The 72,089-nt window shown below is 30.2% G+C and overlaps 1 protein-coding gene and 1 pseudogene across 1 annotated transcript; both read right to left on the bottom strand.

Moving 5' to 3' along the window:
• Positions 1-34,756: 34,756 nt before the first annotated feature.
• Positions 34,757-57,334, bottom strand: LOC131170323 (protein DOG1-like 4; annotated as a pseudogene).
• A 1,679-nt stretch (positions 57,335-59,013) lies between these two features.
• LOC110652920 (protein DOG1-like 4) lies at positions 59,014-68,263 on the bottom strand. The gene is made up of 3 exons (XM_058129375.1): positions 68,051-68,263; positions 67,547-67,993; positions 59,014-59,130 (listed from the first exon to the last, which is right to left on the bottom strand). The coding sequence occupies exons 1-3, from the start codon at positions 68,261-68,263 to the stop codon at positions 59,014-59,016; spliced, it is 777 nt and encodes a 258-aa protein (XP_057985358.1).
• Between the last annotated feature and the right edge of the window lie 3,826 nt (positions 68,264-72,089).

Genomic DNA, 72,089 nt, shown 5'->3' with positions numbered 1-72,089 from the left:
ATTGCTATGCCATACAATGCAGCCGTGTTCGTCCACATTGTTGAATTTTTATAGGTATTTAATTTGATTAAAATTTAATAAAATAAATTTATATAATACATAATTAAATTTTAAAAAATAATATTTATAATGAATTTAAATTAAGTTTAAATTTTATGTTTTAAATATTTATTATTGAATCTGATTATATAAATATTTAATTAAATATAAAATATATATTTTTATAATAATATTTATAAATTTTTATATATTTTATTTTAAATAAACATAAGTTAAATATTTTATGAAATTATTAAATTTTTAAAATAGAAATTATTAATAAAAAATAATTTTTATGTAAATTATTAGTTGAAAATATGTAAAATTAAACAAGTTAGAATAATTTGGTATTAATAATAATTAAATTTGAGGCGGGTTCTAATAATTAAGAATCAATTTTAATTAGATTTAGAATGAATTTAAGCATTAAAAATATTAATTGTATTTAAATTTTGATAGGATGATTTTTACAGATAATCCACTTCTTATCATTCGCTTGTTATCTCAACATCTCACTCGGTAAAATCAAATTAAAGCTTTCAAACTTTGATAAAGTCTTCAACGCTTTCATAAGAATCCAGTTAATTCTTTTTAATATTCCATAATTTTTCAAATTATATATTATAATTATAATTAATTAAAAATGCATGTATTTTTATTAATTTTTTTATTCAATTAAAGGACTTAACAATTTAATATAAGGGAAATAATTTTAAAATGTGCAAATTATGTATAAATGGTAACTTTTAATTTAAGGGAAATAATTTCAGTTAATTTAATTTAAGGAATTCTAGACCTATCTATGAACAACTAATAAATTTTTTGTAGCACAAATTAATAATTTGTGCACTAAATCACTTATTTATTTATTTATTTATTAATTTTTGGCATCTCTTTCAACCAAATCTTGGAATCTCCTTGCTTTTGGCATATGATGTGGGAATGGTTCACGGAATAAGGAGCCAGCAGCAGTAACATCATAATTATGTATTATAAATTAAACATAAATTACAAATAATTTCTTTTTGCTCGTCAGTATTTATTATCTTTAATTAGCTATGTGGCCATATTAATCATAAAAAAAATTTTAAATTTCAATTGTTTTTATTTTTTTTAAGGAGAATGAAAGTAGAGACTCAATAATGTACTAAGCGGGTGATACACCTTGAGTATAAATCAAGCTAAGCAATTTTTTATTTATTAATATTTGAAAGTGGTTAAAAAGAAATAATCAATTTTTTATTTATTAATATTTGAAAGTGATTAAAAAGAAATAATCGAGTAATTTTTATAATTCGTCCTTAAACTTTACTTTATATTTCACTTTCGTTATTTAACTTTAATTTGTTATTAATAAATTTTTAAATTTTAATTTTATTTCCTAAAAATAGGTTTTCAAATTAAAAAAAATTAAATTACTTTTTTACTTTTTTTTTCTCATACTCAAAAATTATTATTTGATCCTATTATAAAAATATCAATATTATCATAATTATATACTCTCTGAAAAATAAAACCTTTCATCGAAAAGTATTAAAACTATATGTGTGTGTATATATATATATATATATATATATATATCTTGTCCAGTTGAGGCCCCAGATCTCCCTTATACACTTCTTGGCCACGTGTGCACGATTGATCCGCCAACTCCTTCTCCCCACCCCGGGCACACAGGGGACCCTTAGCTGGTGGGACCCATGCACCTGGGCCCACAGTAACTGGCGGGACCCATGCACCTGGGCCCACAGTACCTGGCCTGTCCTTGCTGGAAATTCACGCAGGCATTTGGAGCTTCCAACGTCTCGAACCCGCTACCTCGAGGTGATAAGGTTGGCTCTGATACCATTTCAACTAGAAAAGATATCTTGTCCAGTTGAGGCCCCAGATCTCCCTTATATACTTCTTGGCCACGTGTGCACGATTGATCCGCCAACTCCAAATATATATATATATATATATATATATATATATATATATATATATATATATATATATATATATATATATATATATATATATATATATATCACCTGCTAATTAGCCCATTCTTTGCCACCTGTGTCTCTCCAAATCTATTCATTATATTATTTTTATTTATTTTAGGACAATGTATAATTAAATCTTTGAGATATAGTAAAATTTATATTATATATATATATATATATATTTAATAATAATTTAATTTTAAAATTTAATTCTATTAACAAATAAATTGATCATTGACTCTAATAATTTAGTACATGTTTAATACTGTGGTTGAATGTTAAAATTATTTTTTAAAAAATAAAATTTAAAAATAATAAAAATAATAAAAATGCACTTTGTATGAAGTAGATTTGCAATATGTCCACCAATTAAATGATTTGAAAAAAAAATTACATTTTATCTCGAGTTAACCATAAGAACTTTGTCAATCTCATTGGCTATTGTGAGGAGGATGAATCTTTCAATAGGATGATGGTATTTGAATACACTCCTAATGGAACCCTCTTTGAGTATTTGCATGGTAATAATCTCTGTATATTAATTTAACATTGGAAATTTTGATAGATTTCTCATGTGATAATTTAGAGGCTGAAACATTTATTCTGTATCTTCAGTTAAAGAAACGGAACATCTTGACTGGAGTGCAAGGATGAGGATTATCACGAGCATTGCTTATTGCTTACAATACATGCACCATGATTTAAATCCACTAGTGGCACATTCTAACTTGAATTCACATAATATCTTTCTAACTGATGACTATGCAGCTAAGGTAATCTCCTTCATAGGTTGGCTTCATTCTATTTTGTTTCATTAACGTACCTTCTCACCGTATCTATGGTCCCTCTCAGATTGCTGAGATCTCTATCTTGCCATAAGATTCCTCCAAGTCAAAGAGCTCAGGTGACAATGAGTCAGCGCATTCTACATTGCTGCCTTTGTCTAATGTAGAGGCAAATGTCTGTTGTTTTGGGATTCTATTGCTAGAAATCATTTATGGAAAGCTCCAATACTCGGAAGAATAAGGGTTCCTCAAAAAATTGGTAAATCTTTTATGAAATCCTATACTCTCATATCTCTGGGAATTACTTTATGGCTAAATAATATTTGTGTTCTAGCTGCATGCATGGCTGGCTGACAAGCATATAATTTAACTATAAACTTGCAGGCTGCTAAATGTTTGAATGATAAACGTAGTATCAGTTGCTTGATTGACCCAACCCTCAAGTATTTCAAAAACAATGAGCTTGACCTCATATGCGAGATTATCCAAGAGTGCATACAACCAAATCCAAGGTAAAGACCAACAATCAAGGATATCACTTCCAAGTTGAGGGAAGTGATTGCTATCTCACCTGATCAAGAAACTCTAAGACTTTCTCTGCTTTGGTGAGTTGAACTTGAATTAAGTTTTGTCTCACTCTCTTCTTCATTTGTATTGTAAGTCAAGTCTCTCTCAGACTTCATGCCAAAAATCTAAAATTTAGCCTTTTGATATTGTAATTTGAGTTGCTGTGTTTTGGCAAATGATTTTCTGAAAAAGCAGAAAAATTTTGATTACGATATAATATTAATATTTAATTATGTAGATGGAGATATTTTTATTTGAATTTAAAAGAGTGTGATATCAAGTACTATTCAACTTACACCTTTCGCTTGACATATTTAGATTTTACTACTTACTAAAAAAAAAAACCTACACATTTAAAAGTTCTAATAATCTAACATAAAATAATTATAATTAATTAAATCATAAAATTTTATTAAATTTGCAACACTTTTTTTAAGACAAAATTATAATGCCTATTTATATTAAGATTCAACTAGACTTGTTCACCAGCTCTTGCGTGGAAGGAAGAGCTAAGATAGATACCTACATATATACATATCACCTGCTAATTAGCCCATTCTTTGCTACCTATGTCTCTCCAAATCTATTCATTATATTACTTTTATTTATTTTAGGATAATGTATAATTAAATCTTTGAGATATAATAAAATTAATTTATTAATTTTTTTATATATATTTTTAATAATAATTTAATTTTAAAATTTAATTCTATTGACAAATAAATTGAGCATTGACTCTAATAATTTAATACATGTTTAATACTGTGGTTGAAATGTTAAAATTATTTTTTAAAAAATAAAATTTATATGATTTAAAAATAATAAAAATAATAAAAATTCACTTTGTATGAATAGATTTATCAATATGTCCACCAATTAAATGATTTGAAAAAAAATTTACATGTTACTCATACAAAATATTTATTTCAAACTATTTTACACTTTTAATGGAATTTTAATGTCATTCTAATTTTTACAGTATAATTTAAATATTATTAAATTCTTTAATATTTTTTATAATTACATAATAAATTAAATAAATTGAACATATTTATATTTTAGATAAAAAATTTTAAATTTTTTGAAAAATTATTATAAATAATAAAGGCGTATTATATTTTAAGAGATTCACTAAATAATATCAAAACTTAGGTTTTTTAATTTTTTTTCAAAATTTCTTTTTTATTAAATGGTTTTAAAAAATATTACATATTATACAAATTGTTTATTTGGAGTTTTTCTTCTCTTTTTTAGTTATTTAATTTATATTATTATTAGTGTATATAAAAAATGATATCAAGCATAAAATATTTAGTAAAAATTTATTTAATTGATTTTAAATATGTTTGTTATTGGATTTTCTTATTCATGTTATATATATGAACAATTGCAGAATTTAAGATTATTTCAAAATTATGATAATATTTTACAACTATTTTTAATGAAATTTTAAAATAAAGAGCATGGCTTTTATTACTTGAGATTAATTTTTTTTTTTATAAATCATAAATGTTTACAAATCTTTGAAATATAATTGTTAGTATTATAATTAATAATAAATTAAATGAAAATTATTTGAAAAATAAGTATGTTATAAGGTGAACAAATTTTTTAACTAAAAAAATTTTAAATAAGTAATTAATTATGAGTATTTTTACTATTATTTTATTTTTTTATAAAATTATCTTTTTAGAATTATCATTTAATATATTAAAATAAAGTCTAATTTATCTACATAATAATTTAAATTTATTATGATTAGATTTCATTTATTTATAAAGACAAAATTAATTATGAGTTATAAATTATGTAATTCATGTGCAAAGTATTTTTTTTAAAAAAATTATATATATATATATATATATATATATATATATATATATATATATATATATCATGATTTAAAATAATAAAATTAAAAATAAATTTTCATAAATTGAAACTCATTTTCAATTGTACTTCGGTTCGCCAATATAGAGTATAAAATGGATTCATTTCAATAAAATTTTAGCATAAATTATAATTTGATTTGAAGTTTGACAAAATTGTAATAAAATATCTTTATTTTTAATTTATTAAAATTATTTGCTCAATTTTAAATCTATCTATAATATAGTGTCACTGTTAAAATATATTTTTTTTATTAATGGAAGTGAAAAAATAATTAAAAAAATATAATTTGTCTTTTAAAATTTTAAAATAACTATTTTTTTAAAACATGCATTGTATGTTATTTGTATTCATTTTACATATTTGTAATTTAAATTTTTTATATAATATTATATTGTCATAATTTAATTATTTTTAATATCTAGTTAAATTTAATTTTTTTTATTGTCATAATATTAAATTACCATCATGATATTTTATTTTTAATTAATTTTAGTTCAAAAAATTATAAGAAAATAAAATTAATACGAAATATTAAATTAATCAATTAAATTAATATAAATAAAATACTATAAACATGATAGAAGAATACAAAATCTTACCAGAATTAGTCTCGGTGATTCTAAAAATATTTATCAAATAAATTAAATTATATAAACAAGTTCAAAAAATTACACAAAAATGAATATGCAAATGACAATAAAGTGAGAAAAAATACTTGAAAATTAGCCTCTTCAAATCTCTGAATGGTTTAGGTAGCCTTCAATAGTAACATCCCTTCTATTTTAGTTTTTTTTTTAATTATTTTTAATAAAAATAATGATAGTTAATTTTGAGACCTAATACAATAAGAATTTTATAACTAATAATAGTTAATTTTTATTTTACTTAAAATGCATTTTTTAGATAACAAAAAATATAAATATAAATAATTTTAAAAATTGTCGCAAGGGATTTTGCGGTCGCCTGGACGATCACTCACCGAAGTGGGAAAGAGTGAGGAGTCGCCACCTTAGTTTTGAGGGTAACTAAAGAAAACCATTTGTGAAGATAAATTGAAATAAAACCACTTCAAAACAGAGATTCTAGGTTCGGGGTCCGTAAACGGGTGGGGAAGGTGTTAGACACCCCACCTCGTCCCTTAATAAGGGTAAGTAGATTTAACTTTGCATTAGTTAGAAAGGGCTTGAATGGACATGTTGATCCTTTTGACTAAAGGAGCATTTGATTTTTCACTAAATTTGGATCACCCAGATACATAAGTAAATGAGACAACCTTAGTGAGTTACTGTTGCAGGTTAATCTTATCTAAAAGAACTATTTTATTAAAATTTAATTTAAGAGTTGTATAAGAACTCTTCTCCGAACTCTTTAATATTTATTAAAATTTTGAGTTGAGATCGGATAAGAACTCTCCTCCGACCTCTATTAAATCATTAAAAATTTTGAGTTGAGACCGGATAAGAACTCTCCTCCGATCTCTATTTAATGCTTATTAAAATTTTGAGTTGAGACCGGATAAGGACTCTCTTCCGATCTCTATTAAATATTTATTAAAATTTTGATTTGAGACCGGATAAGAACTCTCCTCCGATCTCTATTTAATTAAAGTTTAGAGTTGAGAATCGGATAAGAACTCTCCTCCGATCTCTATTAAGTATTTATTTAAAATTTTGAGTTGAGACCGGATAAGAACTCTCGTCCGCTCTCTATTTAATTAAAGTTTTGAGTTGAGAATCGGATAAGAACTCTCTTCCGATCTCTTTTAAATTAACAGGAACCTGAATGGGATCTTTCCGATCTCCCGAATTTTAATTTCAGCTACATGTCATAAGGTCCTAAAGCTAAGGATTCTGGGGTTCCAAGGTGCTGGGGATAAGGCTTCTTTTAACTAATTGATACTTTGTGACTAAATAAGAAAAGCTGGAATAAATTTTGCTGACCTCCCCTAAAGTCACTTTACCAGTACCTATTAATGTCCGATCTATTCTGTTTCATTTACTTTGATTTTATCCTACTTTATGGCATCTTGCCGAATTGCCGTTTACGTCAGCCTAATATTGTGGCTATTTTCCTGACGTGTTATTCAGGCTCTCTCTCTCTTAAAAGAGACGCGTAAGTTGCAGTTATCTATATTTTACCCAACCACTTACACGCTACTAGGAACTAGAAAATTTGCATTCAGAAACGACGAGGGTTAATAAAACGATAGACTGATCACTAAAGAAATAAACTCGAGAGTAACATTCTCTAAGGTTCTTTGGCACTAAATGAACTTGGAGAAAATCACATGCATAAAAAGGACAAAGAAAATGCGGAAAGTAAACGTAAACACTTAACAAAATGGCAATATGAGCTCTTACCTGTAAGGAGCCAAATCTATTGAAATGACTACGGGGTGACAAATAGTAATAAGACAGCAGACTGATTAGCTTGAGGGCTGATGTTCTTTGTGAACTGAAGGGTGCTTAGCTAAAATGCAATAAGATTAAGATAAAAACCGAGTGAAATGAAGTTGAGCTTGGATAATGGGAATGAAGACAGATATGATAAAAGGCTGAGAGTGAGAGTGTGACCGGATAATGAACAAACTGAAAATGTAGAGTTCCAGTATTCAGAATCCTTTTTCAAGAAAACACTTCAGAAAACTAGTTTCAAAAGTCTTTCTAATCAAAACTTCAAATTAGCAGAGTAACAAACTGAATCAAGTTTCAGAGTTCTTCCGCTATAATAACTACCTCTCTTTTTTTGCCCGTCCCTTGAACAGTTTTCATGCAGGTATTAATAGGAATCGGGTGTTCCCCATGAAGGGTCAGGATTTATTTTGAGGGAGATGGAGGGTCAAGATTTCGAAGGATATGATCGGATGTTCAGAAATTAAAGAGAATCAAAATGAATGGCTGAGATCACTCTTCAGAATTTTTGTCCTTTTCTTCTTTCAATCTGATGGTCCCAAATTTTCTCGTCCGGAACGATCTGAGGGCTAAGAGCGAAAAACGCTGGTATTGTCGTCTTCTCTCTTGATCCAAGGGTTCCGGGTTTGTCCTTACAAGTGAGATCAACGGTGGGGATTGGGATGTCAGAGGTGTCATGACATACCCGCACTGTCGACGTGCGGCGATTCTTAGGCGTGCGGTGGAGATCTCATCTGCAACGCTTTAACTACCTCGGCTCTGATTTTGATGACGGTTATTTGGGATTTGTCTTATTCCTTTTATCTTCCGATCCCTCTTCTTGACACGCTCCTATTCCGATCTCTCATGCTAATCTCCCGTCTTTCGATCTATTATTCCGATCTCTCCCTTTCTCTGGTCCGGTCTGGTCAAAGCATTAATTTCCCCTCGATTCCCGAGGCGTTAAGCCGTTTACGCTCGACAATAAATGCGTTTTCCCCTATATATACCCAGCGAGAGACATTTCCTTCATCTGATTTTTCTCTCTTCCTTCTTTCTTTTCCAGTTTTAGCTACTCCGGCGGTCGTTCCGGCCATGATTGTGGTTTTTGATCCCTCTCCGATGGACTTCCTTATTCCTCGACTGAAGATTTACGACCCCGGTGATCGCATAACCTTGTCTGATGCTCCGCTGACCCTTGGCGGTTACTTCCTCAAGTTCATTCGGCTTCTCTCCACATTGAGTGTTCCGACAGCGGATTAAGCTCCGATCGGCGACACCCTTGGGATCAGTTATAAACCTGGGACTCTTTAGATAGGATGTCCCATCGGTCTCTAGAGATCGCCCAAATGATGTAATCCTTCAATGTAATCAGATCTCTAGGGATCGCCCAAATGATGTAGTTAGACCTTTATTGTAATCCGATCCCTAGAGATCGCCCAAATGATGTAATCCGATCTTTTGGAAATAAAAATCTTGTTTCTCCAATTATTGATTATTTTTCGATCTCTGATATATTTGTCCGATCTGGTTCCTAACAAAACTACTCTTAACTAATCCTTCATTCGAGATATTCAACTTATTATGCCGATCTCCATTTAACCGATCTCTTTGGAATGTTTGAATATTTGAGAGAAGTGTCAGAACAGCTGGTGAGTCCCACCAATCGATGCGTTGCCTAGAGCCTCGTGAGCATTAAATGCTCGGACTAGTATAAATAGGGGTGGGGGGGGGGTTAGCCAGTTGTTCTCTCATTCCATTTTCAGTCCCCTGCTCACAACTTCGAAGTTCTCTCATTTTCTCAAGTTCTTCCGACGCCGATCAGACTCTGGTAAGGGCTTTGATCTTCTTTTTAGTTTAAGTTCTTTATTTCTTTTGAAAATGAGCGGTGCCGAAGGTCAAAGAGCGATGAGTCCTCCCTCCATTCAATTCTCGTGGTCGTCTGACGAAGAAGAAGTGGTCGGGCCAAGCGCGCAAACAGAACCTCCTAGGGCCTCTGTTCCAGCTCGGGGGCGGGTCGGACCATCAAGGCACGTACCTTCTTCAGGGAGGGAGAATCTCCCTATGGACGAGCTGCCATCGATCTTACAAGAGTCCAATCTACAATCGTTTAGCCAGGAGTACAATATTCGCCCTAATTCGTACGAACTTATCCGGTGCCACGGCGATCACTTCTTTGAAGAGAATGACACGGTTATGGTATACGAGGAACGATTAAAGGCCGGTCTTGGTTCCCTGGATGACTTCTTCAAGGAGGTCCTAAAACTTCACCGGTGTGCATTGCTCAAGTTCATCCTAACTCGTGGCGGATCTTAGTAGCCTTCCGAGGTGCATGCCGAGCTAAGGGAATCGGACCTACGGCTAAGGTGTTATTTGAATTGCAGGCTAACTCGCCGAAAGGACGACGAGCACTGGTTCTTTCAGGCGAAGCCTCATTGCGGGCTCTTCACCGATCTGCCCTCCTCCCTTAAAAATTGGAAGAACCGCTTCTTCATTATGAGGAGCAAAAATCCAACCTGCTTTGAGGACTTCCCCCGTAGCTGGTGGCACCAGGGGCCTCGCTCAAGCGCATTAACCTGAACCAGGAGGAAAGCTTAATAGTGATGGATTTGAAGAATCAGGCTGCCACTCAAAAGTATTCATGTTTAGATGCGGTGACCGCCGAGCTGCACCATTGGAACATACAGCTGCTCACCGGCCAAGATCGAGAACTTCCGCTCTCTGACCTCGGCACTGGTATTTTCTACATCTCAGACTCAGGACCTTAGCGATCTCACTGACCTCTTCTTTGTGCAGGTATGGCGAGTGATGAGGGTTCTAGGAAGCGGAAGAAAGAAAAAGAGATCTCCCAGAAAGTAAAGGAGATGAAGCGTTCGGAAAAGCTTCGAACTCCCGGCAGTGAACCAGGGGAGACGCAAGGAGGCCCGTCCCGACCTTCGGGTCCGTTGATCACTGAAGCTGTCCGATCTCCTCCTCGACAGGAAGAGTCGGCTCCACCCCCTCCAGTTGCTCCAAGCACGGAAAGGGGTCCTTCTCAATCTTCTGTGAAATCCTCTTCTCGTGGCGCTCAAACGTTGATGGAGTCCCTGAAGAATAACCGGACTGTTCGGGAGAACCCCGGTTTTGCCAAAGTCTTGGGGTCTTCCATCTGCCTTCGGGAGGATCGGGAAAGGCTATCCCCGGACAGCCTTGACGATATCTTGACTCGCTCCATGAGCCTGAATGTGGAGTGCCTGGTGAACCAGACCATAGTTCGGGAAAAGGCTCATCGCCTGGGCAAGGAGATCGAGAAGAAGAATCAGGAAATGGCTTCCCTCCGATCCCAACTCGCATCCGCTCAGGATTACATATCTCAAGTTGAGGGGCGGGCGAAGTTCTATGAAGACAGAGTGGCCGAACAGAATCATGTTCTGGCTGAAAGGGATCGGGCTCTCAGGGAAGTCGAGGCGCTCCGGGCCAACGAAGCTTCTCAGGTCGCCCAACTTATCGAGGAGCTTAAGGCGAAAGATGAGGAAATGGTGACGGGGATAGCTGGTGCCTATGTGAATGCTCACAAGGACCTCTTGGCCGAACTCGAGCGTTACCCGGAAGAGGACTTCTCTTGGATGGCCGACCTGGCTCCTGAAGGCGAGGAGGAAAGCGAAGAGAAGGCCGAGGGTGAGAGAGAAAATGAGCAAAATGTATCACCCCCAGCCGAATGACTTGTACAAATTTTTGAAATGAAATGAAGTGGAATGCCCTTTTTGTTCGATGAATGGTTATGATCGAAAAATTTCTAAATTATTAAACACTTGATTGTCTGAGTATGTTGAAATAACTGAAGATGATTATTAACCTAAGTGTGAGAGATCAGAAAACACAAAGAGTATGAGATCGGTAGGGAAGAAATGCTGAACGGGACTTGATTAAAATTGGAAATTTGACTTGAACACTTAAGATCGAAATCCTCATTAAACCGGACCAAAACCTTAACTCTTAAACTTTTGAAAGGGAGATTGGCAATAAAACTGGTAAGAAAAGATCTAGTTCACTTTGTTTATACTACAACGGGTCGGAGAGATCGGTGAGCAATTTAATAGACTGGTAAGGCTCTAACTGATGTGAGGACCTAGCATTGATTTAATTCTCTGTGAGGAGAGATCGAAAATGTGACTGTCTATCAAAGAGAGATCGGAAATGTGACTGTTTATCAAAGAGAGATCGGAAATGTGACTGTCTATCAAAGAGAGATCGGAAATGTGATTAGCTGTCAAAAGGAGACTTAGTACTGAGGTCAGTTCCAAAGTTTTATTGATTTTGGGGATCGGCCAAAATATGGTGTCGACAGCTGCCCCTCTTTAAGTAATTTCTATTAAAGGGAAAATTTCCCGTGTAGGAATAATGTAAAGATTCAGACTCATATTTTGGACGATTAAGTGCTCGAAGTTAGGGAACTAAAGCATACCTAAACCAGTGACCTAGAGATAGGCAACAGAAGTTTAAAAGACTTAGAAAATTAAAATCAACTTGGATCAAGGAACCAGAGGTCGACAACAGGAAATAGGAAATTAAAATCAACTTAGATCAAGGAACCAGGGGTTGAACTTAGATCAAGGAACCAGAGGTTGATAACAGGAAATTTAAATTGCAGGAAATTAAAATCAACTTAGATCAAGGAACCAGAGGTTGATAACAGGAAATGTAAATTGCAGGAAATTAAAATCAACTTAGATCAAGGAACCAGAGGTTGATAACAGGAAATTTAAATGCAGGAAATTAAAATCAACTTAGATCAAGGAACCAGAGGTTGATAACAGGAAATTTAAATGCAGGAAATTAAAATCAACTTAGATCAAGGAACCAGAGGTTGATAACAGGAAATTTAAATGCAGGAAATTAAAATCAACTTAGATCAAGGAACCAGAGGTTGATAACAGGAAATTGTAAATTGCAAGAAATTAAAATCAACTTAGATCAAGGAACCAGAGGTTGATAACAGGAAATTTAAATGCAGGAAATTAAAATCAACTTAGATCAAGGAACCAGAGGTTGATAACAGGAAATTTAAATGCAGGAAATTAAAATCAACTTAGATCAAGGAACTAGAGGTTGATAACAGGAAATTTAAATGCAGGAAATTAAAATCAACTTAGATCAAGGAACCAGAGGTTGATAACAGGAAATTGTAAATTGCAAGAAATTAAAATCAACTTAGATCAAGGAACCAGAGGTTGATAACAGGAAATTTAAATTGCAAGAGATTAAAATCAACTTAGATAAAGGAACCAGAGGTTGATAACAGGAAATTTAAATGCAAGAAATTAAAATCAACTTAGATTAAGGAACCAGAGGTTGATAACAGGAAATTTAAATGCAGGAAATTAAAATCAACTTAGATCAAGGAACCAGAGGTTGATAACAGGAAATTTAAATGCAAGAAATTAAAATCAGCAGGAAATTTAAATCGCACTCACAAAGCAAGCCTGATCCAGACACAAGAAGTTCTTCCCCAATGAAGCGTACTTAACAGAATCCCGAAGATCAATGACGAATGGAGGACGAGTTGCAAGACTTGATCTATGGCCTTGTTTCTTGAGATGCCCCATTTTGTTCTTCAGATTTTCCCCCGAAAAGCACCCTCGAGGGTCTTCACTTCCCCTTCGTCTATATGACCAGAAGCACCTTTCCAGGTTTTCACCTTTAGTTTTTTTTTTTTTTTTCCTACAAATCTCATAGTAAAGTACGTGAGGTTATCAATTGTCAAATCTTAATCTTATGGCAAAAATTTTAACTGATTTAAATAGCGCATTAAATAACGAGATTAAGGGAAAGATAGAAACATGGGGAATGAAGTGTGATTTTATTACGGTTTAATGTAAACAAAGAAGAAGTTTCAAAGAAGAAGGGTACAAGGATAGATCTCACATATTCCCTGTGGCTGATTTTGAAATCCCTTAAACGCCATTATTTCAAGTTCTCTGAAGTCTCATGCCGTGACAGTTTCCTCTTCATCCTGGTTTCATGTCCCCCTTTCCTTATTTCTCCCTTTTTGTTCTCGGGATGCCCTTTCGGGTTTTCACCCCTAGATTTTTTTTTTTTTTTTTTCAGGACGCCCTTCCGGGTTTTCATCCTTCGCTCGTTTTACAGAAAGCGCCCCTTCGGGGTTTTCGCCTTCTTTCACACATTTTGCTAGGAGCGCCCTTTCGGGTTTTCACCCCTACTTTTATTTTTATTTTTTTATTTTTAGGCATAGTATTTCTTGACGGTGTCAGCATTCACAGGTCTCGGAAACTCTTCACCGTCCATGTGGGTCAAGATCAAGGCTCCTCCAGAAAATGCCTTCTGGACTACATAGGGCCCCTCGTAGGTTGGTGACCATTTGCCCCGGGGATCATATTGATTCGGTAGTACTTTCTTCAGAACTAAGTCCCCGGGTTGGAATTCGCGCGGGCGAACATTTTTGTCAAATGCTCTAGCCATCCTTATCTGGTATAACTGTCCATGACATGCTGCTGCTAACCTTTTCTCATCAAGCAAGTTTAACTGATCCAACCTCGACTGGATCCATTCTGACTCATCAATTCCTGACTCCTTCAGAATCCTTAGGGAAGGAATTTGAACTTCAATAGGCAATACTGCTTCCATGCCGTAAACCAGCGAGTATGGTGTTGCCCCGGTTGAGGTTCTCACAGAAGTCCGGTATGCGTGGAGAGCGTAAGGAAGCATATCATGCCAATCCCTATACGTGACTGTCATTTTCCGGATTATCCTCTTGAGGTTTTTGTTTGCAGCTTCTACCGCTCCATTCATCTGGGGACGGTATGGGGAGGAATTGAGATGTCGGATTTTGTATTGATCACACAATTTCTGGATCTTTGGGCCATTCAGATTCTTAGCGTTATTGGTGACGATTTCATTAGGGAGGCCATGCCGACAGATAATATTGCTTTTGAAAAATCTGAGAAACGTATTCTGTGTGATATGCGCATAGGATGTCGCCTCAACCCACTTGGAAAAATAGTCGATGGCCACAAGGATGAATCTGTGCCCATTGGATGCCTTGGGATTTACGGGACCAATCACATCGATGCCCCACATTGCGAAAGGCCATGGTGAGACGAGGTTGAACAACTTGTGAGGTGGCACATTGATCGGATCGGCATAGATTTGACACTTATGGCATTTTCGGAAATACTCAACGCAATCCTTTTCCATTGTGGTCCAAAAATACCCACGTCGCATGATTTGCTTAGCCATCATGTGCCCATTGGCATGGGTTGCACAATTTCCCTCATGAGTCTCAAAAAGGATTTTCTTCGCCTCCTTTGCATCCACACATCTCAATAATTCGCCGCTGGAGCTCCTCTTGTATAGGGTTTCTCCTTTGGGAAGTATCCCAATGCTAATCTTGAATCATCTTCTTTTCATTCTTGCTTGCCCCCAAAGGGAATTCTGCAGTTCTCTGATGAGCCGGGATGTCATGATACCAAGGCTTTCTATCGGGCTCTTCTTCAATCATGAAGCAATATGCTGGCTCACTTCTTGCTTTAATCTTCAATGTCTGAGCCATCTGACCCTCTTCGATTTGAGCCATAACAGCTAGAGTAGCTAAGGCATTAGCAAATTGATTCTTGTCCCTACTAAGGTGAGTGAAAGAGATTTCTTCGAATTTCTTGATCAGCTCCAATAGGTACTTCTGGTACGGGATTAGCTTGGGGTCCTTGGTTTGCCATTCTCCCTTGACTTGATAAATAATCGGTGAGTCTCCGTATACCTCGACTTCACGATTTTTATTTCGATGGCGGCTGTAGACCCATCACACAAGCTTCATATTCGCGGCGTTGTTGGTGCGATCGAATCTCAACTTAACGGCTATCGGAAGTGCTTTCCATCCAGGGATATCAATACGGCTCAATTCCATTCCGGACAAATTGGCGACTCGTCGAAATACATTTCCCATACATCGGTGGCCCCTCTTCTTATGATCTACTTTATTAATATGCTCATCGGGAACTCAAAATCGAGCTTCATAATCACGGATAGGATTTTTACGCTAGGAGGTCGACAATCACACTACCTTTCACGCTTTTGGGTCATATAGACTATGTCATATTGGGAGAGTATAACTCGCCACTTGGCTATCCTACAGCACGAATGGACTTTCGAATACATATTTGATAGGATCCATCACGGAGATGAGCCATGTCTTGTGATTCAACATGTAGTGCTTGAGGCGATTTCTTTGTCGAGGCTAACGCAGACAAGTCTTTTCTAAGAAAGAGTACCTTGACTCACAATCATTGAACTTCTTACTCAGGTAATAAATAGCACTCTCCTTTCGCCCGGTATCATCATGTTGTCCCAAAACACATCCCATCGAGTTCTGTTTGACTGCCATATAAAGGATAAGAGGCCTTCACACTTGCAGGTGGGACCAATCTTGGTGGTCTTGACAAGTATTGCTTGATCTTCTCAAAAGCCTCTTGGCAAACTGAATCCCATTGGGTGGAGTTATTCTTAGGAGTAGCACGAAAATTGGCTCGGCTTTGGCGGTGAGATTGGAAATAAATCTCGAATTGTAGTTCAACTTTCCCGAGCTGCACCTCCCTTTACGTTCTCGGGGATGGCATCTCTTGAATAGCTCGAACCTTATGCGGATCAACCTCTATTCCCCTCTCGCGTACTATGAATCCCAACAACTTTCCCGATCTAGCTCCGAATATGCATTTGGCAGGGTTCAGTTTCAACTGGTATTTCCTGAGTCTCTCGAATACTTTCCTCAGTACCTGCGCATGACTTTCTTCTCCCCGGGATTTGATGATCATATCATCCACATACACTTCCACCTCTTTATGCATCATATCGTGGAATAATGTGACCATTGCACTTTGGTAGGTAGCACCGGCATTCTTCAACAAAAGGCATGACCCGATAGCAAAATACTCCCCATTGAGTGATGAAAGCAGTTTTATCCTTATCTTCCTCGTCCATCGGGATCTGATTATACCCTGATGCCCCATCAATACACGAACACCTGCCCAATCCCGCAGCATTGTCAACTAACACATCAATGTGAGGGAGAGGGAAATCGTCTTTCAAGCTCGCTTTATTGAGATCCTGTAATCGACACACACGAACTCTCCGTCCTTCTTCATTCACGGGACCACATTAGCTATCCATTGGGGATATTTGACCACTTCCAGGAACCCTGCGTCATACTGTTTCTTGACTTCATCCCGAACTTTGAGCAGTGTGTCGGGATTCATTCTCCTTAACCACGCTTTCTGGAATTTGTCCCTAGAATTAGGGAATTTTGTGTGTCACTATCGAGGGTCCAAACCCACCATATCATCATAGCTCGAGGAAAATACGTTGAGGAATTCTTTAAGCATTGATCATATCTCCCAATTCTTCACTCTCCACTACCTTGAGTTCCCTTTTACTTCTTACATTGCCTAAATTTATGGTGCGCGTTTCGTCTCCACAAGGCACGAGGGAGGGCTCATCCTTTTCACTGTCTTCTTGTGTAGGGTCTTCCTCAGAATCATTTGAAGTAATGGCAGTTATGGGGATTTCAAAATTAACCAGAGGAATCTCTGAATCTATTGGATTATTAGGTGTTAATTGATGAATGGTCCTGAATGAATAAAAAAAAATGTATTATAAGGATGGAATTCAAAAGAAAGAGAGAATTGGATTTAAAATGTGCTATTAATTCATTAACGTTTGTGCCATAAGAAAAGGTCCATTTACAGTATTACACTTGTCACTATGGACAAAATGAGCAAGTGTAGATAACCAAAGGTACTTTACTCGAAATTGAGTACAGGGATGTCCTCGGTTGTCCAGTTGTTCAGCTCTTGCCCCTCAGTCATTGGCGAGACTAGGGCCTCATACAAGGAATCCAGTTGGATGACATCTATGGATGGATCATCGGGTGATTCTTACGTGTTTCTTTGGATCTTTGAATGACCGGTTTAGTGAAGATCTCCGTAATTCTCGGGACTACTTTCGTCTTTCCCATTTTCCGATCGAACCTTTGATCCCGGAGCATTTTCCTCATCCAGAAATGCCCATCCATAAGGGCATCTTCCTTATAACCCAAACCGCAGCGACCTACCTTCTGGATAGTTGGTATGGGTTCAACGATTCCCTGTAATGTGGTGCCTAGGCCTTTGCCTTCTTCGTACCCACTCCTTGTCATTATTTTGGCTACCATAGCCATAGCCCCTCCATTTTCTGAGATGGTTTCTTGTAACTCGAGGGCTTGGAAGGAGCTTTCTAATGACTCCTCAGCTGCCTCCACATAGGGTAGTGATTGCAGCTTGGTGACCAGCAAGGCCTCCTCTCCTTTTCTTGTGACGATTTTGCCATCACGATGTATTTTATTTTGCAGTGCGAGTTGAGGAACGGCGTTCGCGAGAATGGATCCAAGGCCTCCCAGCGACATAGTATAGGCGGGCTCAATGTTCATCACGGAATGTGGCGTTGAAAGTGCATGCGCCAATCTGAGCGGCAAGTCAATATCTCCCAATACTTCTCTTACAGTGCGTCAAAGGCTCTTACCACCATAGCACTTTGACGTATGTCCGATTGGTCAACTGGCAACCTAGCTAAGGTAGCACTAGGGAGTACATTGAGAGCTGACCCGTTATCAATAAGTACCTTGGCTACTATACAACCCTTACACTTCACTGTTACATGTAGAGCCTTAGTGTGCCTTAAACCCGCAGGGTCTATCTGAATCCTCAGAAAGTAACAAAGCTGGATGCCTGGATTTGTCCCACTATCTTCTCAAACTGCCCCGGAGTAATGTCAGGGTTTACAAAGGCCTGATCCAGGATTCTCTGCAAGGTTTGTCGGTGCACTTCCGAACTCAAGATCAGCGATAACAGCGAAATTAGGGCAGGAGTTTTCCTCAACTGCTCCACCACATCATACTCGCTCTGCTTCATTATTTGGAGCAGCAGTTCCTCCTCTTCTTTATGCTCAGCAGGCTCTGCTTCCTCTGTCTTCTCAACCTCCTCTTCTGCATTCTTCCATGGCTCTCCCACCTTTACTTTCCCTTTTCTCTTTTCTTTTTCTTCGTTACTGTAACACCTCCCACTTCGAGTTATGAACTCGACCTCTTGCTCAAGGGAGGAGGGCTTTGTGGCAGTGACGGGTTGGGGACCGACCTGGGGAGTGGCACTGGTGGTGGGCCCAGCATAAGTCATTTGAAAGTGTGCATGAGGAGTGAAACATGGCTTAGGAGGTGCTGGAGGTGAAGCAAGGCTAGGAGTCGGTATACTGCTCGACGCTCCTTGAGTGAAGACTTGGAAATTGTAGTTCCAAGGTATGGCATGGGTGTTGGTAACAGGGAGCTGAGATGGGGCTCGGATAACCGTTACCGGTGGTGAGGCTACCGGGGGTGAGAAAGTGATTCTGGGTTTAGGGGTAGAAGTATTCTGGCCGTATCTAGTGGTGTTCACTCCTTCTTCCATCTTCGTCCTCGTCTGGCATCTCAGAACCTTGAGAGACAATAAGTTCCGAACCTCTTGCTTGAATCCCTCACAATCCTGCAGCTCGTGATCAGCTGCCCCTCCATGATAAGAACATCCCGTACTTTCTTCCAATCCCGCTACTTGAGGGCAGAGGTAGCCTTCCCTCATTGCCACAGCAAAAATTTCGTTGAAGTAAGGAGCCAGCTTGTCTACTTCCAGCGTTGATCCTCCTTCATCAGGCTCTATCATATTTACACCACTGCCTGCATTATGGTTAGGCAGTGGGTTTGAGGTAACATTGGGGAGGGAACCATTTCCCTCAATCTTCAACCACCCGTTTACGATTAAGCGTGCACTCTTCCCGAGTGCCCGCGATTATCGGTGGAGTGCCCTTGTGCCCCTCCATGGTACTCACAGGCGGTAGCATCATACCACAGGGTATGGAGGCTGAATTGGATCTAGGGAGGCTGAGTACGATTTGGTTTATACCGACAAGGTATCGGTATATTTCACTGAGTGGGAGGGGGAGAGGTGGATCAGGGTTTCGTGGGGGTCTTGGGTTGTTTAGTGGTGGTCTTGATTGAGCGGGAGGAAGAGATGGTCTTGGTTGGTAATTTGTAGGCGGGGGATATTGTGGGCGGGGGTGTGGATAATTAGGGAAAGGAGGTGGAATATTGGCGACTGTTTGGCCATGAGGGGGAGGATATGGCCGATAATTGTTTTGAGGTAGTGGGGAGTAATTATTCTGCCGGGTGACTGAATGGACATCACCCTCCTTTTTCTTGCCAAAGTTGGCAGTTTTCTTTGCAGGGTTCTCAGCCAACTCCTGCAATCGTCCCATTCTTAGGTTGGCCTCTATTCTTTCACCAGCCTGTATGATGTCAGAGAAGCTGTTGGAAGTGTTCCCAATCATCAAGTTGAAGTAAGGGGCCTTCAAAGTTTCGATGAACAGAGAGCATAGCTCATTGTCGGTCACCGGGGGATGCACTTCTGCCGCCTTTTCCCTCCATCTCTGGGCATATTCCTTAAAGCTTTCTCTGTCTTTCTGTACCAGGTTCTGGAGGTCCCTTCTCGTGGGGGCCACATCACAATTAAATTTGTACTGCTTTAAGAAGGCATCAGCTAAATCCTTCCAGGAGCGCAGTTTGCTCCTGTCCAACTGAATGCACCACCTCAAAGCTGCCCCTGAGAGGCTCTCATGAAAGAAGTGGACCAGCAGTCTATCATCCTCTGTCAGAGCAGACATCTTGGCGATGTAGGTGGCCAAGTGAATGCGAGGATCTGAATTCCCTGTGTACTTGTCGAAGTCAGGGACCTTGAACTTGGGTGGCACCACCACATCCGGCACTAATCTTAGTGATGCCACGTCGACCGAACCATACATATTCAGCCCTTCAATTGCTCTCAATCTTTCCTCTAGAGCAGATAGTTTCTCACTTTCTTTTGTCTTATTTTCCCCTCCCACTGCATGATATGCTCCCCCGGCCGGGAGCTGAGAGGTGGAGTAAACTGGAGGGATTAGGATTGAAGGGTGAGGCTCGGCATTTGAGACAGCCGGGTAATAGGAGAAAGGCAGGTCATTAGTCATGACGACCGGATTGACAGGTAATTTCGGGTCCGGGATAGGCGATTGAAAGGTGAAAGAAGTTGAAGCTTGGTGAGGATCATTTGTTGGAGGTGGTGGAGGAGGTAATGGCAGGCTAGGCTCTGCTGTGGGTTTATTTTGGGACATTTCCCTCATCAGTCTCATAAGTTCTGAGACCTGATCTTTCAAATCGGAAACTTGCCCCTGTAGGTTCTGTACTTGTTCCTGATCCTCCATAATCTTCTTTGTCCGAGATCTTGTTAAGTACACTCGCTTGGGCTGAACCGTGTGCTTGGTCAGACTTGCCTTGTTTGAAGCAATATTGATTTCCTGTAAGGAGTAAAAAAAGAAAATTTTAAATGAACTTTGAATTTTGCAAAGGAATTAAAAGTCCTGGTCTGGACGAAGGATACAGTGGCATTTGAGAGCCAGGTTGAAATCTGTAAAAGGATAATCGCATCAATTTTATCATGGCATCGTTCGATAGTCTGACTGTGAATGACTGGTTTGAATGCGCATTTACGATACCTGTCCATATAGCGCATCCAATTTTTCACATAACCCTAGCGAGGGAGTTCCTACGGGAGTCATATTATTCATTCACAAATTTACTAAACAATGGTCCAGAAATCATTTCATTAACTGAATAATTTGTACATCGTATCCTCTACATTGGCCTAGGCTCTGGAAGGTTCTTTATAATGAGATGACATTTTCTGAGATACTCATATAACCTTTCTTCTTGTTTGGCAGGGTCGAATGCTTTCAGAGCGTACTCGGATTCAGGTAATAATTCTTGTTTTCCCTGTGCTATCGTTCTTTCCAGCTGGTCAACATTCTCTTTCAGTCCTTGATAGAGAGCAGCTTGTTTTTCTTTCTCTTTCCTTTCCTTAGCGCACTCTTTCAAGATATCGTTGATGAGTAGTGCCTGTTCTTTTAATTCGAGCTTCTTCTTTTTGTTTTCCTGTTTATACTCTTCAACGAGCACCTCTTGGTATTTCATCTTTTCCTGAAGCTTACTATTCTGTACTTTCACTTCTTTTACCTCAGCTTGGAGAGAGTCTTTTTCCTTTTCCCACTGTTCCTCTTGCTCTTCGAACCCCATCCTTTCGGCCCTTGCCTCTTCCTTGAGCCTTTTTACTTTTCTTTTAAATTTCTGTTGTTGGTCCTCCAACTGTTTTATTTGTTCTTGCAGTTGTGAGTTCTCTGTGTTTGCTTTTTGTAGTGAGCCAAGCAGACGATTATCAGCTTCTTCTAATAGGATGTTTTGGCGAGGGTTGTTGTCCTCAGTGCTGTAGTTGAGTGTTCTCGGTTCCTGTCAGCTCTCCATTTAAGATAATCGCCCGAGGCACTTGGGCCTTTAGGCGATTTCTCCATCAGAGTAATGTTTTCCCAAGACTTGCAAGCCAGTTTCAATCCTTCCTCTTCCTTGAGCTCATGGTAGAAGTGACCTTGGTGATATTCTTCAATGTTGATCATGGACTGCGTTGAGCCAAACTGCCTCATTACCAAGGCCGGAGTGTAACTTGTATATCCAGTCACTCCGATTAGAAGTCTTGATTACCTCCGCATTGATCAAAGCGGGTTGGCACGGCGTCCTGACTTCCTCCAACGATAATCATGGCTATTGAAACTCAAAATCCGTTCCCACCACTGCTGTTCATTCTTGGATGATTACTAACGGGTCATCTTCTCGATGGGAGGCTGGTCAAGGTACCAAGTTAATCCCTTTGTCTCCGAGACACATGTGACTAATAATCCAGGTATATGGCGAGAACAACACTTAATGGACCCTTTCCCCTGTTGCCTGCAGTAGGTTAGGGTTAACAAGGTTTCCGCAAGAATTGCCGGTATCGGATTGATCTCCTGTCTTTCTACCGTCCAGAATGCTTCCACCGCGCTGCAAGTTATGATTCCCAATGGTCCCGGGAACAATATCAGACCATAGATTCCCAAGGCGAGTGCTATTGAAGCTTGATCCCACTGTTTCTCTTGGAGGTACTGATCTAACCGCTTCTCGAGGTAGGTCCAATACCATCCATGCGTGTTCCCTTTGACAGTTTCTTTTGACTTCGCGTCCTCCGAAGGGATACCCAACAAATGTGTTAACCGTTTCCAGGTCTGCCTATGCTCAAGGTGTAGATAGATCCGATTCTGCGATGAATAAGGAATCCCTAGTAGTGTCTGATATTCCTCCAAAGTGGGAACCGTATCAATATCATTGAAAGAGAATACCCCGTACTTAGGATTCCAAACCGACAGCATGGCCTTTAATGCCGGGATTTGGACCTTGACTCGCATTAAGGTTGCAATCCTCCCGTACTTCTCTTCAAATCGTGCCTTAACCTGATCAGGAAGCGACCTCCATCCATCAGACAGACTCTCGAGAAATTCGTTCATTCGACTTCAATTCCATCGGATCTAATGAAGGTAGTAAGCTAGCATGTGCCTTGGAAACATTATTTTGTGAAGTCTGGGTATGAATCGATTTGGACCAAAGTTTAGCATTCTGAACTTCTTCTGCCGACTGACTCGAGGATGCCATGATAAATATGATGCCTATCCTTTTACAGACTCTTGGTTTGGTAATGCCTGCGGGAAAATTTGTTAGCAAGATAAATTAGGGTAATTTTGAATCATACTGTACACATTTATCAAAGTAGGAAAATGCGTAGGTGTTTCAGTAAAATTCAAAATTACCCTCACAAAATGAACAAAAGGAAATTAAAGCAGAAAAGGATGAGAGTAAGTATGCCCCTTTTGTCCTATAATAGGGAGACTCCTGATATCGGACGAGCGCTACCTATTTGGGTAGTTCTACCTTACAAGGTAGCTTACTACGGCTTTCAGCTATCGTGATAGTTTAGCTCAGGTCTAATTTTCTAAAGCCATAGGTTCCCAAATTGCCCCTCATGCAGAGCCCCATTCTACCCCCATGATATTATCGGGAAAATTCCATGGGTATCACGATGAATAGAACGAGTTTCAATCGGCGAAGCCTTCACGGATACTAACGGGTAAAACCCACTGCCGCTACATGACCCCCTCCTATTTTCCTAAAAGGGTGAGAAAGCCCGGGTATAGGGCCAAAGTGTGTGAGGACATCGTGTGAGTATTCAGTGTGTGAAGGGACACCTTTACCTCTTCCCAATTCAGGGGGATTTTATTTTTCCATTTTTTCTCTTTTTTTTTTTTGAAATGAAGAGCACTGTAGGAAACAAAACTGTAAAACAAGCAAAATAGTTAGCCGCAATAACAATAATTAACGTATAAAACATCGCCGAATGAGCCCATCTAACTATAATTTGATTGGACAAAATTAAATCTACTTTTGGACCACTAGACCGAGGTTAAGTCAGTCTTTGCTATTGTCCCCAGTGGAGTCGCCAAGCTGTCGCAAGGGATTTTGCAGTCGCCTGGACGATCACTCACCGAAGTGGGAAAGAGTGAGGAGTCGCCACCTTAGTTTTGAGGGTAACTAAAGAAAACCATTTGTGAAGATAAATTGAAATAAAACCACTTCAAAACAGAGATTCTAGGTTCGGGGTCCGTAAACGGGTGGGGAAGGTGTTAGGCACCCCACCTCGTCCCTTAATAAGGGTAAGTAGATTTAACTTTGCATTAGTTAGAAAGGGCTTGAATGGACATGTTGATCCTTTTGACTAAAGGAGCATTTGATTTTTCACTAAATTTGGATCACCCAGATACATAAGTAAATGAGACAACCTTAGTGAGTTACTGTTGCAGGTTAATCTTATCTAAAAGAACTATTTTATTAAAATTTAATTTAAGAGTTGTATAAGAACTCTTCTCTGAACTCTTTAATATTTATTAAAATTTTGAGTTGAGATTGGATAAGAACTCTCCTCCGACCTCTATTAAATCATTAAAAATTTTGAGTTGAGACCGGATAAGAACTCTCCTCCGATCTCTATTTAATGCTTATTAAAATTTTGAGTTGAGACCGGATAAGGACTCCCTTCCGATCTCTATTAAATATTTATTAAAATTTTGATTTGAGACCGGATAAGAACTCTCCTCCGATCTCTATTTAATTAAAGTTTTGAGTTGAGAATCGGATAAGACTCTCCTCCGATCTCTATTAAGTATTTATTTAAAATTTTGAGTTGAGACCGGATAAGAACTCTCGTCCGCTCTCTATTTAATTAAAGTTTTGAGTTGAGAATCGGATAAGAACTCTCTTCCGATCTCTTTTAAATTAACAGGAACCTGAATGGGATCTTTCCGATCTCCCGAATTTTAATTTCAGCTACATGTCATAAGGTCCTAAAGCTAAGGATTCTGGCGTTCCAAGGTGCTGGGGATAAGGTTTCTTTTAACTAATTGATACTTTGTGACTAAATAAGAAAAGCTGGAATAAATTTTGCTGACCTCCCCTAAAGTCACTTTACCAGTACCTATTAATGTCCGATCTATTCTGTTTCATTTACTTTGGTTTTATCCTACTTTATGGCATCTTGCCGAATTGCCGTTTACGTCAGCCTAATATTGTGGCTATTTTCCTGACGTGTTATTCAGGCTCTCTCTCTTAAAAGAGACCCGTAAGTTGCAGTTATCTATATTTTACCCAACCACTTACACGCTACTAGGAACTAGAAAATTTGCATTCAGAAGCAGCGAGGGTTAATAAAGCGATAGGTGATCACTAAAGAAATAAACTCGAGAGTAACAGTCTCTAAGGTTCTTTGGCACTATATGAACTTGGAGAAAATCACCTTCTTAAACAGGACAAAGCAATTGTGTTAAGTAAACGTAAACACTTAACAAAATGGCAATATGAGCTCTTACCTGTAAGGAGCCAAATCTATTGAAATGACTACGGGGTGACAAATAGGAATAAGACAATGATGATTAGCTTGAGGGCTGATGTTCTTTGTGAACTGAAGGGTGCTTAGCTAAAATGCTATAAGATTAAGATAAAATCCGAGTGAAATGAAGTTGAGCTTGGATAATGGGAATGAAGACAGATATGATAAAAGGCTGAGAGTGAGAGTGTGACGGATAATGAACAAGCTGAAAATGTAGAGTTCCAGTATTCAGAATCCTTTTTCAAGAAAACACTTCAGAAAACTAGTTTCAAAAGTCTTTCTAATCAAAACTTAAAATTATCAGTGTTTCAAACTGAATCAAGTTTCAGAGTTCTTCCGCTATAATAACTACCTCTCTTTTTTTGCCCGTCCCTTGAACAGTTTTCATGCAGGTATTAATAGGAATCGGGTGTTCCCCATGAAGGGTCAGGATTTATTTTGAGGGAGATGGAGGGTCAAGATTTCGAAGGATATGATCGGATGTTCAGAAATTAAAGAGAATCAAAATGAATGGCTGAGATCACTCTTCAGAATTTTGTCCTTTTCTTCTTTTAATCAGCGGTCCCAAATTTTCTCGTCGGAATGATTCGAGGCTAAGAGCGAAAAACGCTGGTATTGTCGTCTTCTCTCTTGATCCAAGGGTTCTGGGTTTGTCCTTACAAGTGAGATCAACGGTGGGGATTGGGATGTACAGGACTGTCATGACATACCCTGGCACCTGTCAGCATTGCGGGCGATTCTTAGGCGTGCGGTGGAGATCTCATCTGCAACGCTTTAACTACCTCGGCTCGATTAGCGGCGGTTATTTGGGATTTGTCTAATTCCTTTTGTCTTCCGATCCCTCTTCTTGACACGCTCCTATTCCGATCTCTCATGCTAATCTCCCGTCTTCCGATCTATTATTCCGATCTCTCCCTTTCTCTGGTCCGGTCTGGTCAAAGCATTAATTTCCCCTCGATTCCCGAGGCGTTCGCTTCGTTTTCTGCTCTGCAATAAATGCCCGTTTTCCCCCTATATAACCCCTGACGACAGAGACATTTCCTTCATCTGATTTTTCTCTCTTCCTTCTTTCTTTTCGATTCTATTTGCTCGTGATCGTTAAGCCATGATTGTGGTTTTGATCCCTCTCCGATGGACTTCCTTATTCCTCATTGAAGATTTGACCCGGTGATCGCATAACCTTGTCGATGCTCCGTGACCCTTGGCGGTTGCTTCCTCAAGTTCATTCGGCTTCTCTCCACATTGAGTGTTAAATGCGGTTTCCTCCCACATTAGGTGTTCCGACAGCGGATTAAGCTCCGATCGGCGACACCCTTGGGATCAGTTATAAACCTGGGACTCTTTAGATAGGATGTCCCATTGGTCTCTAGAGATCGCCCAAATGATGTAATCCTTCAATGTAATCAGATCTCTAGGGATCGCCCAAATGATGTAGTTAGACCTTTATTGTAATCCGATCCCTAGAGATCGCCCAAATGATGTAATCCGATCTTTTGGAAATAAAAATCTTGTTTCTCCAATTATTGATTATTTTCCGATCTCTGATATATTTGTCCGATCTGGTTCCTAACAAAACGACTCTTAACTAATCCTTCATTCGAGATATTCAACTTATTATGCCGATCTCCATTTAACCGATCTCTTTGGAATGTTCGAATATTTGAGAGAAGTGTCAGAACAGCTGGCGAGTCCCACCAATTGATGCGTTGCCTAGAGCCTCGTGAGCATTAAATGCTCGGACTAGTATAAATAAGGGTGGGGGGGGGGGTTAGCCAGTTGTTCTCTCATTCCATTTTCAGTCCCCTGCTCACAACTTCGAAGTTCTCTCGTTTTCTCAAGTTCTTCCGACGCCGATCAGACTCCGGTAAGGGCTTTGATCTTCTTTTTAGTTTAAGTACTTTATTTGTTTTGAAAATGAGCGGTGTCGAAGGTCAAAGAGCGGCGAGTCCTCCCTCCATTCAGTTCTCGTGGTCGTCTGACGAAGAAGAAGTGGTCCGGCCAAGCGCGCAAACAGAACCTCCTAGGGCCTCTGTTCCAGCTCGGGGGCGGGTCGGACCATCAAGGCACGTACCTTCTTCAGGGAGGGAGAATCTCCCTATGGACGAGCTGCCATCGATCTTACAAGAGTCCAATCTACAATCGTTTAGCCAGGAGTACAATATTCGCCCTGATTCGTACGAACTTATCCGGTGCCACGGCGATCACCGAGCCGATCACTTCTTTGAAGAGAATGACCTGGTTATGGTATACGAGGAACAGTTAAAGGCCGGTCTTCGGTTCCCTCTGGATGACTTCTTCAAGGAGGTCCTAAAACTTCACCGGGTGTGCATTGCTCAAGTTCATCCTAACTCGTGGCGGATCTTAGTAGCCTTCCGAGGTCTGTGCCGAGCTAAGGGAATCAGACCTACGGCTAAGGTGTTCGCGAGCTGCAGGCTAACTTCGCGAAAGGACGCGAGCCTTTGGTTCTTTCAGGCGAAGCCTCATTGCGGGCTCTTCACCGATCTGCCCTCCTCCCTTAAAAATTGGAAGAACCGCTTCTTCATTCTGAGGAGCAAAAATCCGACCTGCTTTGAGGACTTCCCCCGTAGCTGGTGGCACCAGGGGCCCCTGCTTCCGAAGCGCATTAACCTGAACCAGGAGGAAAGCTTAATAGTGATGGATTTGAAGAATCAGGCTGCCACTCAAAAGTATTCCTGTTTAGATGCGGTGACCGCCGAGCTGCACCATTGGAACATACAGCTGCTCACCGGCCAAGATCGCGAACTTTCGCTCTCTGACCTCGGCACTGGTATTTTCTACATCTCAGATCTCAGGACCTTAGCGATCTCACTGACCTCTTCTTTGTGCAGGTATGGCGAGTGATGAGGGTTCTAGGAAGCGGAAGAAAGAAAAAGAGATCTCCCGAAAAGTAAAGGAGATGAAGCGTTCGGAAAAGCTTCGAACTCCCGGCCGTGAACCAGGGGAGACGCAAGGAGGCCCGTCCCGACCTTCAGGTCCGCCGATCACTGAAGCTGTCCGATCTCCTCCTCGACAGGAAGAGCCGACTCCACCCCCTCCAGTTGCTCCAAGCACGGAAAGGGGTCCTTCTCAATCTTCTATGAAATCCTCTTCTCGTGGCGCTCAAATGTTGATGGAGTCCCTGAAGAATAACCGGACTGTTCGGGAGAACCCCGGTTTTGCCAAAGTCTTGGGGTCTTCCATCTGCCTTCGGGAGGATCAGGAAAGGCTATCCCCGGACAGCCTTGACGATATCTTGACTCGCTCCATGAGCCTGAACGTGGAGTGCCTGGTGAACCAGACCATAGTTCGGGAAAAGGCTCATCGCCTGGGCAAGGAGATCGAGAAGAAGAATCAGGAAATGGCTTCCCTCCGATCCCAACTCGCATCCGCTCAGGATTACATATCTCAAGTTGAGGGGCGGGCGAAGTTCTATGAAGACAGAGTGGCCGAACAGAATCATGTTCTGGCTGAAAGGGATCGGGCTCTCAGGGAAGTTGAGGCGCTCCGGGCCAACGAAGCTTCTCAGGTTGCCCAACTTATCGAGGAGCTTAAGGCGAAAGACGAGGAAATGGTGACGGGGATAGCTGGTGCCTATGTGAATGCTCACAAGGACCTCTTGGCCGAACTCGAGCGTTACCGGAAGAGGACTTCTCTTGGATGGCCGACTTGGCTCTAGGCGAGGAGGAAAGCGAAGAGGAGGCCGAGGTGAGAGAAAATGAGCAAAATGTAGATCAGTGGGGTGATCCCAGTAGAATGACTAATACAAATTTTTGAAATGAAATGAAGTGGAATGCCCTTTTTGTTCGATGAATGGTTATGATCGGAAAATTTCTAAATTATTAAACACTTGATTGTCTGAGTATGTTGAAATAACTGAAGATGATTATCAACCTAAGTGTGAGAGATCGAAAAACACAAAGAGTATGAGATCGGTAGGGAAGAAATGCTGAACGGAACTTGATTAAAATTGGAAATTTGACTTGGACACTTAAGATCGAAATCCTCATTAAACCGGACCAAAACCTTAACTCTTAAACGTTTGAAAGGGAGATCGGCAATAAAACTGGTAAGAAAAGATCTAGTTCACTTTGTTTATACTACAACGGGTCGGAGAGATCGGTGAGCGATTTAATAGACTGGTAAGGCTCTGACTGATGTGAGGACCTAGCATTGATTTAATTCTCTGTGAGGAGAGATCGGAAATGTGACTGTCTATCAAAGAGAGATCGGAAATGTGACTGTTTATCAAAGAGAGATCGGAAATGTGACTGTCTATCAAAGAGAGATCGGAAATGTGATTAGCTGTCAAAAGGAGAATTAGTACTGAGGTCAGTTCCAAAGTTTTATTGATTTTGGGGATCGGCCAAAATATGGTGTTGACAAAAATTAAAGATATTTTTGATAATCCCATTATTCCCCTTCTCACTTTTATATATATTACAAATATATTAGATAATAATGAATTTTCTCCAATATCTTATCAATTAATTTATTTGACAAAATAATTAGTTTCTTCTAATATATAGGTGAATAAAATGAACATATCATGTATATGTGATAAGCTAGTTAGATATTTACAATATAAAATTTGTGATTTTGAGTTAGTTGGATATTTACAATATAAAATTTGTGATTTTGATGGTCCATAATTATTACTTCCTATAAATTTATATTATAAAAAATTAATAAAATAATTATAAAAAAGAGTCATATAAATATTGATGATAAAATAATTCAATGTAATAAAAATTTTATCAAAAAGTTAGAGAGAGTGAAAATAACTCTTTATTTAACAAATCCCAATCAATTATTTTAACATATCACTAATCTTTCTATGTAAATGAATTTTTTGATTTTTTAATTATATATTTGATTAATAAAAATAATGTTATATAGGTGATAAATTCTATTTTAATTTTCATGATTTTTATTAAATAATTATTCAATTTGACTAAAAAGTAGAGATGGTTAAAAATAATTTATATCTAAAAATTTTCAATTCTATTTTGTCAAAATCTATATATTATTAATCGAGCTAATTGAAATAAAAAAATTAAAATATTTTAGTAACTCAAATAAGAAAAATTTAGATTATCACAATGGCAAATACTAAAAATATATTATGAAGTTTTTTTTTTTGGTAACATTGCAATATAAATTTTTAATAACAATAATTATTCTAACACCAATTCATAATAATATTTGAAAAAAATATTGAATTTCATAAACAAATTTTAATTAGAATAACTGATTTAAAAGAAAAAATTAAAAAAAATAGCCATAAGAAATTATCTTTACTTTGACATTCTCATAGAAAATTAATAATTTCATTGTAATAACATTTTATATATATATTAAATTGAAATTATTTCAATAATTTTAATTTTTGTGATTTTAATCGATTTATCCCATCGTTTTCAATTTTAACAATTTCAATTAATTTTATCAATAAATTTAATTAATTTTATTCTATAATTTAAACATTAAAAAATCTTCTTTCTTTTTCATTTGCTTAATAATATTTTCAAATTATTATTTTACCATAATAAGAATAGAGATATAACTGATTTTGTAATTAAAGTTTAAGATTTAAATTTTTGTTTCCATCTCAAAAAAAAAAAAAGGTTTATTTATATTTTCACATAGTTTATATTATATACAAATGTGGGAAGGGAGAATATTAGTTTTGCCAAAAATGCCATTTATTCTTCCAATTAATTGTAATTATATTTTTATTATTTAAATTAATTTTAATATTTATATAAATTAGAAATGATTAACTTTAGAAATCATAAAAATTTAAATTTCTTAATAATACTTATAATTAACTTCAATTAAATATAAAATATTATAAGAAGTAATTAATTAAAGTAAGAAACTAATAAGTGAAAAATAAAAAAAATGCAATTAATTTATATTAATATATCTATATTATATATAAATATATAAAGGATGAAGAATATTAGCTTAGTTTGGCCTGAGTTTCCTTTCATTCATAACATTAATTACAATTATATTTTTATTATTTAAATTAATTTTAAAGTTTATATAAATTTAAAATTCTTAATTTTAGAATTAATAAAAATTTAAAATTATTAGTCCTATTTATATTTAATTTTAATTAAATATAAAATTTTACATGAAGTAATTAATAAAATAAGAAATTAATAAATAAAAAATATAATTTGATCATGTTACAATATTAAGTAAAATAGTTTATTAGTATCTAATTTTCAAATTTATATTTATAATTAGTTATTTGTTATATATATATATATAAAAAGATATTTTATTAGTTGCATATTATTTTTATAAGTTTATTTTCATATAAGATTTTTTTATTTCAATAAATAATATATTAATATTTATAAAATTATAAATATTAATTAAAATTAAATATTTTTATGACTATAATTTATAAAAACAATAAAAATAATATAAATCATCTAAAGATTATTATTAGTTTTAAAATTTATTAATAAAACAACTTAAATGGAATTTTATTTAATTTTAATTATTTTCAATACTAATAAAAAAATATTAAAGACAACTAAATTTAAACCTAATTAATTTATTCTTATGTATATATGAAGGAGGAGGGGGAATATTGGCTTTACTCAAATTACCATTTATTCTTAAAATTAATTATAATTATATTTTTATTATTTAAATTAATTTTAAAGTTTGTTTAAATTTAAAATTCTTAATTTTATGGTTAATATAAACTTAAAATTCTTAATTCTGTTTATAATTAACTTCAATAAAATATAAAATTTTTTAAGAATTAATTACCTAAAATAAAAAAAATTAATAAATAAAAAATAAATAATATAATTTGATTGTATTACAATATTAAGTAAAATAGTTTATTAGTATCTAATTTTTTAATTTTTATGAACAATTAATTATTTATTATATATATTTAAAATATTTATTGGTTACATATTATTTTTTAATTAATTTCCATCTAAGATTTTTTTAGTAAAACAATATATTAATATTTGTAAAGTTATGAATATTAATTAAAATTATATATTAATGACTATAATTTTTAACAATGAAAATAAAAATAATATAAATCATCCAAACATTATTATTAATTTTAAAATTTGTTAAATGACCAACTTAAAAAAATTATTTAATCTTAATTGAAGACTAATAATAACAAAAAAATTAAAAATAATTAAATTTAAACTGAATTAATTTATTCATTATGTATATCTTTATTATTACAAGTATATTTTTATTTCAATAAAACAATATATTAATATTTATAAAATTATTAATATTAATTAAAATTAAATATTTAATGACTATAATTTACAAAAATGAAAACAAAAATAATAGAAATCATTAGAAGATTATTAATAATTTTAAAATTTGTTAAATGAAGAACATAAAAGGAATTTTTTTTTAAATTTTAGTTGAAGATCAATACTAACAAAAAAATTAAAGATAATTAAATTTAAATCTAATTAATTTATTCAAATGCATATTTATATTATTACAAGTATGATTTCTTAAAAATTATTATTGTAGAGCTAGCATTATACCACCTATATAAAATATTATCTCTTGCATTAATAATAAATAAAAGATAATATTAATAATATATTAATTAATTAATTAGATTTATATTTATATTATTACAATATTGATATTTTTCTATTTTTATTTCTTTTAGTGTTAAAAATAATAGTGTTCATAATCATTATTCTTTTGAATGAAAAGAAGAATTGATAAGAATTGAAATAAAAAAATATATTATATAAACCAAACCGTATTGGACTAAATTTATTTTATTATGTTAATATAATTCTAATTTTTTTATTAATAATTGAATCAAGAATAATATTATGCCCAATTATACTGAATACTAAATAAAAAAATAATTAAAGTTGAAGTCAATTTTATAAAATATTTTTTATGATGTTTTTAGAAATATAATATAATTTTAATATAATAAAAATATAAATAAGTAATAAATACAATGCATTTATAATAATAGACTATGCACTATAATGTATATACAGGTATGAATAAGGAACAAACTTTTTGAACTAATAAATTATTATTATAAATATTAATAATATAAATTTATTTTTTTTCTTTTAAATTTTATTTTTTAAAAATTATTTTACAGAAATTTTGCTATAATTTTTAATTTAGAAGTAGACCTCTCTCTCTCTCTCTCTCTCTCTCTCTCTCTCTCTCTCTCTCTCTATATATATATATATATATATATATATATTTCAATTTTAATTAGAATATGCATGATTAAATTTATATGTTAACAATGTGCTTATAACATATATAATATAATCTATAAATATATTAAATAGATTTTAAATTTTTTGTATTAAATAACATGACAATATAAAATTTCAAAATATCAATATAATAAAAATGAAAATTTTATAATAATAATGCACTAAACTAATAAAAATTTATTTTAAAAATTATTTTATATTCTAATTTTATAAGTAATTCTCTTTTACATTAATTTAGGTATACAATTTTATTATGCAAGTTAATATGATTTTAAAATAAAATGTATGCAAATCAAACTTTTCTTAAAAAAATAAATAATAAAATTTAAATGAATTAAATTCATAGGCTAATTTATATTTATTATTAATTTATTTTAATTTTTAAATATTTTCACCTATTGATATTTTAAAAATTTATTATTATTTTTTTATTATATTAATATTATAATACATAGTTTTTTAAAAATATGATCAAATAAAAAATAATTTAAATTGATAAATATTTATATATATATAATTAATTAAAATGACATTAAAATTAATATTTTATTTTAAATAATTAAATATAATATTTGTAATATAATGATAATATTATATAATATAAAATTAATAAAACATTATATAAAAAAAATTAAATTATGAGTTTTTATAATAAGTATGAAAAAAAATTAAATAAAAGCCACTAAATAGTACATGCACATTAATTAAGATAAAACCAAATCAAGACAAAAGAAAATAAGTCTAAAAGTGAAAATCAAAACCCCTAAAACTCTACAACTAGAAGTTTCTAATTAATGGTGCAAGCCCTTTCTTTCCCCATTGTCTTAGCTGAATTTGAAGCATGCCAATCCCAGCCAAGAACTCCACACATTGTAGTGGGCTCAAAACATCCAAAACTCCGTTAAAAGTCCTAAGCCTTACACAGTTTGCCGCTTTCATCACCTTCTCTTATCCTGCCATTGCTTCTTTCAGTGCCACCTGCACCAGTCCCTCCACCTGCCTCACTTGCTTCCCATTCTTCACTCGAACCACCAACCTCACCAACTCCGCCATCTTCCTGTCTGCTACAGGCACTTGTTGCCTCTCCGTTTCCCTCTCCACCTTCTCCTCTTCTAACCTTATTTTCACCCGCAAAGCCTCAACCTTTCTCATTTGTTCTTGTGTCAATTCAACTGGACTCGAACTGGGAACACCATTTGTCCTTATTGAGTTAACCAGTTTAAGCACTGCTGAAGATTTCCACCCAAAAACCCAAGAATACGCATTCTCTAAAGGGGAAATCTAAATTGGACAAAAGAAAGCAAGCACAATCTTCATGGACTAAGGCCCATTTTATAGTGTAGTAGTCTTTGTAATGTTGTGTGACTTTGGACGTTGAAGTTTATAGCTTTTGCTCACGCTCACACCCAGTTTTAGCTCGATAATCCTCAGACGCCCTTCGCAGGTGTTGCAGATACTCATCAAGTTGACACATCTACTTCTCAAAAAACTCAAAGAACCTCTCTTTAACTTTAGTTTTCATATCTTTCCCCTTTCGTTTATGCAAAGAGATGGAGTGTAACACCCTAGGCAAATCCCACATCGGCAAAACACGGGAGAGATGCTGGGTTTATAAGTTGATGGTTCGTAACCGCTAGTGACGCGTTTTAAAACCGTGAGGGCTTCGGCTCAGAGCGGACAATATCACTAGTGGGCCGGGCCATTACATTTGTGGTATCAGAGCTACTCCGCGTGCAACCTTGAGCGATGGTGGGGCAAACCTCAGCGAGGACGCTGAGTCCCATAAGGGGGGTGGATTGTAACACCCTAGGCAAATCCCACATCGGCAAAACACGGGAGAGATGCTGGGTTTATAAGTTGATGGTTCGTAACCCCTAGTGACGCGTTTTAAAACCGTGAGGGCTTCGGCTCAGAGCGAACAATATCACTAGTGGGCCAGGCCATTACATGGGGAAAGAAAAGGGATAACTAGTTAGCTAGGACTAGGTGGGAGATAGAGAGAGATGAATAGAGTGATATGTTTTTATATATAAGAAAAGGTATGCTTGTGCTTGGCTTACGTGCAGCAATGAGTTAGTGGTGAGTGTCAAGGGATGAGTGACGCTTTGCAAATATGGAAAGCCTCTCCTAGAGAGGGACATGAGTCTGATGGATATAGGTTTGGCTTTGACATTGTTGATGAGTCAATCATGCACCCCACCACCTGGTGTTTTATGTTTCTTATGTTGGAAAACCTATCAGTAAAATAAACTATGTTGAGTTCAACGTGGAACCCAAATTTCTTGTTGCTTGCAGTTGCTTCAATCAGCGAATTTATCATTTGTGTAATTATTAATTTATGTATTACCAAAAATGGTTATGGTTATGAAGACCAATGAATAACAACTCTAACTCACAAAAAGCCCTTAAAAATAACAATAGCCAATTTTTTGTTTTTTCCAATCGACAATTCAAGCATACATAAAAGCTTTAAAATCTAAAATATTACGTTCAATATAGGAATTTTCTGGGTTATGTGCAAAAAGTGTTTTAGGAGAAAAAAGAGTATGCATATAGAGAGAGAGACTGTGCCCCAAGGCATTGCAGCACCACCAGCAAAACTAGAAAGTGGGTGCTCAATTGAAGTTTTATAAAATGAATGCATTCAGCTCTCACTAAATATGATACTTGCTTGGTTTTATACTCAAAGCATGATAAATTCGATGAAATTAAAAAGGAAAATGCAAGAATGTGCTCAGGTAAGCATAATATATATTTTGGGAACTTGACCTACGTGTTTGATCCAAACAAGGTCTCTCGTGGTCCACCGATCCAATAATCTTTTCCTAGATCAATGGCCCATTGAAAAAGGTCCAAAATAGGTAGTTTAGAAACTAATTAACATCTAAAAATCATTTAGTTATAAATATTGAAAGAGAAATTTTTGAACTTTTTAATTCGGATTTCATTATTGATGAATTCCGAGATTTAAACAAAAAAAGTGTCGAGAGCACTGTTGAAGAGGTATATCATTCTACTAGTATTATTAGTGTTTATTTCTTTAAAATTATTTTATAGTTAGATTCCCTTATGAATTTTGAAAATAAATATGCATTTTAATAACTTTTAAAATGTGACGCCCCTTACCCGTCTACTGTATAGCCGAGCAAGAAGTGCCACATTCGGTGCCGGAGCACCCTAACTTGTTTTATCATATCTATTGTAAACTTTTGATGTCATTTAAAACATGTATTCTATGTGTAGAAATTTTTTTTTTTATATATATATCTTATTTCTGTGGAGACCCGGACATAGCCTCCCTTATTTTATTAGCATCTGGCGGATTCCACTAATCACCTGTTAATATGTCCATATTCATTTTACACATTTCCATATCATATTCTCATGTATCATATCATTTACAATTATTTATGAGATTTCAAAATGAAGTATTATCTATTGCATTCATATAGAAATTCATAGATAATAAATTATAAGTTTTCATTTCAATCTCAAAGTTTAATTACAAGTCCAAAATGAAATACATCATAAACTAGTAATTACATCATGACTAAACATAATGAACCAAAATACTAGTCTATACATGGGCCCTACCAAATTACAACAGACCGGTGAGGTGATTCTGATCAGTGGCAGATCTGGTCGGAACTCTGTCCAAATACTACTGTGGCGACTGCTGATCTTCAGTACCTACGCGATGGAAAACTAACGCGCTAAGCATAACGCTTAGTGGTGCATAATTTATAATAATAATAATTAAACAATTGAATTAATATTTACAAATCATAAATTCTGGGTCTTTTATATTTTTTTTTTATTACTCTTTGAAAATAATTAAAATTATTGGGATCTTTCTTGTTTACTTATTGTATATTCAGTATTAATTAATTATTATCAATGCCCAAGAAACCTATAACAAATTATAAAAGCTGGATACACTGGAGTATATGGGTTAGACAGCCATATGTCTACCTTGTATACATCTGTCAGGCACGAGGCCAGCTGTCGGGCACGAGACCCGCTGTCAGGCTTGTAATGCCAGAAATAAAGTAGGCACAATGGCCAGTAAGTAGGCATATAGCCTGTAGAACAATCATACCAGACATATATTGTCAGTTTATGATTTTCTTGGTAGGCAGTACTGCTATCTGTAGTTCCTAATTGGTATACCAATTTATCCAACTAAATAAATAAGTCTAGGTATACTATGGGCAATTAAATATTTTTAATTAATTTAGCACTATTCACTATTACTATTTTCAAGTACTGTTCATTGGTACCATAAATTTCATATTAATAGGACATTAGTCCTAATTTACATATTCATATCATTTTTATATTAAATTTTCCTTATGAGTATTTTAATTATCCTATATAGCATTTTTCCCATGAACTTTTCTTTAGGTTCATGTTGGTGTGTTATTTTTATCTAGGAATTTGACTAGGTTGGGATGTCTATTTAGTCACAATTCCTTCATAACAATTGCTCCTCTATGTTTAAACTTGAAATTTCAGTTTTTGAATCATTGAGTTTGGGGTTATAGAACTCAAGTTATGGACAAAATACCAAAGGAATATTATTTTGGGACATTTTCTGGGTTGGCAGTTTCAGTGACCCAACTTGTGCTAACCATTTGAATTGGTTAAAGGCAAAACTGGGTTAAGTGGTCTTCATGAAAAGTGTAGCCCTATGTCTAAACTTTCCATGGGTAAAATTTTAGGTCATTTGGACCAGTATAGACAGAGTTATGACCAATTGAACACGTACTGTTCATTTGGTCATTTTCTGGGTTGGCAGTTTCAGTGGCCCAACTTGTGCTAACAATTTGAATTTGTTAAAGGCAAAACTTGGTTAAGTGGTCTTCATGAAAAATGTAGCCCTATGTCTAAACTTTCCATGGGTAAAATTTTAGGTCATTTGGACCAGTATAGAGAGAGTTATGACCAAATGAACACGTACTGTTCATTTGGTCATTTTCTGGGTTGGCAGTTTCAGTGACCCAACTTGTGCTAACAATTTGAATTTTTTAAAGGCAAAAATGGGTTAAGTGGTCTTCATGAAAAGTGTAGCCCTATGTCTAAACTTTCCATGGGTAAAATTTTAGGTCATTTGGACCAGTATAGAGAGAGTTATGACCAAATGAACACGTACTGTTCATTTGGTCATTTTCTGGGTTGGGTGCAGGGAAATCCGAATTTGGGTAGTATTTAGGTCAAGTTTTGGACAGAATTTGTGCATGGTTTCTTCATGGAAAATGGGCTATTTTGGGTCTAGTTTCACCTCCAGTTGGCCTCATACCAATTGTGGTCATACAATTTCATTTATGACCTAAAATGTACACTGCCCTCAACAAACACAACCTGCAGAAAATTGACACTTCCAAAACTCAATCTCTTCCAACTTCCTTACTTCAATTTGCATGCAATACACTTCTATAAGCAACAATCTCATCCCAATTAGGTCAAATTTCAAGCATTTACACAAAATCTCCAAGTCATGTACACAAACCCTAATTTCCAAGTTTCAAACTCAATCAATTCAGTCCCTTTTCACTTCTCATACATATAATCATATCAATCATCATCTCTAAACTCATTTACATTATTTGAACACAATAAAGCCCAACACATTGCATGGCTGCCAAAATTTGGGGACATCATGGGTTCATGAATTTCTTGTTAATTTCTTGAAATTTCCACTTATCTCAAGTCACTTTCAAGTATTAAAGAAGAAGGAAGGGAGAAAAGCACTAACCTCTTGTGACCCAACTTGAAAATTTTCCCAAAACTTCAACTTTCCTTCTTCCTATGGGTACCTAGAGCTTCCTTATGATGTGGGCTAAATCTTTAATGAAGGGGACTATGGGTTTTGGGGAGTGAAAGCTTGGGAAATCAAGCTTTAAGCTTGATAACAATGGTGGGGAGGGAGAGACAAAGGGAGACGGCAAGGAGGGAGAGAGAAGAGGAAGAAGAAGATGGTTGGTGGGGGGTTTTGTCTCTTGTGGTTATTTATATATATACATTTATGTGTACTTTATTGTTTTTAAATTTCATAAATCTATTTCCTTTCTTTTCTTTTCTTTCCTTTTCTTTTCTTTTCTTTTCTTCTTCTTTCTCTTCTCATTTTTCAATTTCAAATTCATAAAATTAATTTATGTTAATTATTCTATTTCCAAATTTTAATTTGACATTTAAGTCAAAATTCACCTCTAGGGGTGAAATGACCAAAATGCCTTTCATGGTGCCCATCGGATTATTTTTATTTTTTTATACCAATTAATAAATTCTCTAAATTTTATTTTATTTCTCAAAATTTTTTTATATTTTTTTAATATTTATTTCATTAATTTATGCCTCCTCACTATACTTTAAGTGTAGTTCCAGATATCCTGACTGTCCGAACAGACATTAGTCGTCGGGACAGTAAAATGTACGAACCACCTAAGGTGAGAGCGTTACATAAAATGCATCATCATATAATTATTGTACAAATAGCAAGTAGTTGATCCCCAATATTATCATCCAAGGTCCGCCCTTGGCCGTCTTCATCATCATCACTGGATCACCATTGTCATCACCTCTATTATTATTACCACACGGCCATCACCACTATCAACACCACCATTACTACTACTTGATCGTTGTCATCACTACTTAGCTACCACCATTACTACCATCATCACTCATACTATATTACCACCACCACTATTTGATCATTATTGTTGCTGCCACCATCACTAATAATAAAAATATTAATAATTTCAAATTAAAATAATATCTAATAAAATAATATTATACATTAAAATTTTATTATTAATTTAATTATATTTTATCTATATATATATATATATATATATATATATATATATATATATATATATATAAATACGAGATTGTATTAATAATTATATTATACTTTTATTTTTCTAAATAAAATAATACAATATATAACTTTAATTTCATTTAATTACATTGCATTATACTCAGAGGAGAGTGTGTGGCAATCGATTCAAGTATACTAGGAAGTTGCCCTAAAGGCACACTTCAATACTTTAGAAAAGCTCAACAAGCATTTCGGAAAAGCTCCAATACTCAGAAGAACAAGTGTCCCTTAAAAAATTGATAAATCTTTTACGAAATCCTATGCTTTCATATCTCTGGGAATTGCTTTATGGCTAAATATCATTTGTGTTCTTGCTACATGTATGGCTGGCTGACAAGCATATAATTTAACTATAAACTAGACCTGTTCACTAGCTCCTAGGTGGAAAGAGGAGTTAAGATAGATACCTACGTGTGTGTGTGTGCCCATTCTTTGCCATCTGTGTCTCTCCAAATCTATTTATTAAATTATTTTTATTTATTTTAGGACAATATATAATTAAATCTTTGAGATATAGTAAAATTTATATATTAATTATATATATACATTTTTAATAATAATTTAATTTTAAAATTTAATTCTATTAACAAACAAATTGACCATTGATAGTAATAATTTAGTACTCGTTTAATACTGTGGTTGAAATGTTAAAATTACTTTTTTTAAAATAAAATTTATAAAATTTAAAAATAATAAAAATGCACTTTGTATGAATAGATTTATCAATATGTCCTTCAATTAAATGATTTGAAAAAAAAAATTACATGTTATCTCGGGTTAACCATAAGAACTTTGTCAATCTCATTGGCTACCGTGAGGAGGATGAACCTTTCAATAGGATGATGGTATTTGAATAGGCTCCTAATGGAACCCTCTTCGAGCAATTGCATGGTAATACTCTTTATATATTAATTTAACGATGGAAATTTCGATAGATTTCTCCTGTGGTAATTTAGAGGCTGAAACATTTATTCTGTATCTTCAGTTAAAGAAACGGAACATCTTGACTGGAGTGCAAGGATGAGGATTATCATGGGCATTGCTTACAATACATGCACCATGATTTAAATCCACCAGTGGCACATTCTAACTTGAATTCACATAATATCTTTCTAACTGATGACTATGCAGCTAAGGTAATCTCCTTCATGGGTTGGCTTCATTCTAATTTGTTTCTTTAATTTACCTTCTCACCGTATCTATGGTCCCTCTCAGATTACTGAGATCTCTTTCTTGCTACAAGATTCCTCCAAGTTGAAGAGCTCAGGTGACAATGAGTCAGCGCATTCTACATTGCCACCTTTGGCTGATGTAGAGACAAATGTCTATTGTTTTGGGATTCTATTGCTAGAAATCGTTTCTAGAAAGCTCCAATACTCGGAAGAACAAGGGTCCCTCGAAAAATTGGTAAATCTTTTATGAAATCCCATACTCTCATATCTCTGGGAATTGCTTTATGGCTAAATAACATTTATATTCTAGCTGCATGCATGGTTGAATGACAAGCATATGATTTAACTATAAACTTGCAGGCTGCTGAATATTTGAATGACAAATGTAGTATCAGTTACCTGATTGACCAACCCTTAAGTCTTTCAAAAAGAATGAGCTTGAGGTCATATGCGAGATTATCCAAGAGTGCATACAGCCAGATTCAAGGCAAAGACCAATAATGAAGGATATCACTTCCAAGTTGGGGGAAGTGATTGCTATCTCACCTGATCAAGCAACTCCAAGACTTTCTCCGCTTTGGTGGGCTGAACTTGAAATATTATTTGTCGAGGCGACTTAAGTTCTGTCTCACTCTCTTCTTCTTTGTATTGTAAGTCAAGTCTCTCTCAGACTTCATGCCAAAAATCTAAAATTTAGCTTTTTGATATTATAATTGGAGTTGCTATGTTTTGGCAAATGATTTTATGAAAAAGCAGGAAAATTTTGATTACAATGCAATATAAATATTTAATTATGTAGATGAAGATATTTTCATTTGAATTTAAAAGAGTGTGATATAAGTACTATTCAACTTACACCTTTTGCTTGACAGATTTAGATTTTACTACTTACTAAAAAGAAAAACCTACCCACTTAAAAGTTTTTTTTTTTTTACCTTACCACACTAATAATCTAACATAAATTAATTATAATTAGTTAAATCATAAAATGTTATTAAATTTGTAACACTTTTTTTTTTAAGGAAAAATTGTAATGCCTATTTATATTAAGATTAAAGTAGATCTATTCACCAGCTCCTATGTGGAAGGAGGAGCTAAGATAGATACCTATATATATATATATATATATATATATATATATATCACCTGCTAATTGACCCATTCTTTGCCATCTGTGTCTCTCCAAATCTATTTATTATATTATTTTTATTTATTTTAGGATAATGTATAATTAAATCTTTGAGATATAGTAAAATTTATATATTAATTATATATATGTATATATATATATATAATAATTTAATTTTAAAATTTAATTCTATTAACAAATAAATTGACCATTGACTCTAATAATTTAGTACCCGTTTAATACTGTGGTTAAAATGTTAAAATTATTTTTTTAAAAATAAAATTTTAAAATAATAAAAATAATAAAAATACACTTTGTATGAATAGATTTATCAATATGTCCACCAATTAAATGATTTAAAAAAAATTACATGTTACTCATGCAAAATATTTATTTCAAAGTATTTTACACTTTTAATGGAATTTTAATGTAATTCTAATTTTACACTATAATTTAAATATTATTAAATTCTTAATATTTTTTATAATTACATAATAAAATTAAATAAATTGAACATATTTATATTTTAGATAAAAAATTTTAAATTTTTGAAAATTAATTATAAATTAAAAATAATAAAGGCGTATTATATTTGAAGAGATTCATGAAAAAATATCAAAACTTAGGTTTTTTAATTTTTTTTTTCAAAATTTCTTTCTTATTAAATGGTTTAAAAAAATATTACATATTATACAAATTGTTTATTTGGAGTTTTTCTTCTCTTTTTTGGTTATTTAATTTATTATATTATTATTAGTATATGTAAAAAATGATATCGAGAATAAAATTTTTAGTAAAAATTTATTTAATTGATTTTAAATATGCTTGTTATTGGATTTTCTTATTCATATTATATATATGAACAATTGCAAAATTTAAGATTATTTTAAAATTATGATAATTTTTTACAACTATTTTTAATCAATTTTTAAAATAAAGAGCATGGCTTTTATTACTTGAGATTAATTTCTTTTTTATAAATCATAAATGTTTACAAATGTTTGAAATATAATTGTTAGTATTATAATTAATAACAAATTAAATGAAAATTATTTGTAAAATAAGTATGTTATAAGGTGAACAAATTTTTTAACTAAAAATTTTAAAATAAGTAATTAATTATGAGTATTTTTGTTAATATTATATTTTTTATAAAATTATTTTTTTATAATTATCATTTAATATATTAAAATAAAGTCTAATTTATCTACATAATAATTTAAAATTTATTATGATTGGATTTTATTTATTTATAAAGACAAAATTAATTACAAGTTATAAATTATTTAATTCATGTGCAACATATGCTTCTTTAAAAATTATATATATATAATAAAGATTTAAAATAATAAAATTAAAAATAAATTTTCATAAATTGAAATTTATTTTCAATTGTACTTTGGTCGGCCAATATAGAGTCCAAAATGGATTAATTTCAATAAAATTTTAGCATAAAATATAATTTGATTCAAAGTTTGACAAAATTATAATAAAATATCTTAATTTTTAATTTATTAAAATTATTTGCTTAAATTTAAATCTATCTACAATATATTGTCACTGTTAAAAAATATATTTTTTATTAATGAAAGTGAGAAAATAATTAAAAAAATATAATGTCTTTTAAAATTTTAAAATAACTATTTTTTTAAAACTTGCATTGTATGTTGTTTGTTTTTATTTTAAATATTTGTTATTTAAATTTTTTATATAATATTATATTGTCATAATTTATTTATTTTTAATGTCTAGTTAAATTTAATTTTTTTGTTGTCATAATACTAAATTACCATCATGATATTTTATTTTAATTAATTTTAGTTCAAAAAATTATAAGAAAATAAAGTTAATAAGAAATATTAAATTAATCAATTAAAATAAGATAAATAAAATACTATAAACATAATAGGAGAATACAAAATCTTACCAGAATTAGTCTCAGCGATTCCAAAAATATCTATCAAATAAATAAAATTATATAAATAAGTTTAGAAAATTACACAAGAATAAATAAGCAAATAACAATAAAATGAGAAAAAAATACCAGGAGAATTAGTCTCTTGGAATATCCGAATAGTTTAGATAGCCTTCAATAGTAATATCCCTTCTATTTTAATTTTTTTTAATAAAAATTATTATAGTTAATTTTGAGACCTAATACAATAAGAATTTTATAACTAAAAATATTTAATTTTTATTTTACTTAAAATACATTTTTTAAATAATAAAAAATATAATTATAAATAATTTTAAAAATTAAAGATATTTTTGATAATCCCATTATTCCCTTCTCACTTTTATATATATGACAAATATATTAGATAATAATTAATTTTCTCAAATATCTTATCAATTAATTTATTTAACAAATTAATAGGTTTCTTCTAATATATAGGTGAGTAAAATGAATATATCATGTATATATGATAAGTTAGATATTTATAATATAAAATTTGTGATTTTGAGTTAGTTAGATATTTACAATATAAAATTTATGACTTTGAGTTAGTTAGATATTTACAATATAAAATTTGAGATTTTGATGGTCCATAATTATTACTTTCTTTAAATTTATATTATAAAAAATTAATAAAATAATTGAAAAAAAGAGTCATGTAAATTTTGATGATAAAATAATTTAATATAACAAAAATTTTATAAAAAATCTCAATCAATCAATTTAACAAATCTTTATTTAACAAATCTCAATCAATTATATATTTGATTAATAAAAATAATGTTATATAAGTGATAGATTCTATTTTAATTTTCATGATTTTTATTAAATAATTATTTAATTCAATTAAAAATTAGAACCTATAAATGATGGTTAAAAATAATTTATATCTAAAAATTTTCAATTTTATTTTGTCAAAATCTATATATTATTAATTGAGTTAATTAAAAAATAAAATTAAAATTTTTTAGTAACTCAAATAAAAAAAATTAGATTATCACATCGACAAATACCAAAAATATATTATAAAGTTTTTTTAAAATATTGCAATATAAATTTTTAATAACAATAATTATTCTAACACCAATTCATAGTAATATTTGAAAAAAAATATTGAATTTCATAAACAAATTTTAATTAAAATATTTGATTTAAATAAAATAAAAAATATAAGAAATTATCTTTACTTTGGCATTCTCATGGAAATAAATGAAATCATAACAATAACATTAAATTAAATAAGTATATATATATATATATATATATATATATATATATATATATATATATATATATATATATATATATATATATATATATATTAAATTGAAATTATTTCAATAATTTTAATTTTGATGATTTCAATCAATTTATCCAATTATTTTTAATTTTAACAATTTCAATTAATTTTATCAATAAAGTTAATTAATTTTATTCTATAATTTAGACATTTAAAAAAATCTTCTTTTTTTTTTCATGTGCTTAATAATGTTTTAAAATTATTATTTTACCACAATAAAAACAATCTCCACCTGTTTTATTTGAGAAATTTTTAGGAAATATTATTTTCATAATTTTGAAATTGCGCAATTTTTATAGGTAAAGAATTTAGTAGATTCAAATAAAAATATAGGGATATAACTAATTTTTTAATTAAAGTCTAAGATTTAAATTTTTGTTTTCATCTCAAAAAAATAGGTTTATTTATATTTTCACATGGTCTATATTATATATAAATGTGATAAGGGAGAATATTAGTTTTGCCAAAAATGCCATTTATTTCTCCAATTAATTGTAATTATATTTTTATTATTTAAATTAATTTTAATATTTGTATAAATTTAAAATTATTAATTTTAGAGATTATATAAATTTAAAATTCTTAATAATACTTATAATCAACTTCAATTAAATATAAAATATTATAAGAAGTAATTAATTAAAGTAAGAAATTAATATGTGAAAAATAAAAATAAAAAGCAATTAATTTATATCGATATATCTATATTATATATAAATATATGAAAAAGGGAGAATATTAGCTTAGTTTCGCTCAAGTTGCCTTTCATTATTAAAATTAATTATAATTATATTTTTATTATTTAAATAAATTTTAAAATTTCTATAAAATTCTTAATTTTAGAGTTAATATAAAGTTAAAATTATTAATCCTATTTATATTTAATTTTAATTAAATATAAAATTTTACATGAAGTAATTAATTAAAATAAGAAATTAATAAATGAGAAAATATAATTTGATCGTATTGCAATATTAAGTAAAATAGTTTATTAGCATCTAATTTTCAAATTTTTATTTATAATTAGTTATTTATTATATATATTTAAAGATATTTTATTAGTTGCATGTTATTTTTATAAGTTAATTTTCATATAAGATTTTTTTTATTTCAATAAATAATATATTAACATTTATAAAATTATAAATATTAATTAAAATTAAATATTTTTATGACTATAATTTATAAAAACAATAAAAATAATATAAATAATCTAAAGATTATTATTAATTTTAAAATTTATTAAATAAACAAGTTAAAAGGAATTTTATTTAATTTTAATTATTTTCAATACTAATAAAAAAATATTAAAGAAAATTAAGTTTAAACTTAATTAATTTATTCTTATGTATATATGAAGGAGGAGGGGGAAACATAGGCTTTACTTAAATTGTCATTTATTCTTAAAATTAATTATAATTATATTTTTATTATTTAAATTAATTTTAAAGTTTGTATAAATTTAAAATTCTTAATTTTATGATTAATATCAACTTAAAATTCTTAATCTATTTATACTTAACTTCAATTAATTATAAAATTTTATAAGAATTAAATACCTAAAATAAAAAATTAATAAATAAAACATATAATTTGATCGTATTACAATATTAAGTAAAATAGTTTATTAGTATCTAATTTTTTTTAATTTTTATTTACAATTAACTATTTATTATATATATTTAAAAATATTTATTAGTTACATATTATTTTTTAGCTAGTTTCCATCTAAGATTTTTTTAATAAAACAATATATTAATATTTATAAAATTATGAATATTAATTAAAATTATATATTAGTGACTATAATTTTTAAAAATGAAAATAAAATAAAAATAATATAAATCATCCAAACATTATTATTAATTTTAAAATTTGTTAAATGAACAACTTAAAAAAATTATTTAATCTTAATTGAAGACTAATACTAACAAAAAAATATTAAAAATAGTTAAATTTAAACCTAATTAATTTATTCATTATGTATATCTTTATTATTGCAAGTATATTTTTATTTCAATAAAACAATATATTAATATTAATAAAATTATTAATATTAATTAAAATTAAATATTTAATGACTATAATTTATAAAAATAAAAATTAATAAAATAATTTAAATCATTAGAAGATTTAAAATTTGTTAAATGAAGAACTTAAAATAATTTAATATAACAAAAATTTTATAAAAAATCTCAATCAATCAATTTAACAAATCTTTATTTAACAAATCTCAATCAATTATATATTTGATTAATAAAAATAATGTTATATAAGTGATAGATTCTATTTTAATTTTCATGATTTTTATTAAATAATTATTTAATTCAATTAAAAATTAGAACCTATAAATGATGGTTAAAAATAATTTATATCTAAAAATTTTCAATTTTATTTTGTCAAAATCTATATATTATTAATTGAGTTAATTAAAAAATAAAATTAAAATTTTTTAGTAACTCAAATAAAAAAAATTAGATTATCACATCGACAAATACCAAAAATATATTATAAAGTTTTTTTAAAATATTGCAATATAAATTTTTAATAACAATAATTATTCTAACACCAATTCATAGTAATATTTGAAAAAAAATATTGAATTTCATAAACAAATTTTAATTAAAATATTTGATTTAAATAAAATAAAAAAATGGACATAAGAAATTATCTTTACTTTGGCATTCTCATGGGAAATAAATGATTTCATTACAATAACATTAAATTAAATAAGTGTATATATATATATATATATATATATATATATATATATATATATATATATATATATATATATATATATATATATATATATTAAATTGAAATTATTTCAATAATTTTAATTTTGATGATTTCAATCAATTTATCCAATCGTTTTTAATTTTAACAATTTCAATTAATTTTATCAATAAAGTTAATTAATTTTATTCTATAATTTAGACATTTAAAAAAATCTTCTTTTTTTTTCATGTGCTTAATAATGTTTTAAAATTATTATTTTACCACAATAAAAACAATCTCCACCTGTTTTATTTGAGAAATTTTTAGAAAATATTATTTTCATAATTTTGAAATTGCGCAATTTGTATAGGTAAAGAATTTAGTGGATTGAAATAAAAATATAGGGATATAACTAATTTTTTAATTAAAGTCTAAGATTTAAATTTTTGTTTTCATCTCAAAAAAATAGGTTTGTTTATATTTTCACATGGTCTATATTATATATAAATGTGATAAGGGAGAATATTAGTTTTGCCAAAAATGCCATTTATTCCTCCAATTAATTGTAATTATATTTTTATTATTTAAATTAATTTTAATATTTTTATAAATTTAAAATTATTAATTTTAGAGGTTATATAAATTTAAAATTCTTAATAATACTTATAATCAACTTCAATTAAATATAAAATATTATAAGAAGTAATTAATTAAAATAAGAAATTAATATGTGAAAAATAAAAAAAAAATGCAATTAATTTATATCGATATATCTATATTATATATAAATATATGAAAAAGGGAGAATATTAGCTTAGTTTCACTCAAGTTGCCTTTCATTTTTAAAATTAATTATAATTATATTTTTATTATTTAAATAAATTTTAAAATTTCTATAAAATTCTTAATTTTAGAGTTAATATAAAGTTAAAATTATTAATCCTATTTATATTTAATTTTAATTAAATATAAAATTTTACATGAAGTAATTAATTAAAATAAGAAATTAATAAATGAGAAAATATAATTTGATCGTATTGCAATATTAAGTAAAATAGTTTATTAGCATCTAATTTTCAAATTTTTATTTATAATTAGTTATTTATTATATATATTTAAAGATATTTTATTAGTTGCATGTTATTTTTATAAGTTAATTTTCATATAAGATTTTTTTTATTTCAATAAATAATATATTAACATTTATAAAATTATAAATATTAATTAAAATTAAATATTTTTATGACTATAATTTATAAAAACAATAACAATAATATAAATCTTCTAAAGATTATTATTATTTTTAAAATTTATTAAATAAACAACTTAAAAGGAATTTTATTTAATTTTAATTATTTTCAATACTAATAAAAAAATATTAAAGACAATTAAATTTAAACTTAATTAATTTATTCTTATGTACATATGAAGGAGGAGGGGAAAACATAGGCTTTACTTAAATTGTCATTTATTCTTAAAATTAATTATAATTATATTTTTATTATTTAAATTAACTTTAAAGTTTGTATAAATTAAAAATTCTTAATTTTACGATTAATATGAACTTAAAATTCTTAATCTATTTATACTTAACTTCAATTAATTATAAAATTTTACAAGAATTAATTACCTAAAATAAAAAAATTAATAAATAAAAAATATAATTTGATCGTATTACAATATTAAGTAAAATAGTTTATTAGTATCTATTTTTTTTTAATTTTTATTTACAATTAATTATTTATTATATATATTTAAAAATATTTATTAGTTACATATTATTTTTTAGCTAATTTCGATCTAAAAGGTTTTAAATAAAGCAAAATATTAATATTTATAAAATTATGAATATTAATTAAAATTATATATTAATGACTATAATTTTTAAAAATGAAAATGAAAATAAAAATAATATAAATCATCCAAACATTATTATTAATTTTAAAATTTGTTAAATGAACAACTTAAAAAAATTATTTAATCTTAATTGAAGACTAATACTAACAAAAAAATATTAAAAATAGTTAAATTTAAACCTAATTAATTTATTCATTATGTATATCTTTATTATTGCAAGTATATTTTTATTTCAATAAAACAATATATTAATATTAATAAAATTATTAATATTAATTAAAATTAAATATTTAATGACTATAATTTATAAAAATGAAAACAAAAATAATTTAAATCATTAGAAGATTTAAAATTTGTTAAATGAAGAACTTAAAAGGAATTATTTAATTTTAATTGATGATCAATGCTAACAAAAAAAATTAAAGATAATTAAATTTAAACCTAATTAATTTATTCATATGCATATTTATATTATTACAAGTGTGATTTCTTAAAAATTATTATTATAGAGTTAGCATTATACCACCTATATAAAATATTATCTCTTGCATTAATAATAAATAAAAGATAATATTGATAATATATTAATTAATCAATTAGATTTATATTTATATTATTACAATATTAATATTTTTCTATTTTTATTCTTTTTAGTGTTAAAAATATTACTATTTATAATCCTTAATCATTTTAATGAAAAGAGGAAATAATAAGAATTAAAATAAAAAAAATATTGGATAAACTAAACCGTGTATGACTAAATTTATTTTATTGTGTTAATATAATTCTAATTTTCTATTAATAATTGAGTCAAGAATAATATTATACCTAATTATACTGAATACCAAATAAAGAAATAATTAAAACTAAAATTAATTTTACAAAAATATTTTTTATGATATTTTTAGAAATATAATATAATTTTAATATAATGAAAACTTAAATAAGTAATAAATACAGTGCATTTATAATAATATACTATGCACTAGAATATAAATACATATATGAATGAGGGACAAACTTTTTAAACCAATAAAATTATTATTATAAATATTAATAATATAAATTTATTTTTTTCCTTTTAAATTTTATTTTTTAAAATTTATTTTACAGAAATTTTGTTATAATTTTTAATTTAGAAGTAGACCTCTCTTTCTCTCTCCCTCTCCCCCCCCTCTCTCTCTCTCTCTCTCTCTCTCTCTCTCTCTCTCTCTCTCTATATATATATATATATATATATATATATATATATATATATATATAATTCAATTTTAATTAGAATATACATGATTAAATTTATATATTAATCAATAATATAATATAATCTACAAATATATTAAATAGATTTTAAATTTTTTGTATTAAATAATATAACAATATAAAATTTAAAAATATCAGTATAATAAAAATGAAACTTTTATAATAATAATGCACTAAACTAATAAAAAATTATTTTAAAAATTAGTTTATTTTCTAATTTTATAAGTAATTCTCTTTCACATTAATTTAGGCATACAATTTTATTATGCAAGTTAATATCATTTTAAATTACAAAAAATTAAAGCAAAATATATGCAAATCAAACTTTTCTTAAAAGAATAAAATAATAGAATTTAAATGAATTAAATTCATGGACCAATTTATATTTATTATTAATTTATTTTTATTTTTAAATATTTTCACCTATTTATATTTTAAAAACTTGTTATTATTTTGTTATTATATTAATATTATAACACACATAATTTTTTTAAAATACGATCAAATAAAAAATAATTTTAAATTAATAAATATTTTTATTTATATAATTAATTAAAATGACATTAAAATTAATATTTTAATTTAAATAATTAAATATAATATTTGTAATAAAATGATAATATTATATAATATAAAATTAATAAAACATTATATAAAAAAAATTAAATTATGAGTTTTTATAGTAAGTATGAAAAAAAAAAGTTAAATTAAAACCACTGAATAGTACATGCACATTAATTAAGATAAAACCAAATCAAGATAAAAGAAAACAAGTCTAAAAGTGAAAATCTATTTAAACCTACAACTGGAAGTTTCTAATTAATGGTGCAAACCGTTTTCTTTCCCCATTGTCTTAGCAAAATTTGAAGCATACCAATCCCAGCTAAGAACTCCATGCATTGTAGTAGGCTCAAAACATCTAAAACTCCCTTCAAAGTCCTAAGCCTTACATAGTCTGCCGCTTTCATCACCTTCTATAGTCCTGCCATTACACCTTTCAGTGCCACCTGCACCAATCCCTCCACTTGCCTCACTTCCTCCCCATTCTTCACACGAACCACCAACCTTACCAACTCCGCCATCTTCCTGTTTGCTATAACCACTTGTTGTGTAACGCCCTCACTGTAGGTAGTACGTACGTTCTACTGTTCCGATGACTAACGTCTGTTCGGATAGCCAGAATGTCTGGAACTACACTTAAAATAGAATGAGGAGATATAAATGGATGAAATAAAAACTAAGAAAAATTAAGGGAAAATAAAAGAAATGAAATGTAACTAGGTTAAAGGAGCTGGAACCACAGCGATGGGTAACCGTACCGGGAAGTCACTACGTAGACAGTTGACGACCCCAGACCTACGAGGAACCCTAGGAAATAATTTCTAGGAATTAATTAAAAGTTTACTGAGGTACAAATGACATTATAAATGTCAAAGAAAATTTAGTTAATCAGTATAGATGAAAATAAAAAAAAAATGAAATAAACAGTATAAAAATTAAAGGAACCATTGAGTCAGGAACTCAATCGGTATTGCCGAAAAAGTTTAACTATAACCCGAAGAGGAGCATTTTGGTCATTTGGCACCTAGAGTCGACTTTTGACCTAATTTTCAATTAAAATGAGTAATATTAAAATTTTGAAAATCCCATGAAAACATGAAACTATATGTAATGTAATTAAAGGAAACATAAGAGGAATTATTAGAATTATTAAAACTTTAATTATTATAATTAATAAACAAATCTTAGTGGGATGTAAATAGGCATAAGGTGACAAAAATGCATCCACTTAACATCATCTTCCTCATCTCATCTCCCATGGCCGAAACCCTTTTCCTTTCTTCCTCCATAGATTTCTCACTTCCATGCTTTAAATCCCTTCCATTCTCACTATAATCTTCATAAGTTCCTTCATTAAAATTCATCCCCACACCTTAAGGAAGCTCTAAGCAGCAAAGGAAAAGAGAAATCTTGAAGTTTTTACAAGGTTGAGAAGTAATCATTAAAGGTTAGTGCATGTTTTCTTTTCCTTTCTTTGTTAAATCTTGAATTGAGGTTGAAATGAGTAAGTATAACATGAAATTGAAAGCAAATGATAAGAAACTTTGGAACCCTCATTTCGACAGCCTTGGAAATTATGGGAGTTTGATAAATTCATACATGTAAATAGTGTTTAGTGACGTTGATGGATAAGTAAATGAAGTTATATGTGTTAGAAATTTGATTGCATGTGTATGTTGTGATTGACAAATTGGAGTTAGGTTTTTTACCTAACTATTAGATACTTTATGTAATTACTGGAATTTGACTTTGTTGAGTTGAATGGATGATGTTTAAAAGTGCCATGAATGTCAATTTGTAGTTTTAGGAGTTGGAGGAAATGAAATTTGGAAGTGTACTTTTCTATACAGGTTTGAGACTTTGTAATCTAGTGAATGTTTTGAGCCATAACTAAATTTGTGTTGCTCCAATTGGAGATGAAACTAGACCTAAAATGCTCCATTTTTTATGAAGAAACTATGCCCAAATTCTGTCTATAAAATGACCTAAATTCTCTCACAATCCAGATGACGACATAGTGAACCCTGAAAAATGACCAAATGAACAGTACACATTCAATTAGCCATAACTCCCTCTAGACAGGTCCAAATGACCTGAATTTTGTACCATTGGAAAGCTTATACATAGGAATACAAGGACATAGAGCCCAGAAATGTCTCTAACCAAACCAAATTGTTGGCCAAAATTAGGTCACAAAACTGTCCAAAACCATATTCCCCAGAAATTGCTAGACAAAGGCTTACTTGACCAGTTTTGGCAAAAAGGCTATAACTTAGTCTACAAAAATCCAAATGCAATGAAATCAATGGAAAAGTTTCCACAAGACATCAATCTAAAATATTGGTATTTTGACCAAAATCCAGAAATCAAGAGAACTAGGTCAATTGGCTAAGTCAAATTAGTATGCAAATTCTGGAAATTGCCTAAGTGACCACTTGACCCCAGAATGGTCTTTTAGTCATATCTCCCACTAGAAAACTCCAATTTGGATGAGCCATATTGTTCTGGAAACCTAAGGGATAGGGCTTTAACCTTGTTTTAGATACATTTCTCAAATTATGAATATAAGAATCCTAAAGTTGAGTCAAAGCCACTGACTTGACCTGGAATCCTGTTGGCACAGGATATATGAGTCTAGTCCAGTGATTTGGCTATAAGTAGTTCTACAAGAATTGAAAAATTGCAATAAAAAATTTTGAGTAACCATATGACATAGGGCAAAAAATTATATGAAGAATACTAAGCCTAAAAGTGACTACAACATGTTCAATTAAAATGGTAAATTGTAACTCCAAAATCTACCTAGCTAAGGATCCAGAATTAGGAAATAAACCAGTTATGGTTATTTGACCATAACTTGAGTTATAAAAATCCAAATGATATGATTCAAAAAGGAAAACAAAGATAAGACATGGAAGAACAACTTCCATGAAGGAAGTATAGCCAAACAGTGGCCACAAATTGATCAAATTGATAGGTAAAGTCAAAGACATTAAAACCAAACCTAAAGAAAGGTTCATAAGACAAATAAATTTATAGTAGGGTTTTAACCCTAATATGTTGCTAAACACTAAATTACATGAAATAGGTATGTGGGATCCACTTTTCCACTATAACTTGACATGAAATTTCTAATAAGTAGTTGATAATGCTTAATTGCCCAAAGTAAACCTAGGCTTATGTATATAGTTTGGAACGATTGGTATACCAATTAGGGACTATAGATAGCAGTACTGCCTACATGAATAATCATTGATCGACAAAATATGTCTGATATGATTGTTCTATAGGCTATATGTCTGCCCGTTGGCCATTGAGTCTAATTTCATTTCTGGCTTTAAAAGCCTACTCGCTAGCCTTGTGCCTGACATGACAGTTGTATATAGGGTAGACATATGGTTGTCTAACCAGTATACTCCTGTGTATCCAGCCTTTATAGTCTGTTATAGGTTACTTGGGCACTGATATGATTTTAAAAAGACTGAAAATGAAATAAATACATAGATAAGATCCTGATAAATAAATTGATCCCAAAGTTAAATAAATCTGTAAAGACTTAGAATTTATTTATGAAATTTACCTAGAATTATCATTTTTAATTATTCAGTTATTTTTCTTTAAAGTTATGCACCACTAAGCAATTCGCTTAGCACGTTGGTTTTCCATCATGTAGGTACTGGAGACCAGACATACGATGCGATCGCGTGATGCAGCATGAGTGCTCGACAGAGATTGACCAGATCTGACATTGTCTGCTAGTCACCTCAGCAATATTTATTTTGGTAGGGCCCATGTTATTAGATTTTGTATTTTAGTTTATTGTGCATAAGTAGATACAGTGTAAATCATTTTGAACATTGTAAATAAATTGTAATTATATTTTGGATTGTAAATAAAGCTGTGAGCTTTTGTATATAAATTTTCATATGAATGAGTTATATTATTTTCTTGAAATTACATGAAAAGTTGTGAATGATATGACATATGGAAATATGAGATAGATATGAAATTGTTTTTAATATGTAAATATTGAAACCTGCCAGATGCAAATAAAACAGAGGTGGCTCTGCTCGGGTTTTCACAGAAATAATTTATGATTAAAAAAAAATAAAAATTTTGCTATAGGTTTTCTATGAAGTATAAAATTAATAATAGATAGAACAAGATAAGATAGGGTGCTACGGCACCGAATGTGGCACGCTTTACTCTGCTACACTGTAGACGGGTAAGGGGCATCACATGTTGCCTCTCCATTTCCCTCTCCACCCTCTCCTCTTCTAACCTTATTTTCACCCTCAAAGCCTCAATCTTTCTCATATGTTCTTGTGTCAATTCAACTAGACTCGAACTGAGAATACCATTTGTCCTTATTGAGTTAACCAGTTTAAGCACTGCTGAAGGTTTCCACCCAGTAACCCAAGAATACGAATTCTTTAAAGGGGAAATCCAAATTGGACAAAAGAAAGCAAGCACATCTTCATGGGCTAAGGCCCATTTTATAGTGTAGTAGTCTTTGTAATGTTGTGTGACTTTGGACACTGAACTTTATAGCTCTTGCTCATGCTCACACCCAATTTTAGGTTGATAATCCTCAGACGCCCTTCGCAGGTGTTGCAAATACTCATGGAGTTGACACATCCACTTCTCAAAAAACTTAGAGAACCTCTCTTGAACTTTAGTTTTCATATCTTTCCCCTTTCGTTTATGCAAAGAGATGGAGAAAAAAGAGGGATAACTAGCTAGCTAGGGCTAGGTGGGAGATAGAGAGAGATGAATAGAGTGATATGTTTTTATATATAAGAAACGGTATGCTTGTGCTTGGCTTACGTGCAGCAATGAGTTAGTGGTGAGTGTCAAGGGACGAGTGACGCTTTGCAAATATGGAAAGCCTCTCCCGGATAAGGACATGAGTCTGATGGATATAGGTTTGGCTTTGACCATGTTGATGAATCAATCATGCACCCCACCACCTGGTGTTTTATGTTTCTTATGTTGGAAAACCTGTCAATAAAATAAACTATGTTGAGTTCAATATGGAACCCAAATATCTTCCTCTTCCTTAGCTGTCTCTATCAATAAAACCCTCCTCTGAGGTAATATACAACTCCATGCAACTTGATTCTTTTGTTGACATGTTTCAGTAGCTACAAGCCAAAAGCTTGCTTTAAGCTTTTGATTTTATTGATTTGAGTTTGATCATTTCTTGTTGCTTGCAGTTACTTCAATCAGCGAATTTATCATTTGAGTAATTATTAATTTATGTATTGCCAAAAATGGTTATGGTTATGAAGACTAATGAATAACAACTCTAACTCACAAAAAGCCCTTAAAAATAACAATAGCCAATTTTTTATTTTTTCCAATCAATAATTCAAGCATACATAAAAGCTTTAAAATCCAAAATATTACATTTAATATAGGAATTTTCTGAGTTATGTGCAAAAGGTGTTTTAGGAGAAAAAAGAGTATGCATATAGAGAGAGAGACTGTGCCCCAAGGCATTGCAGCACCACCACCGAAACTAGAAAGTGGGTGCTCAATTGAAGTTTTGTAAAATGAATGCATTCAGCTCTCACTAAATATGATACTTGCTTGGTTTTCTACTCAAAGCATGATAAATTGGATGAAATTAAAAAGGAAAATCCAAGAATGTGCTCAGTTAAGCATAATATATATTTTGGGAACTTGATCCAAACAAGGTCTCCTGTGGTACACCGATTCAATAATCTTTTCCTAGATCAACAGCGCATTGAAAAAGGTCCAAAATAGGTAGTTTAGAAATTTATTAACATTTAAAAATAATTTTATTAAATCTTTTATGAAATCCTACACTCTCACATCTCTCGGAATTGCTTTAGGGCTAAATAACATATGTGTTCTATCTTTATGCATGGCTGGCTGACAAGCATATAATTTAACTATAAACTAGACCTGTTCACCAGCTCCTGGGTGGAAGGAGGAGTTAAGATAGATACCTACGTGTGTGTGTGTGTGCGTGTATATATATATCACCTGCTAATTAGCCCATTCTTTATCACTTGTGTCTCTTCAAATCTATTCATTATATTATTTTTATTTATTTTAGGACAATGTATAATTAAATCTTTGAGATATAGTAAAATTTATATAGTAATTTTTTTATATATATTTTTAATAATAATTTAATTTTAAAATTTAATTCTATTAACAAATAAATTGACCATTGACTTTAATAATTTAGTACCCGTTTAATACTATTGTTGAAATGTTAAAATTATTTTTTAAAAAATAAAATTTATAAATTTTAAAAATAATAAAAATGCTCTTTTTCTGAATAGATTTATATATGTCCACCAATTAAATAATTTGAAAAAAAAAATTACATGTTATCTCGGGTTAACCATAAGAACTTTGTCAATCTCATTGGCTACTGTGAAAAGGATGAACCCTTCAATAGGATGATGGTATTTGAATACGCTCCTAATGGAACCCTCTTTTAGCATCTGCATGGTAATACTCACTGTATATTAATTTAACGATGAAAATTTTGATAGATTTCTCCTGTGTTAATTTAGAGGCTGAAACATTTATTCTGTATCTTCAGTTAAAGAAATGGAAGATCTTGACTGAAGTGAAAGAATGAGGATTATCATGGACATTGCTTATTGCTTACAATACATGCACCATGATTTAAATCCACCAGTGGCACATTCTAACTTGAATTCACATAATATCTTTCTAACTGATGACTATGCAGCTACAGTAATCTCCTTCATGGGTTGGCTTCATTCTATTTTGTTTCTTTAATGTGTCTTCTCACCGTATCTATGGTCCTTCATAGATTGTTGACATCTCTTTCTTGCCACAAGATTCATCCAAGTAGAAGAGCTCAGGTAATAATGAGTTAGTGCATTCTACATTGCCACCTTTGGCTGATGTAGAGACAAATGTCTATTGTTTGGGATTCTATTGTTAAAAATCATTTCTGGAAAACTCCAATACTCGAAAGAACAAGGGTCCCTCGAAAAATTAGTAAATCTTTTATGAAATCCTATACTCTCATATCTCTGGGAATTGCTTTATGGCTAAATATTATTTGTATTCTAGTTGCATGCACGGCTGGCTGACAAGCATATAATTTAACTATAAACTTGCAAGCTGCTAAATATTTGAATGACAAACGTAGTATCAATTATATGATTGACCCAACCCTTAAGTCTTTCAAAAACAATGAGCTTGACCTCATATGCGAGATTATCCAAGAGTGCATACAACCAGATCCAAGGCAAAGACCAACAATGAAGGATATCACTTTCAAGTTGAGGGAAGTGATTGCTATCTCATCTGGTCAAGCAATTCCAAGACTTTCTCTGCTTTGGTGGGTTGAACTTGAAATATTATCTATCGAGGCGATTTAAGTTCTGTCTCTCTCTTCTTCTTTGTATTGCAAGTCAAGTCTCTCTCAGACTTCATGCCAAAAATCTAAAATTTAGCTTTTTGATATTGTAATTGGAGTTGCTATGTTTTGGCAAATGATTTTCTGAAAAAGCACGAAAATTTTGATTACAATACAATATGAATATTTAATTATGTAGATGAAGATATTTTCATTTGAATTTAAAAGAGTGTGATATCAAGTATTATTCAACTTGCACCTTTCGCTTGACAGATTTAGATTTGACTACTTACTAAAAAAAAAAACCTACCCACTCAAAAGTTTTTTTTTTACCTTACCACACTAATAATCTAACATAAATTAATTATAATTAATTAAATCATAAAATTTCATTAAATTTGTAACACTTTTTTTAAGACAAAATTGTAATGCCTATTTATATTAAGATTAAACTAGACCTGTTCATCAGCTCCTGGGTAGAAGGAGGAGCTAAGATAGATACCTATATATATATATATATATAGCCCATTCTTTGCCACCTATGTCTCTCCAAATCTATTCATTATATTATTTTTATTTATTTTAGGACAATGTATAATTAAATCATTGAGATATAGTAAAATTTATATATTAATTTTATATATATATATTTAATAATAATTTAATTTTAAAATTTAATTCTATTAACAAATAAATTGACTATTGACTCTAATAATTTAATACCCGTTTAATACTGTGGTTGAAATGTTAAAATTATTTTTTAAAAAATGAAATTTATAAAATTTAAAAATAATAAAAATGCACTTTGTATGAAAAGATTTATCAATATGTCCACCAATTAAATGATTTGAAAAAAAAAATTACATGTTACTCATGCACAATATTCGTTTCAAACTATTTTACACTTTTAATGGAATTTTAATGTAACTCTAATTTTTACACTATAATTTAAATGTTATTAAATTCTTTACTATTTTTTGTAATTACAAAATAAATTAAATAAATTGAACATATTTATATTTAAAATAAAAAAATTTAAATTTTTGAAAAATAATTATAAATTAAAAATAATAAAGGCATATAATATTTGAAGCGATTCACGAAATAAAATCAAAACTTAGGTTTTTTAATTTTTTCAAAATTTCTTTCTTATTAAATGGTTTAAAAAAATATATTTCGTATTATACAAATTGTTTATTTTGAGTTTTTCTTCTCTTTCTTATTAATTTAAATTATTATTAGTATATGTAAAAAATGATATCGAGAATAAAATTTTAGTAAAAATTTATTTAATTGATTTTAAATATGTTTGTTATTGGATTTTCATATTCATATTATATATATGAACAATTGAAAATTTTAAGATCATTTCAAAATTATGATAATATTTTGCAATTATTTTTAATGAATGTTTAAAATAAAGAGCATGGCTTTTATTACTTGAGATTAATTTCTTTTTTATAAATCATAAATGTATACAAATTTTTGAAATATAATTTTTAGTATTATAATTAATAATAAATTAAATGAAAATTATTTGAAAAATAAGTATGTTATAAGGTGAACAAATTTTTTTACTAAAAAATTTTAAATAAGTAATTAATTATGAGTATTTTTATAAAATTATCTTTTTAGAATTATCATTTAATATATTCAAATAAAGTCTAATTTATCTACATAATAATTTAAAATTTATTATGATTAGATTTTATTTATTTATAAAGACAAAATTAATTATGAGTCATAAATTATTTAATTCATGTGCATCGTATTTTTTTAAAATTATATATATATATATATATATATATATATATATATATATATATATATATATATATATCATGATTTAAAATAATAAAATAAAAAATAAATTTTTATAAATTGAAATTCATTTTCAATTGTGCTTTATGGACTCATTTCAATTAAATTTTAGCATAAATTATAATTTAATTAGAAGTTTGACAAAATTATAATAAAATATTTTTATTTTTAATTTATTAAAATTATTTGCTCAATTTTAAATCTATCTACAATATAGTATCACCGTTAAAAAATATATTTTTTTATTAATGAAAGTGAGAAAATAATTAAAAAAATATAATTTGTCTTTTAAAAATTTTAAATAACTATTTTTTTTAAAACATGAATTGTATGTTATTTGTATTCATTTTACATATTTGTAATTTAAATTTTTATATATAATCTTTTTATATAATATTATATTATTATAATTTAATTATTTTTAATATCTAGTTAAATTTAATTTTTTATTGCCATAATATTAAATTACCATCATGACATTTTATTTTTAATTAATGTTAGTTAAAAAAATTGTAAGAAAAAAAATTAATAAGAAATATTAAATTAATCAATTAAAATAATATAAATAAAATACTATAAACATGATAGAAGAATACAAAATCTTACCAGAATTAGTCTCAGCGATTTCAAAAATATCTATCAAATAAATAAAATTATATAAATAAGTTTAGAAAATTACACAAAAATGAATATGTAAATGACAACAAAATGAGAAAAATACCTAAGAATTAGCTTCTTGAAATATCCAAATGGTTTAGGTAGCCTTCTATAGTAATATCCCTTCTTTTTTAGTTTTTTTATAATTATTTTTAATAAAAATTATAATAGTTAATTTTGAGACCTAATAAAATAAGAATTTTATATCTAATAATATTTAATTTTTATTTTACTTAAAATACATTTTTAAATAATAAAAAAATAATTATATATATTTTAAAAATTAAAGATATTTTTATAATCCCATTATTCCCCTTCTCACTTTTATATATATTACAAATATATTAGATAATAATTAATTTTTTTCAATATCTTATCAATTAATTTATTTAACAAATTAATAAGTTTCTTCTAATATATAGGTGAATAAAATGAATATATCATGTATATGTGATAAGTTAGTTAGATATTTACACTATAAAATTTGTGATTTTGAGTTAGTTAGATATTTGCAATATAAAATTTGTGATTTTGAGTTAGTTAGATATTTACAATATAAAATTTGTGCTTTTGATGGTCCATAATTATTACTTCCTATAAATTTATATTATAAAAAATTAATAAAATAATTGTAAAAAAGAGTCATGTAAATTTTGATAATAGAATAATTCAATATAATAAAAATTTTATAAAAAAGTTAGAGAAAGTGAAAATAACTCTTTATTTAACAAATCTGAATCAATTATTTTAACATATCACTAATCTTTCTATGTAAATAAATTTTTTATTTTTTAATTATATATTTGATTAATAAAAATAATGTTATATAGGTGATAAAATATATTTTAATTTTCACGATTTTTATTAAATAATTATTCAATTTAAATAAAAAGTAGAACCTATAAATGATGGCTAAAAATAATTTATATCTAAAAATTTCCAATTCTATTTTGTCAAAATCTATATATTATTAATCAAGCTAATTAAAGAATAAAAATTAAAATATTTTAGTAACTTGAATAAGAAAAACATAGATCATCACATTGACAAATACTAAAAATATATTATAAAGTTTTTTTAGTAATATTGCAATATAAATTTTTAATAACAATAATTATTCTAACACCAATTCGTAGTAATATTTAAAAAAATATTGAATTTCATAAACAAATTTTAATTAAAATATTTGATTTAAATGAAAAATAAAAAAAAGAGCCATAAGAAATTATCTTTACTTTGACATTCTCATGGAAAATTAATGATTTCATTACAATAACATTAAATTAAATATATATATATATATATATATATATATATATATATATTAAATTAAAATTATTTCAATAATTTTAATTTTGGTAATTTCAATCGATTTATTCAATCGTTTTAATTATTAACGATTTCAATTAATTTTATCAATAAATTTAATTAAGTTTATTCTATAACTTAAGAATTAAAAAATCTTCTTTCTTTTTTATGTGCTTAATAATATTTTAAAATTATTATTTTACCATAATAAGAATAGAGATATAACTGATTTTTTAATTAAAGTTTAAGATTTAAATTTTTGTTTCCATTTCAAAAAAATAGGTTTATTTATATTTTTACATAGTCTATATCATATACAAATGTGGGAAGAGAGAATATTAGTTTTTCCAAAAATGTCATTTATTTCTCGAATTAATTGCAATTATATTTTTATTATTTAAATTAATTTTAATGTTTGTATAAATTTGAAATTATTAATTTTAAAAATCATATAAATTTAAATTTCTTAATAATACTTATAATTAACTTCAATTAAATATAAAATATTATAAAAAGTAATTAATTAAAGAAAGAAACTAATAAGTGAAAAATAAAAAAAAATGCAATTAATTATATCGATATATCTGTATTATATATAAATTTATAAAGGAGGGGAGAACATTAGCTTAGTTTTGCCCAAGTTTCCTTTCATTCTTAAAATTAATTAAAATTATATTTTTATTATTTAAATTAATTTTAAAGTTTATGTCAATTTAAAATTCTTAATTTTAGAATTAATATAAATTTAAAATTATTAGTCCAATTTATATTTAATTTTAATTTTACATGAAGCAATTAACTAAAATAAAAAATTAATAAATAAATAAATATAATTTGATCGTATTGCAATATTGAATAACATAGTTTATTAGTATCTAATTTTCAAATTTATATTTATAATTAGTTATTTATTATATATATTTAAAGATATTTTATTAGTTGCATATTATTTTTATAAGTTAATTTTCATATAAGGTTTTTTTTATTTCAATAAATAATATATTAATATTTATAAAATTATAAATGTTAATGAAAATTAAATATTTTTATGTCTATAATTTATAAAAGCAATAAAAAGAATATAAATCATCTAAAGATTATTATTAACTTTAAAACTTATTAAATAAACAACTTAAAAGGAATTTTATTTAATTTTAATTATTTTCAATACTAATAAAAAAATATTAAAGACAATTAAATTTAAACCTAATTAATTTATTCTTATGTATATATATGAAGGAGGACGGGAAACATTGGCTTTGCGCAAATTGTCATTTATTCTTAAAATTAATTATAATTGTATTTTTATTATTTAAATTAACTTTCAAGTTTGTATAAATTTAAAATTTTTTATTTTATGGTTAATATGAACTTAAAATTCTTAATCCAATTTATACTTAACTTCAATTAATTATAAAATTTTGCAAGAATTAATTACCTAAAATAAAAATTAATAAATAAAAAATATAATTTGATTTTATTACAATATTAAGTAAAATAGTTTATTAGTATATAATTTTTTTAAAATTTTGATTTATAATTAATTATTTATTATATATATTTAAAAATATTAATTTGTTACATATTATTTTTTATTTAAATTCCATCTAAGATATTTTTAATAAAACAATATATTAATATGTATAAAATTATGAATATTAATTAAAATTATATATTAATGACTATAATTTTTAAAAATGAAAATAAAAATAATATAAATCATCCAAACATTATTATTAATTTTAAAATTTGTTAAATGAACAACTTAAAAAAATTATTTAATCTAAATTGAAGACTAATACTAATAAAAAATATTTAAAATAATTAAATTTAAATATAATTAATTTATTCATTATGTATATCTTTATTATTGCAAGTATATTTTTATTTCAATAAAACGATTTATTAATATTTATAAAATTATTAATATTAATTAAAATTAAATATTTAATGACTATAATTTATAAAATGAAAACAAAAATAATATAAATCATTAGAAGATTATTAATAATTTTAAAATTTGTTAAATGAAGAACTTAAAAGGAATTATTTAATTTTAATTGAAGATCGATACTAACAAAAAAATTAAAGATAATTAAATTTAAACCTAATTAATTTATTCATATGCATATTTATATTATTACAAGTATGATTTCTTAAAAATTATTATTATAGAGCTAGCATTATACCACCTATATAAAATATTATCTCTTGCACTAATAATAAATAAAAGATAATATTGATAATATATTAACTAATTAATTAGATTTATATTTATATTATTAAGATATCAATATTTTTCTATTTTTATTCTTTTTAGTGTTAAAAATAGTAGTGTTCATAATCCTTATTATTTTGAATAAAAAGAAGAATTGATAAGAATTGAAATAAAAAAAAAATATTGGATAAACCAAGCCATATTTAACTAAATTTATTTTATTGTGTTAATATAATTCTAATTTTCTATTAATAATTAAATCAAGAATAATATTATACCTAATTATACTGAATACCAAATAAAGAAATAATTAAAGCTAAAATTAATTTTATAAAAATATTTTTTTATGATGCTTTTAGAAATAAAATATAATTTTAATATAATTAAAACTTAAATAAGTAATAAATATAGTGTATTTATAATAATAGACTATGCACTAGAATATATATACAGATATGAATGAAGGACAAACTTTTTAAACTGATAAAATTATTATTATTATATTAATCATATAAATTTATTTTTTTTTCTTTTAAATTTTATTTTTTAAAATTTATTTTATAGAAATTTTGTTATAATTTTTAATTTAGAAGTAGACCTCTCTCTCTCTCTCTCTCTCTCTCTCTCTCTCTCTCTCTATATATATATATATATTATTCAATTTTAATTAGAATATACATGATTAAATTTATATATTAATCAATAATATATTTATAACATATATAATATAATCTATAAATATATTAAATAATTAATATATAAAATAGATATAAAATTTTTTGTATTAAATAATATGACGATATAAAATTTCAAAATATCAATATACTAAAAATGATAATTTTATAATAATAATGCACTAAACTAATAAAAATTTATTTTAAAAATTATTTTATTTTCTAATTTTATAATTAATTCCCTTTCACATTAATTTAGGCATACAATTTTATTATGCAAGTTAATATCATTTTAAATTACAAAATATTAAAGTAAAATATATGCAAATCAAACTTTTCTTAAAAAAATAAAATAATAGAATTTAAATGAATTAAATTCATGGACTAATTTATATTTATTATTAATTTATTTTAATTTTTAAATATTTTCACCTATTTATATTTTAAAAACTTATTATTATTTTATTATTATATTAATATTTTAACACAAAATTTTTTTAAAATACGATCAAATAAAAAATAATTTTAAATTAATAAATATTTTTATTTATATAATTAATTAAAATGACATTAAAATTAATATTTTAATTTAAACAATTAAATATAATATTTGTAATATAATGATAATATTATATAATATAAAATTAATAAAGCATTATATAAAAAAAAATTAAATTATGAGTTTTTATAATAAGAATAAAAAAAAAGTTAAATTAAAACCACTGAATAGTACATGCATATTAATTAAGATAAAACCAAATCAAGACAAAAGAAAACAAGTCTAAAAGTGAAAATCAAAACCCCTAAAACCCTACAACTGGAAGTTTCTAATTAATAGTGCAAACCTTTTTCTTTCCCCATTGTCTTAACAGAATTTGAAGTATGTCAATCCCAGCCAAGAACTCCACGCATTGTAGTGGGCTCAAAACATCCAAAACTCCCTTCAAAGTCCTAAGCCTTACACAATCTACCGCTTTCATCACCTTTTCTAGTCCTACCATTACTCCTTTCAGTGCCACCTGCACCAGCCTCTCCACCTGCCTCACTTCCTCCCCATTCTTCACTCGAACCACCAACCTTACCAACTCCAGCATCTTCCTATCTACTACAACCACTTGTTGCCTCTCCATTTCCCTCTCCACCTTCTCCTCTTCTAACCTTCTTTTTAGCCTCAAAGTCTCAATATTTCTCATATGTTCTTGTGTTAATTCAACCAGACTCAAACTGGGAACACCATTTGTCCTTATTGAGTTACCCAGTTTAAACACTGTTAAAGGTTTCCACCTAGTAACCTAAGAATACACATTCTCTAAAGGGGAAATCCAAATTGGACAAAAGAAAGCAAGCACATCTTCATGGGCTAAGGCCCATTTTATAGTGTAGTAGTCTTTGTATTGTTGTGTGACTTTGGACACTAAAGCTTGTAGCTCTTGCTCACGCTCACACCCAGTTTTAGCTCGATAATCCTCAGACGCCCTTCGCAGGTGTTGCAGATACTCATGGAGTTGACACATCCACTTCTCAAAAAACTCAGAGAACCTCTCTTCAACTTTAGTTTTCATATCTTTCCCCCTTCGTTTAAGCAAAGAGATGGAGAAAGAAGAGGGATAGCTAGCTGGTTAGGACTAGTGGGAGATAGAGAGAGATGAATAGGGTGATATGTTTTTATATATAAGAAAAGGTGTGTTTGTGTTTGGCTTACCTACAACAATGAGTCAGTGGTGTAACGCCCTCACTGTAGGTAGTCCGTACATTTTACTGTTCTGACGACTAATGTCTGTTCGGATAGTCAGGATGTCTGGAACTACACTTAAACTATAGTAACGAGGCATAAATTAATGAAATAAATATTAAAAAAATATAAGAAAAATTTTGAGAAATAAAATAAAATTTAGAGAATTTATTAATTGGTATAAATAATAAAAATAACCCGATGAGCACCAGGAAGGGAATTTGGTAATTTCACCGCTAGAGGTGAATTTTGACCTAAATGGCAAATTAAAATTAGAAAATGAAATAATTAATATAAATTAAATTTATGAATTTGAATTTGGAAAATGAGAAGAGAAAGAAGAAGAAAAGAAAAGAAAAGAAAAGGAAAGAAAAGAAAAGAAAGGAAATAGATTTATGGCATTTAAAAAAAAATTAAAATACAATAATTACAGAATATATATAATACATAAGAGATAAAAATTCACCAACCACAAGTCTTCTTCATCCTCCTCTTCTTTCTCTTTGAGCCGACACCATGGAAGCTTTCTCTTCCTCCATTTTCTTCTTTCTCAAAGCTTGATTTCCCAAGCTTTCTCCTCATAAAACCTTAATCTCCCTTCACAAAAAATACTCTCCACACTCTAAGGAAGCTTTAGATACCCATTTGAAGAAGAGAAATTGAAGTTTGTAAGTTGGGTCACAAGGTAAGTGCAAAAATACCACCCCCTCTCTTCTTTAAATCTTGTAAGAATGATGAGATGAGTGAGTATTCAATGAAAATGAAAACAAATAAAAAGGAATTGAAGAACCCTAATTTTGGAAGCCATGAATCTTGTGAGGTTTGCTATTTTTAAATGATGAAAAATGGTTCCATAAGGATGTTTGAATAGTTGATATGATAAGAAGTGTAAAAGAGTTGAGTTTGTGTAAATTTGGTGATTGGAATTAGGGTTTATGTATATGATGTGGGGACTTTATGTAAATGCTTGAAATTGACTTCGTTGTGTTGAGATTGTTGCTTATAGAAGTGCTATGCATGCCAATTGAAGTAAGGAAGATGGAGGAAATTGAAATTGGGAGTGCTTGTTTTCTGCAGGTTTTGGAACTCATGTGTCCAGCATGAGTTTTGAGCCATAACTAAAAATATGTGACTCCAATTGGCATGAGCCCAATTAGAGATGAAACTAGACCCAAAATAGCCCATTTTCCATGAAGAAACCATGCCCAAATTCTGTTCAAAACTTAACCTAAATACTGCCCAAATCCGGATTACCCTGCACCAAACCCAGAAAATGACCAAATGAACAGTACGTGTTCATTTGGTCATAACTCTCTCTATACTGGTCCAAATGACCTAAAATTACATCAATGGAAAGCTTAGACATAGGGCTACACTTTTCATGAAGACCACTTGACCCAGTTTTGCTTTTAACCAAATCAAATTGTTAGCACAAGTTGAGTCACTAAAACTGCCAACCCAGAAAATGACCAAATGAACAGTACGTGTTCATTTGGTCATAACTCTCTCTATACTGGTCCAAATGACCTAAAATTTCATCAATGGAAAGCTTAGACATAGGGATACACTTTTCATGAAGACCACTTGACCCAATTTTGCCTTTAACCAAATCAAATTGTTAGCACAATTTGAGTCACTAAAACTGCCAACCCAGAAATTGTCCAAAATATTGTTCCTTTGGTATTTTGACCATAACTTGAGTTCTATAACCACAAATTCAGTGAGTCAAAAACTGAAATTCAAGTTTAAATATAGAGGAGCAATTGCTATGAAGGAAGTGTGACTAAATAGACATCCTAACCTAGTCAAATTCCTAGATAAAGATAACACATCAACATGAACCTAAAGAAAGGTTCATGGGAAAAATGCTATATATGATAATTAAAATACTCATAAGGACAATTAAATATTAAAAATGATATGAATATGTAAATTGGGACTAATGTCCTATTAATATGAAATTAATGGTACCAATGAATAGTACTAAATTAATTAAAAATGTTTAATTGCTCATAGTATACCTAGACTTATTTATTTAGTTTGGATAAATTGGTATACCAATTAGGGACTACAGATAGTAGTACTGCCTACCAAGAAAATCATGAACTGACAATATATGTCTCGTATGATTGTTCTACAGGCTATATACCTACTTACTGGCCATTGTGCCTACTTTATTTCTGGCTTTACAAGCCTGACAGCAGGCCTCGTGCCCGACAGCTGGCCTCGTGCCTGACAGACGTATACTGGATAGACATATGGCTGTCTAATCAGTATACACCCGTGCATCCAGCTTTTATAATTTGTTATAGGTTTCTTGGGCACTGATAAAAATTAATTAAGACTGTAACAGCCTAGGCAAATCCCACATCGACAAAACACGGGAGAGATGCTGGGTTTATAAGTTGATGGTTTGTAACCCCTAGTGACGCGTTTTAAAACTGTGAGGGCTTCGACCCAAAGCGGACAATATCACTAGTGGGCCGGGCCATTACATTTGTGGTATCAGAGCCACTCCGCGTGCAACCTTGAGCGATGGTGGGGCAAACCTCAGCGAGGACGCTGAGTCCCATAAGGGGGGTGGATTGTAACACCCTAGGCAAATCCCACATCGACAAAACACGGGAGAGATGCTGGGTTTATAAGTTGATGGTTTGTAACCCCTAGTGACGCGTTTTAAAACCGTGAGGGCTTCGACCCAGAGCGGACAATATCACTAGTGGGTCGGGCCATTACAAAGACATTAAATACAATAAGTAAACAGAAAAGATCCTGATAAATTAAATTGTTCTCAAAGTGAAATAAAAATGTAAAAGACACAGAAATTATGAATTTACCATTATTATTTAAATTGTTAAATTATTGTTATTATAAATTATGCACCACTAAGTGTTATGCTTAGCGCGTTGATTTTCCATCGCGTAGGTACTGGAGATCAGTCCCAGCAGCCGCAGCAGCTGCAGTAGTAGTGCTCACACAGAGACTGATTAGATCTGCTAGTGTTTACTAGTCACCTCTACAGTTGTATTTTGGTAGGGCCCATGTATAGACTAGTATTTTAGTTCATTATGTTTAGTCATGATGTAATTACTAGTTTATGATGTATTTCATTTTGGACTTGAAATTAAACTTGAGATTGAAATGAAAACTTGTAATTTATTATCTATGAATTTCCATATGAATGTAATAGATGATACTTCATTTTGAGATCTTATAAATAGTTGTGAATGATATGATAAAAGAGAATATAATATGGAAATATGTGAGATGACTATGAATATGTTAACAGGTGATAGTGGAACCCGCCAGATGCTAATAAAACAGGGGAGGCTTTGTCCGGGTCTCCACAGAAATAAGTCATAAAAAAAAAAAATTCTACACATAGAATACATGTTTTAAATGACATCAAAAGTTTACAATAGATATGATAAAACAAGATAGGGTGCTCCGGCACCGAATGTGGCACTTCTTGCTCGGCTATACAATAGACGGGTAAGGGGCGTCACATTTAGTGGTATCAGAGCCGGTCCGCGTGCAACCTTGGGTGATGGTGGGGCAAACCTCAATGAGGATGCTGAGTCCCATAAAGGGGGTGGATTGTAACACCCTTGGCAAATCCAACATCGGCAAAACACGGGAGAGATGCTGGGTTTATA

This window comes from Hevea brasiliensis, chromosome 11, assembly GCF_030052815.1.
Source record: "Hevea brasiliensis isolate MT/VB/25A 57/8 chromosome 11, ASM3005281v1, whole genome shotgun sequence".
Classification (NCBI taxonomy): Eukaryota; Viridiplantae; Streptophyta; class Magnoliopsida; order Malpighiales; family Euphorbiaceae; genus Hevea; species Hevea brasiliensis.
Note: the sequence above shows the minus strand (reverse complement) of the source record. Positions and strands in the feature narration are given on the sequence as shown.

Bases quoted from the DNA above. Each gene is read 5' to 3' on its own strand.
- LOC110652920 (XM_058129375.1), bottom strand. From the start codon at position 68,263: ATGAAAACTAAAGTTGAAGAGAGGTTCTCTGAGTTTTTTGAGAAGTGG. The intron at 67,994-68,050 runs GTGCTTGCTTTC...GTGTATTCTTAG, and splicing joins GGGCCTTAGCCCATGAAGAT to GTTACTAGGTGGAAACCTTT. The intron at 59,131-67,546 runs GTTTGCACTATT...ATTACCATGCAG, and splicing joins GACAATGGGGAAAGAAAAAG to ATGCTAAAAGAGGGTTCCAT.